The sequence below is a fragment of the Perca flavescens genome, chromosome 2, assembly GCF_004354835.1.
Source record: "Perca flavescens isolate YP-PL-M2 chromosome 2, PFLA_1.0, whole genome shotgun sequence".
NCBI lineage: Eukaryota > Metazoa > Chordata > Actinopteri > Perciformes > Percidae > Perca > Perca flavescens.
In genome coordinates this window covers 31,044,900-31,099,351 of record NC_041332.1, presented here as the reverse complement: position 1 = coordinate 31,099,351, position 54,452 = coordinate 31,044,900, and the positions used below count along the sequence as shown (strand labels likewise).

The 54,452-nt window shown below is 40.3% G+C and overlaps 1 protein-coding gene across 1 annotated transcript; it reads right to left on the bottom strand.

The window, feature by feature from the left end:
* Positions 1 to 10,469: 10,469 nt before the first annotated feature.
* mtnr1aa (melatonin receptor 1A a) lies at positions 10,470 to 54,043 on the bottom strand. The gene is made up of 2 exons (XM_028597024.1): positions 53,474 to 54,043; positions 10,470 to 11,884 (listed from the first exon to the last, which is right to left on the bottom strand). Exons 1-2 carry the CDS (start codon positions 53,643 to 53,645, stop codon positions 11,016 to 11,018), a joined length of 1,041 nt encoding a protein of 346 aa, XP_028452825.1. The 5' UTR covers positions 53,646 to 54,043; the 3' UTR covers positions 10,470 to 11,015.
* Positions 54,044 to 54,452: the final 409 nt, after the last annotated feature.

Genomic DNA, 54,452 nt, shown 5'->3' with positions numbered 1-54,452 from the left:
TTATGGGAGCTTGGGGACACCACTTGTGCAAAATAAGCATTTCTGCATCTGTGGTTGCCTTTGAAGGAAATGGGACTGAAATGGGACAGTCCTTGTCGACCTGATATGATGTTTTCAGTCCAGAAATGGGGACTTATGATGATCTAGCCTCTGAATTGGAACACAGCCTATGCACATATGGAAGGGATGGAAACTCCTGACTTTGCAATTTCAGAAGGAACCTGCTGTTCCTGCCATGATTTAGTGTATTATAAGAGTACAAACATTAATTCATCTCAGCAAATTCATTCGACATCGACACGACTTCAGTCAGAAAAAAAGATACTTTTTCTTCGCCTTGTCACAAGGCTGTCAATAGTTTTAAGGTCAGATTTTATTTTGTAATGACATGTTCTCTTAACTGTCCTGCATCAACATCTGTCAATTTTACATTGCTGAAACTATGGGTCTCTATCAGCTTGTCTATGTCTCACGCAAACACACACACACACACACACTCTTTTTTTTTTTCAAAAAGCGTAAAATATTCTCACACAATTCATGTGAGGCATCAGTAAAATGAGAGAAGGAGGGGGTAGTGACCGAGTCAATAACTTTGAATAAAATTCTAGGGTTGGAATGATTAGCTTAAATTAAGTTAGAAAAGAACAAAGCTCTTGCCTCTTACTAATTTGAAAACATGGAAAGGTTTTTCAAAACACAACACACAATTAGCACAACCTGAAATAATACTGAAAATATAGTACAGAAAATACTAGACTTACCTGCTGCATTTTTTATAGGGCTTAAACCTGATTGGTGTGTCTACAAATAAGCAATCACGTGTTTGTGTACCTGATGGCTGTGTGTGATTGGCTCCTAGGTGTGGTCATTTGACAGTCAGTGCTTTGGAATTGCAAGTAAGTGACATCATGATATACTTCTGGGTCTAATGCATACAAGTGTGTTTAGTGTTTTGCAAATCACTGTGTGTATTGTTTTGCAAAAAGTGTGAGGCTGACATTGTGCTTATAGTGGTGCACATCTGGGCCGATGTTTTGCTCCTTGAGTGTAAGGTTTTGATAATTGTGTAATACGTTTGATTTCAGTGTGTAAGCAATCATCAAAAACTGTAAACTGCCTTTTGATAGTTGATCATCGCATCTTTCCAGAGTTCATGAAATACATTTAAACCATTTTTGTTCTCCGTTGATATTCCTGTCTTCTACAGACTCTTTTTAAATCTTGGGTGGACTCGTTTAACCACGCCTGGTGATATCTTCGGCCTTTTCTCCTTGTAGGGGGCAACATAGACATCTAAACTACCATGCTGTTTGTACATTCACAGCTTTATACTTTTTTATTTCCATTTGATTCACTGATGTTATTGAGGTTTCAAACCTGTTGTAAATACTATGACAAACAACATTTTACCGTGGCATGGATACTTTGGATTTTTAAAATGTTATACAGAATATTTAACTTCCTTTTGGACTAGTTCAGTAAAACAGTACATGATTCACCCACTTTAAAAGTAAAAATTTGGTTACGCATTACAGGAGATGCTGCAGACATAAGGCACTGTAGTGCCCTCCATAGTTCAATATCAAAACAGCCATCGTGTTTGTAATCCAGAAAAGAGGGGGGAAGTCCTGTGAATGCCTATTTACTCTACTAATTCAGTAAGGTGAATTTTCTGCAGATTCTTCAGACTTCGTTTTTTCTCTGGTTGTGGGGTTGCTTGGCACTACAGATAGTCTGGTGTAGTGGTGAACTACACTGCCTCCAGAATCCTGTAGAATCATGGGACTATATCTCAGCAGAGTTAAGAGAAATCTGAAACACACACAAAAACAAACAATATAACTGGATTCATTTTGTTATTATTATTTCTATATCTGCTAAGTCATGCATCATGATATTTATGTTGATTAAATGCATGTATACAATGTTAATTCAACCAAAAGGGGCTTAATGAGGTAAGAGAAATAAGGATTAGTCATCTCCATTAACAGTGCAAGAAGCCCTAGTGTGTTCACTGGAACATGCTTCCCCGGGATGCTTATGTGCATCTCTGAGAAGCATATCCAGCTGTCATGATAATCACATATAGCCTATATTGGATTTAATTAAGCTACCCTGTCATGCAGAGGCACATACTTAAAAAAAATAAAAATAAAAAATATTGGAAAATGAGTAAAAGTTGAATTGTTACAGCAGAACTAGGCAACCAAAGCGCTAGACACAGGGGGAAAGAGGCAGGTGTAGAATTTGTAAGAAGATGTATTTACAACCTTAAAACCTAAAATGAAAGTCACACAGGAATAAAAAAACAAAACCTGAGCAGACGGAATCAGCGAGAGCAACTTTCTGGCAGTATGAATGTGGCAGTGCTGAGTTCTTGTAGCCAGATTTCATTGTAGAATGGGAGGCAGCTGGTGAAACACCACTCAGAACCGGCACACCTGACTCACACACACACTGAGAGAGAGGGAAAGGTTAAGCAGAGGAGAGGTGGAGGCCATGACATGAATGGATGATATCATTTTATTAAATTGGGATGTTAGGGTTTTTCTGGGACTTTCTGTACAGACTGTGAATAAGAGACAAACAGTGTCCTGCTTGCTTTTTGTCACCGCTCCCTGCTGCTGCCACCACTAGATCTTGTCCGCTGACAGAAGAGCCATTTGTTCATGTAATTAGTAACACCTGGGGTTTTGACAAGTAAAATAAATTCTGTATATACTGTATATCTGAGTGTGTGTGTGTGTGTGTGTGTGTGTGTGTGTGTGTGTGTGTGTGTGTGTGTGTGTCAGTATTTCATGACAGATAATGACATTGCCTAAAAGGTGATTGTTTAAATAAAATCTGATTATCTCACAAAGTAAAAGTAGTATCACTCTAATTAGGGCACACACATGTCACCTCACTCTATTAAGATGTCAGCCTCCCACTCCCCTGGCAAGTGTTTCTTAAGAACACTAAAGGTGGCTGAACGGCATTGAAACAGGTACCACACAGGATGTTTAAATTCTCAAAGTAATAACAAAAAGGATTAGGGCTAGAAAGAATGTCAGTATTGTAAGAGCCAATTGAAACCCAGTTGCTCAAACATGATTCATCTTTGTGCCTTTCCTGGCAGTATCCTCTGATAAAATAATCCAGTGCTCACACACAATATTGTACACACTCATTCAAATAAAAAAGAATATGCTTGTTTAATGTCAACTACTCTTACCTAAATATACCTCCAATTTGAAACCTATCCTCCCTCTCAAAGTAATTTTTCCTACAATATCTAATATATTCTGATATCTGTCTCTGCATAGATTTCTCATTCTGAACTCTCAAATGTCACTGTAGCTCATATTGAAATCATATAAGAGTTAAATGTGTCCCATAGAATTTTAACAATCCCAAACAGTTGTGGGTAATTAAACCAACAATCAGATGTAATGGTGCGTTCAGAAGCCTGTAGGCCTACTACAAGCAGATTTGGCATTAACGAACTAACTTCAGGTTCAACCCAAGGTTTTCTGTACCACGAAGGTGGATTAGTTGTTATCGGGTTCAATCGCCGTGGTAACTCATGCTGAAAACCTAACCTGGTCGGGAGCAGGTTAAATTGGAGATTAGAGATCAACCGGTGTAAAAGCACCACCTACTGACCAATCAATACTTGATTGATAACGGCGTCACCTCTCGGTGCGAGGAGAGAGAGAGAGAGAGGGGGAGAGTGAGGGATGCACTCATGAAAGTTAAAACATTTAGAGGCCGACAACCCTGTTAACATTCCCTGATGGGTATCTTTATGAAAGATATAGATTTTAAAAGGAGGGGGATTACATATAGGCTATTTGTCGGCTTCTTCAGGCGTGTGGCGCCAATACGCACATCGGTTAGAATTATGTTTTGATATTTTTTATTTTCTCCTACGATCACTTACCACTGCCAGGGTTTCAACTGAAATAAAAGGCTAAAGCAACGACAGCACTTCAGTCAGAAAAAAAGATACTTTTTCTTCACCTTGTCACAAGGCTGTCAATAGTTTTAAGGTCAGATTTTATTTTGTAATGACATGTTCTCTTAACTGTCCTGCATCAACATCTGTCAATTTTACATTGCTGAAACTATGGGTCTCTATCAGCTTGTCTATGTCTCACGCAACACACACACACACACACACACACACACACTCTTTTTTTTTCAAAAAGCGTAAAATATTCTCACACAATTCATGTGAGGCATCAGTAAAATGAGAGAAGGAGGGGGTAGTGACCGAGTCAGTAACTTTGAATAAAATTCTAGGGTTGGAATGATTAGCTTAAATTAAGTTAGAAAAGAACAAAGCTCTTGCCTCTTACTAATTTGAAAACATGGAAAGGTTTTTCAAAACACAACACACAATTAGCACAACCTGAAATAATACTGAAAATATAGTACAGAAAATACTAGACTTACCTGCTGCATTTTTTATAGGGCTTAAACCTGATTGGTGTGTCTACAAATAAGCAATCACGTGTTTGTGTACCTGATGGCTGTGTGTGATTGGCTCCTAGGTGTGGTCATTTGACAGTCAGTGCTTTGGAATTGCAAGTAAGTGACATCATGATATACTTCTGGGTCTAATGCATACAAGTGTGTTTAGTGTTTTGCAAATCACTGTGTGTATTGTTTCGCAAAAAGTGTGAGGCTGACATTGTGCTTATAGTGGTGCACATCTGGGCCGATGTTTTGCTCCTTGAGTGTAAGGTTTTGATAATTGTGTAATACGTTTGACTTTAGTGTGTAAGCAATCATCAAAAACTGTAAACTGCCTTTTGATAGTTGATCATCGCATCTTTCCAGAGTTCATGAAATACATTTAAACCATTTTTGTTCTCCGTTGATATTCCTGTCTTCTACAGACTCTTTTTAAATCTTGGGTGGACTCATTTAACCACGCCTGGTGATATCTTCGGCCTTTTCTCCTTGTAGGGGGCAACATAGACATCTTAACTACCATGCTGTTTGTACATTCACAGCTTTATACTTTTTTATTTCCATTTGATTCACTGATGTTATTGAGGTTTCAAACCTGTTGTAAATACTATGACAAACAACATTTTACCGTGGCATGGATACTTTGGATTTTTAAATGTTATACAGAATATTTAACTTCCTTTTGGACTAGTTCAGTAAAACAGTACATGATTCACCCACTTTAAAAGTAAAAATTTGGTTACGCATTACAGGAGATGCTGCAGACATAAGGCACTGTAGTGCCCTCCATAGTTCAATATCAAAACAGCCATCGTGTTTGTAATCCAGAAAAAGAGGGGGAATTCCTGTGAATGCCTATTTACTGTACTAATTCAGTAAGGTGAATTTTCTGCAGATTCTTCAGACTTCGTTTTTTTCTCTGGTTGTGGGGGTTGCTTGGCACTACAGATAGTCTGGTGTAGTGGTGAACTACACTGCCTCCAGAATCCTGTAGAATCATGGGACTATATCTCAGCAGAGTTAAGAGAAATCTGAAACACACACAAAAACAAACAATATAACTGGATTCATTTTGTTATTATTATTTCTATATCTGCTAAGTCATGCATCATGATATTGATGTTGATTAAATGCATGTATACAATGTTAATTCAACCAAAAGGGGCTTAATGAGGTAAGAGAAATAAGGATTAGTCATCTCCATTAACAGTGCAAGAAGCCCTAGTGTGTTCACTGGAACATGCTTCCCCGGGATGCTTATGTGCATCTCTGAGAAGCATATCCAGCTGTCATGATAATCACATATAGCCTATATTGGATTTAATTAAGCTACCCTGTCATGCAGAGGCACATACTTAAAAAAATAAAAATAAAAAATATTGGAAAATGAGTACAAGTTGAATTGTTACAGCAGAACTAGGGAACCAAAGCGCTAGACACAGGGGGAAAGAGGCAGGTGTAGAATTTGTAAGAAGATGTATTTACAACATTAAAACCTAAAATAAAAGTCACACAGGAATAAAACAAAAAAAACCTGAGCAGATGGAATCAGCGAGAGCAACTTTCTGGCAGTATGAGTGTGGCAGTGCTGAGTTCTTGTAGCCAGATTTCATTGTAGAATGGGAGGCAGCTGGTGAAACACCACTCAGAACCGGCACACCTGACTCACACACACACTAAGAGAGAGGGAAAGGTTAAGCAGAGGAGAGGTGGAGGCCATGACATGAATGGATGATATCATTTTATTAAATTGGGATGTTAGGGTTTTTCTGGGACTTTCTGTACAGACTGTGAATAAGAGACAAACAGTGTCCTGCTTGCTTTTTGTCACCGCTCCCTGCTGCTGCCACCACTAGATCTCGTCCGCTGACAGAAGAGCCATTTGTTCATGTAATTAGTAACACCTGGGGTTTTGACAAGTAAAATAAATTCTGTATATACTGTATATCTGAGTGTGTGTGTGTGTGTGTGTGTCAGTATTTCATGACAGATAATGACATTGCCTAAAAGGTGATTGTTTAAATAAAATCTAATTATCTCACAAAGTAAAAGTAGTATCACTCTAATTAGGGCACACACATGTCACCTCACTCTATTAAGATGTCAGCCTCCCACTCCCCTGGCAAGTGTTTCTTAAGAACACTAAAGGTGGCTGAACGGCATTGAAACAGGTACCACACAGGATGTTTAAATTCTTAAAGTAATAACAAAAAGGATTAGGGCTAGAAAGAATGTCAGTATTGTAAGAGCCAATTGAAACCCAGTTGCTCAAACATGATTCATCTTTGTGCCTTTCCTGGCAGTATCCTCTGATAAAATAATCCAGTGCTCACACACAATATTGTACACACTCATACAAATAAAAAAGAATATGCTTGTTTAATGTCAACTACTCTTACCTAAATATACCTCCAATTTGAAACCTATCCTCCCTCTCAAAGTAATTTTTCCTACAATATCTAATATATTCTGATATCTGTCTCTGCATAGATTTCTCATTCTGAACTCTCAAATGTCACTGTAGCTCATATTGAAATCATATAAGAGTTAAATGTGTCCCATAGAATTTTAACAATCCCAAACAGTTGTGGGTAATTAAACCAACAATCAGATGTAATGGTGCGTTCAGAGGCCTGTAGGCCTACTACAAGCAGATTTGGCATTAACGAGCTAACTTCAGGTTCAACCCAAGGTTTTCTGTACCACGAAGGTGGATTAGTTGTTATCGGGTTCAACTGCCGTGGTAACTCATGCTGAACACCTAACCTGGTCGGGAGCAGGTTAAATTGGAGATTAGAGATCAACCGGTGTAAAAGCACCACCTACTGACCAATCAATACTTGATTGATAACGGCGTCACCGCTCGGTGCGAGGAGAGAGAGAGAGAGAGGGGGAGAGTGAGGGATGCACTCATGAAAGTTAAAAAATTTAGAGGCCGACAACCCTGTTAACATTCCCTGATGGGTATCTTTATGAAAGATGTGTGTCGCCAATACGCGCATCGGTTAGAATTATGTTTTGATATTTTTTTATTTTCTCTCACGATCACTTACCACTGCCAGGGTTTCAACTGAAATAAAAGGCTAAAGCAACGACAGTTCATGGAAAGCAAAAAAGTGTAATTATGGTCAGATCTTGTGCCTGACTGATGGGGAAGTGACCAGTGTAGTCTAATGTAGGCTATTATAGTGGGTGTACTGTAGCCTACTGTATTTTGGCCAGAATCTGCCTTTGGGGGAGGAGGGGGGCATATCATAGTGGGGGGGGCCTGGGTGTCCTCCCCCAGGGAAGTTTTAAGCATCAACGACTTCATTTCCTGCATTCCGATACACTTTAATGCACCAATTTACGGTAAAAATACCTTTATTCAGCCTATAGATGTTAATAAAAAAAGCACGGATGACAATTCAAAATGTATCAAAAATATAATTGAAAGTAGCCTATGTTGTTACGTGTCATTGGGCATTTTTAAGTGGTTAGCCTATATAGAAATCCTGGAGCTTACTATCACGTAGACTACACCACTGGAAGTGATATTGATAGGATAAGCGTTGTGATTTACGTAAAACAGCGTCGGCTTTTTTTGCCAACTTTCCTTCCTGCATTTTGCCTGTAAAACCGTGTTTGTGTTCTTCATTTTTATGTAGAATTATATCCAAGCTGTCCTCGACCTGAAAAACATAACTTTGGTGATAAAGGTTAGTTGTGTATGGCTTTAGACTGCAACAGGGGTGGTCACCCCCCTTAGCCACCAAGTAAACCTTGAGTTTAAAATATTTTATCATAGTTACTGTGTGTTCTCAAAGTCGAGACTAATTTAAGCTCAAATTAACACATTTTCCCACTCACTCTTGTGTAATGTAGTCATGAAGAGTAGTTTTGTTTTGTTTTTTAAGAGATCTGCTGCTCAAAAGTGAATAAAGGCCCTAAAATCAACCCCTGGGGGACAACACAAGTCAACGACGTTGATGTTGAAGTATAGTTTCCACTGAAAAAACAAAAAGCTCCTGTCTTGTAAAGGCGCTCAAGGCAGTGTGGTCTTTGTTGTGTTCGGCTTTTCGAAGGATTTGTTCTGCTAGAGCTTTGATCTATGTCCTTGCCACAGTAAAGCACACATTCTTTGTTCTTTTCTTGGTATCAAATCAGTAATGGAAGATGAGCCTAAGTCAGTGCCATTGATCATGTAACACCTGACTTTTCTCTTCTTTATTGTTGTATATCCTGGGCTATAAAGATATGTGGGCCCAGATTACAGTATAACTGTTTGGGGGCAGTGTAAATCCCTGTAATTTTTTACATTTGGTCATCCACAACCCTTTCAGTCATTTTATAACCCCACACAGCTCTTGGGATTAAGCAGATAGAGAAGGGGGAAGGGAGACTGCTGGGAGCTGGCTCTTTCAGCTTTTTGCTTTGAGGATGATGTTCAGCGGCCATTATATAAGCCAAGTAGATTTCAAATACATAGTTGGGCCGTTCTCCTCTGTGATGCATGATGCTTTTGTCTGTGTTAGACTAACCGGGTTGCCTATGCATGCTATGCAACACACATGCAAAAGATGATGTGAAGTAGGCAACACAGTCCGTGCTTCCTATGCAGAAGAGTTTCCATAGTACACTGGTGCCCAACACCTATATATGTTCACCTTGAAATTTGCTTGCAGGCAGAACCTGATAGCTTAAGTGTTACCCTACCACAAATATGAGACAGGCAAAACAGAGGAAAAATGTCTGACATCAGCCCTATTATATTCATTTGTTGTTTTCCACTTCGGATAAAATCACATTACTCAGGCAGATTTGTTGCAGAGCTGTCATAGTTAATCCTTGGCATAATTATGAATCTAGAGGATCAGCCAGACAACATAATTTAGGTATTCAGTGAAGGCCTAAGATAAAATTTTGAAATCATTTTTGTACTCTTAAATTATTTATTTATTTATGTATTTATTTTTCTGTTTTTATTCACTGAAATGATAGTAATAATATCTAGATAATTGTTAACTCACTTATTTTTGGTGGTTCAATATAACGTTCGTGGAAATGGACCAATCACAATTTTTCTTCTGCTGGTATCTGGGTGAAGGCAGGGCCTTCAGTAGCTGGACCGAATGCCTGTGTAATGCAAGTGAATGCGGGCATGCATTTGATAGGGACAGGTGTCTTAGCCAATCATATTTTGATGAGTCGTGGGTGGGATGATTTCCTCACATCTTCCGGGCATTCGCGAATACCTTCCACTAGTTGAAGCGGCCTGCGAAAGTTGTCAGCGAGGGAGGAAGAAGACTTCAGTTCATTCAACAATAGAGAGTATTGATAAACCGTTAGAGCAGTAAATGGTGGCAGGTAGCCAAGAAGACTGTGTGGCTGTATTAACTTCATTTTCAAGATTGCCTTTTCAGGAAAAACATCATCCAGAAAGGTCAACAATCACGTACTTTACCAGGATTAGTGCAAACTAGCAAGAGCTACGAGCGGCATTTTCAAGCTAGCAGCTAAAGTTACAGTCCCTATCCATGGCTAACAGGCAGTCCCCGCACCTACAAGCTGTAAGGTTACTGCTGGGATTGCGGCCTATCAAAACGGTGGTGTTTAGAGACCACCTTCCTGGTTTAACTGTGATGTACTGTACTTGCTTACACATACAATTTCCGTCTGCACCGAGTGGTTATTTTGTTTCAATAATCTAAGTTAGTTAGTATTTCTTGCCCCCACTGAAGTTCTTTTTAGTGAAGCTGTGTACCGAGATCTCAGGAATTGCTATGGAGAGTACATTGTTATGATAATGGTTAGGAGTAATGGTTAAAAATATGAAAAAGACCAAAGTTATAATCCAGAAATACTGCATGCATTTACAATAAACTTCAATTTGTGAGTACATTAGACACAGGACTTAAGCAGATACTCCATCAATATAAGGTTTTATTTTGTATATGAACAATTCCTGCATATCCATGCATACAGTATAATGAGCTCACAAGGTGGCAGCGCGAGAGAGAGACAGAGAGAGAGAGAGAGAGAGAGAGAGAGAGAGAGAGAGAGAAAAGCGCTAAAATATATATTCCACTTATGTATTACAGGGTATAATACGACAGCAGCAACCCACATTGCACTCCATTTGTAAAACTTTATGAATGTCTATATATATTTTTAATCAAGTTTTGTAGAATGTTTCTATTGGCCTGATATAATGTTGTCTTCATTTAACTGGAACCTGATGTATCTTACCATATATCTACATGACATGTCATACAAAATAAATACTTATATAATGCATAATACATTTATATCATCACTGTAAACAGGAAAACAAAATGTACGTCATATTTACTGTACTACAGTCAAACAAGAGACAAAGATAATATGCACCCCTGTTTTTACTGTGATTGTTCAGAGGTCCAATAGCACCATATCAACGTCTGTAGACAGCTCAGAGTATAGAAGCTGTTTTATATTAATATTTGGTAGTTTTTCTCACTCTGCCTTTTTCTTTTTTTTACTCTCAGTCACCGCACATCTTTTAATGTCCGCTCAGTATTCCTCTGAGTTCTGGATCAGACAGAGTCCACCTTGACCTGGTTATTGTTGGTCATGACGGGTGACGGTTTACACTTGAGCCTCTCCCCTGCATCGTTGGAGCTGTCCTGGAAGAAGATGCGTGCTGTGCACACTGACACTACAATGCGCTTGTACTCCCGCCTGAAGTTCTGGTTCAGCACACCATACACAATGGCATTAAGGCAGCTGTTGAAGTAGGCCATAAAGTAGCTAGCCACAAATAACCACTCAGGGATGAGGGGAACCACCACCTCTGGTTTGATCGCTACGGCCAGACCGATGAAGTTGAGCGGTGCCCAGCAAACGGCGAAGAGCACAAACACTACAAACATGGTGATAAAGTTTCTAACATCATGTGGCGTTAGCTTGGGCCGGTTGTCCGGCTTGACTCGTCTCCTCACCTGTATGACCAGTATCCAAATGCGCAGGTAGCAGTATGTGACAATCATGATGGGTAAAATAAAGTGAAAGAAAACCACTGCGATAGTGTACGCTGAGCTGGCTGACTGCTCGAATGTGCAGGAATAAACCCGTGGGTCATACTGAAGTGAACCCACAAACAGGTTGGGCACGATGGCCACCACAGTCAGCGCCCAGATTAACATCACATAGCAGACTGAGTTTTTGTCACTGTACAGTTTATCATACTTGAGGCTGTGGCAGATATAACAGTAGCGGTTGATGGCAATGCCGGTGATGTTGAAGATGGAGCCGATGACGCTGACGCCCATAAGGAAGCCGCTGATCTGGCAGTGAACGTAGCCCAGGTTCCAGCCATTGTTGAAGATGGAGGTGAGGACCAGAGGGTAAGGGTAGATGGCCACCACAAGGTCTGCCACTGCCAGGCTCACCACAAATATGTTCCCTACAGACAAAACACACACCCACAGGAGAGACAGTGGAGGACAACGTGAGTCATTGCCAACAGAAGCAGAGCGGATTGGTCATCCAAATGAACAAGACAGAGAGAACCAAAAGAATGCCAATTGTCTGCCTGATAAAAGGACTGTACCAATATTTTGGTTTTATATACTGTATAATAGTTTTAGCATATTTGCTTTCCTACCCCTTATTGGCAGCCCTTTATTTCAGTATGGAGAAAGCTATAGTATAAAAAGTATAGAACAAATGTCAACTTACAGAAGACATAGTAGAAAACATGATCATAGAAAAAACATCTGTAATGTCACTCAGGTGTTTTCTGACATGACAATTTCAAGCTTGGGTTAAGATGTATTGCCATCTTTGTCAGATATCTTAAGCCAGAAACTCATAATTTGGGAAATAAAGTGGAGTGGTAACTGCATTATCACAGAGCAATAACTTTAACAAATGTAAAACTTTCACACGTTTCATGTGATGATCTAAATCAATGTTCAAGGCTCTTCAGTTTAAAATAAAAGCACTGACATTTAAAAGCAAAAGCTTCCAGGCAGGAAGGGCAGTCCTAGTCCTAGCTATCTTATGGCTGGCAGAAATTTAAGTATAAATGATTTGTAAATATGCTAAAACATGCAAATAATACCAGCACCTTTTGATACATCCATTTGTTTTTGTTGCTACTTAGTTACATAAGCCACAGGGAAAGGGTCTCAAGGCTGGATGTTGAGAGGAAATGCTTCTTCAAAATTTGTCTTGCTTATGCGTATGTGCGCTTGTGTGAATGTATAAACACATTTGGTAGTTCCCCCCCCCAATGATTTGGTGTGTATAAACTTCAACTTGCATTCATTTGTCACCTTTTTGATGATGAATAATGAAAGGGAGGGGATCCCTGTCACTATAATAATTAGTCTGGGTCAACGTCAGTACATTTCGGCGCTCTCTTTTTGTTGCCAATCTTAAAATCTTTTCACTTAGGATTAACAAAAAACTTTGAGCTAGCAAGCTACACACTGAAAATGGCAAGTTGTGTAGGAAAAATTGGATCATGCAATAAGGCGGGTTTACTTTGTTCTTTCAGTAAATGATTGTAAAGATATACAAAGAATATATATTGGCATTTATTATCTAACTGGGGCTTTTGGGGACAGATTGTTGGAGATTGCTATAGACGAAGTGCACACAGCGAGCAAATTACATTTAACCATGTAGCCAGCTAATTTAAATATTAGCTCACGTTACTGTATTGTGTGAACAGTTAACTTCATTTAATTAGTTATGTGGTGTTTTCTTTTGCGGGGTGCAACTGTTCCACCAAAAAAAAAAAGTTCCTGCCCGAGACTATATTGCAGAGCCACTGTTGCTGCGTCCAGAGCTTAGCACCACCCAAGGGGATTGTGATTGGTTCAATGAAATTCAAAAAGCTCAGAGCTTTTTTCCCCCATCTTTCAGTGGATGTGTGGTGTAGCCAGACCTTACGCCACAGCGCTGTGGAGATAGGTCTGGCAATGCAGGACTACTAAGGACATCATATACAGGCCGGTTGGTATATAAGGGCTCACAAGTGTATTCTTTGTTCCCAAACTGATGGGGAAATTAGACATGGCTTGTTGGAGAACACACTGTTGCACATGGAAAGACATGGCATGCATTTAAGGGACAAAAGAGTAAAAACTCTGTGGAAACAGCCTCACTGTGTGGGCATACACTGCTTTGTGTCCCCAGCTTTCCTTCATTATGCAGACCATTTTAGCATTATTTACCGTTGAGTGGCCTGTCATGAGTATGCTGGAGGATCCTAACATCGATTTTCACAGCTGTCACTTATATATTAGGGTAATTTGTTGTATGTATAGAAGGGAGTACCATATTATAGTGCCTAATGACAAGTCCAGACCTAGTTGCCTATGTGACAACACCCTGTCACAGATGACAAGATGCATTTACTGCATGTCAAATGGAAACTAAGCGCATCGTATATCTCTGCAATCACTGCACAGTCCCTCCAGCAGTTTGCGGCCTTTTTTTGAGATTGTTGCGGCCCAAAATGCCTGATTTTGCGGGAGCTTTTGTAAAAAATTGCGATAAAAGTTGCAATGTCTTTTGTATTTTTGTTGCAATGAAGTTGCGATTTTTTTTGTTGTTGGTATAATTCTTGAAAAATATTTTTGTTGGTAAATATCAGATGTTCTTGGTCAGTGGCTCTCAGCGTCACATACTGACGCAAGGTCTGGCACGTGGGACTGATGTGATTGGTTGAAGTTGCGGGAAACTCCGGTAATTGGTCAAATTTGCGAGTCACACTGAATTCACGATGATTGGTTGAATTTGCGTTAATTGTTGTGATCACGACATCGCAAATTCCTGGAGGGACTGACTGCAGTGCAAGAGGCAATTTCATTTCTGTGCTGATGGACTGTCAGTATCAGACACACTCCCACGACCTGCAGACAGATCTGTCATTCTCTCCTGAGCATGAGAAGCACTATACTGATAAGCTCGTTGGGCTCCCATTGAACATACCAACCAATCTGCTGCCAGGGATCATAGGGGGCTATTCATTAAGTTTTGTCTTTTTATATCTGTCATTCAGCTGCCCTCTATAGGGTAATAGGTGCACCTGCTGTTGACACAAGATCCCATGTCTGCTAGAGAGCTTTACTGTATGCTTGTGTGTGCGTGTGCTTTTATTTTCATTTCATTTAATGTATTATATTTACAAGGACAACCAGGGGCGGAGCCAGAAGTCATAAACATTTGGGGCTCAGCCCAAACCTAGGGGACACCGAGGCATGCTCACCCAGGGACATTTTTTTCTTCTCATTTAGGGCAGCTATATGCACAATTTTTAAGCTATTTCAGATATTAATGGAATAAAAGAATACCTAGAAATCTGTAAACCATTTAGGAAAAACACTCACCAAAAGAGGCAAAAATTGTCTGTTACTATTTTTAAGTTACATAAGATAGGTGTGGTAGGAATTTGGCGTAAACAGCATTACTAATCTTAAAACGTTTTTTGTTATATTATGCTGGAGTAGAGTTCACAGAATGAATGTTTAGCTGACAAATCTGCTACATTTGAATCCATCCCATAATAATCTGGACTGCTCTAATTGTGAATCAATGATCCCAAAAAGAACATTTACTCAATTATATTAGATCACTTTAGGGAATAGCATAGTAGTAGCATAGAACAATTGAAGGTATTTTTTCATTTTTATTCAGGATTTTTGAAAAAAACATTCAGAGCTATCTTTGTGAGGACCTTAGGAGTTACAACACTTTTTTCCTATTTAAGGGTTAAACACACCCTATGGAGTTGTCTTGTCTCCCCTGTGCTCATGTATGTACGTGTAGATGTAGAACGTGTGTGGGAGTAATAAACAAGATATACACAAAAAACATCATCAATACACTACTCTATAGTGCCACTACTGGCGAAAAAAGGATACCTCTTATAAGATTATGGATATAATTATCTTTAGGTTAATAGTTGTGTAGGATTTAGGCATTTAACTGTGATGGTTGAAAGCGATTTAGATTTTTTCAGACACATGGATCCAGTGAAACAAGCTGTAAACACAACACTGATATATATTTCACCTTGTACGGTTTTTGTGGATAACATACATGTTAGATACTAGTTGCCTATTTACACATCCAGCAAACACAGAGGAACGATAACAAACAAAGGAATGATAACATTTATTTGAAGTAAGTCACTCTCCTTGTAACTCGGTATTTGGTCTCCACCAACTTATAATGGAAATATTTGGCACTTCAGTAGCTAAATGCTCCTATATATGTTCAACAGCCAGTCACTACCTTTGTCTATCTGGCATTTAGTGGCATACTGTGGGTTTAACATGTTATTTTTTCTGAAACAGCTGCCTGATGTGACTGGAAACAATACGTCACATGCTACAGAACCTAGCTATAACACTCCCTTAAGCTGAAGGAAACTGCAGAATCAGGTGTTAATCTTTTGTGGGTTATCACAACAGAGATCCCTTTCACATTACCAATAACCATTTGGTTTGCTAACATAAAACAAGAATAAATATTGCAGCTTTATGTGCAAATGTGTGTAAGTCTCACCTTGTTTTATCAACCTTGTGGGGACCACAGTCTCACATTGACAATATGGCAGCTTAACATCATAGACTAACCATAACATTTGATGGTTAAGGGTTGGTTATTGATAAAGCTTAGGGATGGGGATGTAGTGATTAGTTAGGGTTAGACTAGGAATTAATTTAAGTCAGAGCAAGGTCCTCCTAAATGACAAAAACAAGTAAATATGTGTGTAAACTCATGCATACAGCCCAATGACAACATGCTTTCCATGTTCAAAGAAGGTGTTCACACCCTCTAACCCTAACCCAACGTGCAAACAGCCATCTTTAAGGGGCTCCCTTCTCTTTCCTTGGCTATTCACTACTGTAAGATATATTTTACAGGATTTTAAACTCAATTCACACAGTATTAACAGCCTTGACCTTGACAAGGTCATGTCATGAAAGGCCTACAGGCAGCTGGCTCTTTTGGCTGTTGGACTCTCTCCCTCACTGTCTCTGTCATTTGTCCTGTGATTGACACATCATTCTGAGTTTTCATTTGGCTTGAGGACAGATATGGCCTGGTCCTGTGTCCCTTTTTCCATTTCTGCAATCCCACACTTTCAACCGATTTAGGTCCAAGTGAAGCCCATCTGAGCATTTTGCCCACTGTAGCTTACAATGAATTGGGACTTTACTGGCTAGCTGAAAAGATATACAGTGCATTTGGACAGTAGCCAGCCAATTCAACCTTGTTCACAATTCATGGTGTGGCAGCATAATCTCTAAAATGGAATATGGTGGGGGATTTTTGGGCTACTGTAACTACGTTCTGTGGTCTCTGTTCATGCCTTTAAAAAGTAGCTGAAGACTCACTTGTTTAAACTTGCTTTTGTCTCGTATTTGTAATTTTGTGTTTTTAAGTCTTTTTAATTTTTATTTCCGTTGGTATTTTATTTCTTTTTTGCTTGTTAATTTTACTGCTATGGGGTCTTGTTTTAACAATTTAAGTAATGACACCTCTGAGTCTGAATCAGCCTGTCGTCCCATTTTTTCAGAGCATAGTTACTCCGGTTCAGTCAAGTGTGAAGTGAAGCGCCTGTGACCAGCTGTACTGAGGTCTTTCCACAGATTTTCCAAAGGGATTTAAGACCTGGCTTTTACTGGGTCATACCAGGACTGTCACTTTCTTGTCCTAGAGACAATGCAGTGATATGGAAGGGCTTCAATTTGATATGAAGCTTAGCGTAAGTGCAGTCAGGGGAGACTATTTTATTTATTTATTTATAAATCTTCTGCTTTACTTGTTTATTGACTACTTTCATCTAATCATTAAGCTTCACCTTTTGGCTCTGCTATATTCACACATTTTACCAAAAAAAAATTAAATCAGTTAACCACCTTTCCACTCATTATATCCACACAGAAACCACTCACTAAATCAGTGTACTTTAATTTCCCCCAATCAGCTGCTCTTGCGCTTCCATTTCACAATACAAACACTGGCAAAGCCACAGGGCTGACCAATCATCCTGTTATTCCCCATAATTGTGCATTAACCCCAAATTAAGTTAAAACCAAGAACTGAGCTTAATTTAATAAAACTGTGAATGCATAGTCATGACTGAATTGACTGTATATCCCTCCAGTGGGAACACAAACTTCAGGGTAAACAATTGGCTGCTTTTCTTTATCCAACCTCACAAGTCCTGTCCATCTGTGCTGAAAAGAGCACCCACAGCAAGAGACTGCCACCTTCACGCTTTACAGCAGAAATGTTGTTAGACTGCTTGTAAGCTGTTTGTTTTCTCCAGTCTGCTTTGGATTACAGCTGATGAGTTAAATTTTTTATTATATCAGATCAATGTTTTGCCGCCAAGCAAGTGCTGCTCTGACTGTTTCGAAAGGCGCCATCTCAGCAAACTCTGTAGTTCTGTCAGTGGTCCTTGGATTCCTTGTAACTCAAGTGTACATTGTCCAACTGGCTTGAAACTTTTCAGGATTCATAATAGTCCAACCCTGAGGACAAATAAAGGCCGATATTTACTTAAAGTCATAGCGCCCACTAGTGGCATCAGGAAGTAGGCCTAAAAGTCAAGGTGCTATACTTTAACAAACTCCTCCTAGAGATTTCATCCGATGGACTTCAAACTTGGTCTGTACCATCCCAACACCTTAAAGATGAAAAGTTATTAAAAGAAAAACTTTTCGTCAGATGGTGTGGGCGTGGCGTGGCAGCCATTTCAAGTGTTTAGCGATGAACAAAGAAGTTGTTGTATCTTGAGTGTACGATGTCGTATCTGCCCGAAATTTCTCACGATTGACAAGGGTCCAGGCCTGAGGACACCTACAGGCCAAAATTTACTTTTGGTCATGGCGCCCCCCGCTGGCAACAGGAAATGCACCTTATATGACAAACATCATCTGATTTACATGAAACTTATGTGTGGTCAACATGTGATACTGAGCCCCCTATACTTTAACCACGCCCACTTACTCAGGCCACGCCCCCTTTCATAACATTTCAACCGTTTAAGGTATACCCTTGTGTGAGACATTATATATTTTTTGTATATGCCAAATGACCTTTGACAAAACATTTCATTTATCCAAAAAAAACAGTACAGAAAGTATCTGCACCGGTACCATGTTGAACATTGTATTTCACTCCAAAGATAGAAAGAAAATGCAGGTCTTGAAATGAAAGTGCTAATCTCTCTTAAATGTCTGAAGAATATATCGGCAAAGAGACGCCACCCATTTGTCAGCTCAGCAGAGAGTTCCTTCTTCATTGGTGATGGTTTGACCCGTCCCTAAGCTTTAGCCACGCCCCCTTTTATAACTAATGACCTGTTTCATGTAGATCCTTGTGTGAGGTATTATTGAACTCAGCAGAGAGTTCCTTCTTCATTGGTGATGGTTTGGCCCGCCCCCTATGCTTAAGCCACGCCCCTTTTCATAACATTTGAACCGTTTAAGGTAGACCCTTTTGTGAGGTATCATTGAACTCAGCAGAGACTTCCTTCTTCATTGGTGATGGTTTGAACCGCCCCCTATGTTTGAGCCACGCCCCCTTTCATAAATGCTGACCCATCTAAGGTAGAGTCTTGTGTGAGGTGTCATTGAACTCAGCAGAGAGTTCCTTCTTCATTGGTCATGGTTTGGCCCGCCCCCTATGTTTAAGCCACGCCCCCTTTTCACAGCTAATGAACCGTATGACGTAGAGTCTTGTGTGAGTTATTGTTGAACTCAGCGGGGAGTTCCCTTTTCATTGTTGGCGATTTGCGGTGTCTGAGTGCCGTGCAAATGCTCGGTCGCAAGGAGCGGCGTCTGCCGGTAACCCTGACGCGCGCAGAGGCACGAGGGCCCGTCCATCGCTGCTCGCAGCTTTAATTTGTTTTGTAACCATCCTACCCCAGACCTACACATTCCACTTTCCTACAAAAAACAATCCAATTCAGATCTTGTTTTCAAGTCCAGACAAAATCAAATAAAACCTAAAGCTTAACAAACCGTCTATGTATGTTTAGGGTCCTTTTTCCTTCCAAAGTTGTGCAAATATGTGTATTTCCTAAAGAAATCTAAGTCAAACTTCAGAAAATCACTTAAACTAAACTTATACTTTAATCCCATTTAGTATGAATTTGATGCTTCTTCTTTAAGTGGAAGGAACAAGTTCTGATAATATTTTATCAGTAGGGAGAATGTTGGTGTTCAGTTTAATTTAAGATTTTGAGCAGTGTAGCATGCTGTAAGACTGAGGCTCGATGTGAGAAAAAACACCCCAGGAATATGAATACATTTCAATGTGTCAGGAATACATACAATTTATTATGACACTACATGTAGAGTCAAATGAACATCTCATTTTATGAATTTCAATTCCAAATGGCAGTGCAAAGAATGGTGCTATAAGACAAAGATGTGGGTATTTTCCTGACCTTGAAATGTACTATGGTGCCAGGGCTCAACAGTAACAGTTCCCCGGTTGCCCTTGGCAATGAGATTGAATCAATTGGCAACTGTGTGTGGCCTCTGGTTGCCCCCTTTGGCAACCACCTGTTCAATATTTGTGTTTATATATTTAAAAATATACATAAACAAATCAAAACTTACAAAACTGGAAAATCTTATTTCAAAAGAAGTCAATATGTTATTTGGTTGTCTCCGTAAAGTTTAAACACTACGTTTTTCTGCAACACAACATTTCAGCCGCTGTGCGACCTCTTTCTACACACACACACGTTTGCCATGAAAAGATACAAGCAACGCAATGTTCTGTTCACGTTAACGGCGCATCTTAAAATCTGGTGATAATATGGTGCCTACGGTGCCTGGTATCTACCAGACAGAATAGCCACGCGGATTTCGGTGCCGCATTACGGTGCCACCAAAATGTCTGTGCTGCTCTCTGATGCTCCGAAACAGACGTTAAAGGCAACAGAAGCATTGCTGCATGTCATGCTAGTAAACAATAATAACATGTTACACTTGGCAGAAGGTAACGTTAGCCTACCGTTAGCCACAGTAGAAACACGGTTACAGCTGACAGCTAAATGGTGTAAAAGTGTATTTCACTGTAGAGGATTCCAACAGTGGGACGTACAACCGTCTGCCGCTAAAGCTATGAGCTAAAAGACACAAACTAGCACTGGTCACTGCTGTTGTCCGAAAGACAACACAGATGGGACTAAATGTTGCATTTACTGGTAAACTGGTAAATCTTGTGGTGCATTCAAAGTTATTGTAAAATACCCTTTTCTCATCTGTTTTTGCCTTTTAACAGCAATTTACTGGTGAAATAAGTAATTATTGTTTTTTGTGCTGATCCGAAAATGTATCAGATCCATGACTCAAAACCGTGATCTGATCCGTGAGTTTTGTGATCCATTGCACCCTTATTTGAGTGGGATGGGAAATTAAATTGCAACATTATTAAAATGTGTTTAATAATGTGTAGTTACATAAGAAATGAATTGCTCCAAATATAGGAAGTTTAAAACATGGCAACTGTATTGTCAATTTCGGCAACGAAAAGCTGAAAGCTGACCACTTTAAAAAGTTGGCGTTGAGCCCTGGGTGCTTTGGTATAGTCACACCCAGCGCTTTGCAAATGATGGAAGAAGTGGCAGGAAGAGAGGGCAGTTCCAAGCACACGAGGCAGCATAAGGCGAGGCATTTATGTTGCTTAAAATGGGTCTTTTATGCTGAAAGACTTCCCTTAAAATTAATCAAATCTCTACAACCATCATAAGAAAGCCAATTAGAAAGTGTCACGGCAAAATGCAGCATTATTGCACATGGTAATTTATTGTTTTCCTTTGCAGCAGTCAAAGCCCCAGACTGCTGCAAAATAACTACAAAAACGTTTCAGTGCACATCAAAATGTATAACCTGTTATTCTCCTGGTTAATGTATCTCGCCACTCTGAACCTCAAAGAACAAAACAAGTTGTTTCCTACTTGGATGTTTATCTCCATTTGGTGAGACCTTTTTCATCATGCACCACTGTCATCGACACAGCAGTTTAAATAAGTTTTAATTAAGGAATGCGACTGACTGAGAGTAAAAATAAATCTCCACACCCATCCATTTGTGCATACCGCTGCACCTTTTTGAACATAAATAGCAGATGCACTTGGATAAACATGTTAAACTCAGAGCCCTTAATGATTTTTTTTTTTACCTTTCTGCACCTTTTCTTTCTTTCTAAGAAATCATTCTTGGAAATTTTCTTTCATCATTACTTAGCTACTGACTGATTCAACCATCAGCAACTGTGCAAACAAATTCGAAAGCCTTGAATAAATATATATGGATATAATGTGTTTTTGTGTGACTGTGACTTAGTGTTGGGGGCATTTATTGAGGTATTATCGAATTCACTGAAAATATATCCCAGCCACAGATCGGATTATCATGGCACCTTCGGGGTGTGTACAGAAATGTGACAAAATGCACACAAAACAACAACTGTGATGTTGGAATTTTACTTGAACTGCATTAATAATAATCCAAAGAGAAAGAGGTAGAGACATGCAGAATAAAAACAGAGAGAGAGGGAGAGGCATGGATAATTGACTCACACCAGGTTTAATCTCTACCTTCTCTTACAGAAGCTATTCCAAGTGTCTAGGATTAAGTACAAAAACACAGAGTGTACAATACATTAATAACAAAACATGTACAGTATGCTGGAAGACAAAATAGACTTCTCCATTATTGTATTCAACAAAGTATTTTCATCTGCTGAGAGAATAGTGAAAAAGGAAGCACTGTTGACATGGAAATGAAAAGCAGCATTAGCACTGCAAATGTGGTTCTAGCTCGCATCAAGCATCACGGCTGTTTTCATAAAGCAGGTGGACACAAGTAGCCTGGAGATAATTTAAATGTCAGAATCACGTTTTAATCAGAACGGTTTGTTTTTCAAAGAATGACCTATGTTTAAATTGAAGGTTATGTCCTGACTCCTGACATCCATAATGTGTTCCTGTGTCATTATGTCATCAGAGGGAGAAGGTTTTCCCATTGGGTAGGAGATTCCTTCGAGATACTCCTAGGTTAGTGCACAAGTGCCCTTTGTCCAGCACACATTTTGAAACATTGGTGCATTTTCTGTCACCAATAAGAAAGGAGTTTTGCTAACAGCTACACATTACAGATCTCAAGTTAGTATTTTGTCTTTATTTAAGGAAAGAATAATGAGCTTCTCTTCTAATTGGCAGTGTTATGATGTCCTGTGGGCACTAGAAAGCGAGTGATATGTTAACAACATCTCAGATCCAGTGAGGTGTACCGCCAAACTGGCCAACCTCGTTGGCTTACCTTAAAAACACCTAACGAAGCAGTCTCAATCCTAAATTGCTGGGCCTTTTTCTTACAGCCACCACTGCTTTGTTGAGGATCATGTGTTGTGAAAATACCTGTCCGCCACACTTAATTTCTCTGGCAAGGGAGCAGAGATGACAAAACACCAAGGGTGGTGTCAAACTGGATGTCAGCCACAGCCTGACAGGTCCAGTCACTTCTTCCAGATAAAGCCCCCTAGACAAGTTGTCCAATGTCATGTTGTCAATCTGATTACACAGTCTTCATGTGTCATTAACTAGTGACAAAACAGGATATTCAAAATCTACAAATGTTTGTCAGACCAGGCATGGAAATTAACTATATTTGCAACTTTGATATCTGTGTTAAACACCAGTATTGTCATATATGTACAAACATTTATCTTTCCGTCACACTGATCTTGATGATGGGGGATACTGTACTTTAGATCCCCTGAGGAGCTGTGGGTTGGGTGAACCATGTGGCCACAGCTCTTGTAGCTGCTGGTGCTGCTAAGGTTTACAGTACTCCAGCTGCTCCCAAGTGAGCCACACTCTGTGGTTCAGCTACAGCATCCGTTATAAAGTAGAGAAAAACTATTCATAGACAATGCAGCATATTCTGTCTTCTTTTCACTGTCTAAGATTACAAACAGGAGGACATAAAGTAGGACAATGCAGCAGAAACCGCTGTTTGAATAAAGGTATTTCTGCAGAGTTCCAGTCACATCAAACTATCATTAATGTGGCAGGTGCAGGTTATTTTGCTAACGCTAGTCTCAAAAGTGAATTTAACTTCTTTCATACCGAGGACATGTGAATGACGTGGGTCTTCTTTAGTCACGTTTTCCCCCATGTACACCAGACTGCTGCTGCAGATTAATTTCTGGTTGTCATTGTATCATGTATTACTTTTGTTAACTCTGTAATTCTACTGCTTTTGTACATCTGTTTATGTGTAATCTAAACATTTCAAATATATGGCATTTTGATGCAATTTATCTCTCTTGTGCACTAAAATTATAGTTATTACTCACTTTTTGACAGGTTTAGTGTATGTAGTGTACTTAGTTTAGTGTAAAAGGTACAAACAGACCATTACTTCAGGAGGATTTTTGATTTTCCAGTCCTCCAGGTGGCAGGTAATTTGTTTCTGATGTTGGTGTACAGTGTGACTAAGTACCTGGAATCTTTGGTTGCACAATCGATAAGTTGGGTTTTCTTTACAGTTTATTGATTCTGTCTCTTATTTGTGCTGAAACGATTAGACAATTAATCCATTAGTCGCTGCCAGATCTGTAAACTGGGAGAAAATTTCTAAATTAACATCGCTATTTGTGTTTAAATTAATTTGAATTTGTCTTAGGTCTAATTTGTTCAAACATTTTGAAAACGCAACAGCCTCACTACTGATTACCTTTGTGATTTAAGACCGACTTTCTCCATTTTCATGACATTTCTTTGCACAAATACCACATTATACAATCTTTGTACTGTGTTTTGTGAAGCTTAGCTTAGGGATTGACCGATACTGTTTTTTTTAAGGCCAATACCGATACCGATTATTAGTAGTTAATGAAACCGATAACCGATATTTGGAACCGATATGCATACAGACAAAATTAAGATCTTTAAGTCAAAATTAAGATTTTGGAATGTTACAAACTCCAACATGAAACTTTGTTTAAAGGTCCAATATGTAATATTTGTACTGTAATAAATCCAAAAATGACACCAATGCCTCATCAGATATTAAGGAAACATGTTAAACTGAAATACTATCTTTTCTGACAACAATGCTATGTCAGTATTTTTCCTTTTTGAAATTTACATTCTGTGACGGAATTTATGTTTATGTTTTGATCTGTGTGTTGTTATCAACGGCCCAGTTTGACAGGCAGGCCGGGTTGCCAGATATACCTGTAAAAACGTAAACCCAGCACGCTACAGCTGTAACGTTAGTACAGCCATGAAAGCAGCAAACAAACAAACAGGATCAACGGAGATAGATTCTACATGACATAAAAAAAGAAAACAGCATGTTTCTAACAGTTGCGTGACCAGAGACGTAACAACCCCCTGGTAAATATTGGAGATGTATTTGAAAGATGGAGACAGCTTGGATCCCAAAAGGACGCAGAGTTGGCTTATTTTCTCCTGAACAGGTAAGCATTAGCTTCAGGCTAATTTATCACAGCTACTAGGGATGGGCATTTTTTGTCATTTCAACATTTGTGTTCTCACATTGAATTATATAGCTAGAGTACCGAGTTGGTTACTCGCAAAAACAATTGAGACATAGCCAGTAAAGTGATCCCGACTAACGCCGCCATGCTAACCCTGCTAACGTTACCGGGAGGACCAGGCATGCAGCCCATGGCTGTTTACAGCGTGTTGTTCAGCGGCTGGAGCCGACAACGGTGAGTTATTTTAAGCCACGAGAGGGGGGCTGTAAATCAGAAAGAGAGGACTGTGAGTTTGCAGTGTGTTTAGCGATTGTTGCCGTAATTCTAAGCCAATGAAGTGTGTTCCGTCGGCAAGGTAGTGGTATTTTTAGCGTTTCGTATTGTAATTCTAAGCGGAGAAAGTGTGCCTGACTGGCGTGTGGAGAGGACAGTGAGGTTGTTGTGTTTTTAGCGGTTCATACTGTAATTTTAAGCCGAAAAAGTGTGTCTGTCAGTTGGTTACAGAGTTCCGCGTGAGCACGGGCTTTTATGACTGTCAATATAGCCAGCATCTACCGTTAGCTACTCCGCTGTGCTGTGGAGTAATGTCTGGCTATGTGAGACTAGCATCTACCGTTAGCTACTCCGCTGTGCTGTGAGTAATGTCTGGCTATGTGAGACTAGCATCTACCGTTAGCTTCTCCGCTGTGCTGTGGAGTAATGTCTGGCTATGTGAGACTAGCATCTACCGTTAGCTACTCCGCTGTGCTGTGAGTAATGTCTGGCTATGTGAGAAAAGCGTCTAGCAACATTGTTGTGAATGCTGCGGTCTCAGCCTGGCAACCTCCGTGAACTTCGAGTCTGAGCAGGAGGGGACGGGGGAGACGACTCTCCAGTATTTTGAATTGGTAGTGCAGTAACTATTTTAACCGCTAGCTGCCAGTATTACATACAGTATTACATATTGCACCTTTAAATGCTTTGAGCAATTATTTAATAAATTAGAAACTTTCAACAAAATACACAATAAAAGACAGTCAGATAGTGTTGTGGGACATTTAGTCAGACTCAGTGGTGAGTGAAACCAAAGCAAAGGGACAGACACAGAGCTGTAGCGGAGCCAAAGTAGCACACTTTTTAAATGAATTAACTATCGGTTATTAGGCAAATAAAACGCCAATACAGATAATCTGCAAACTGCCAAAAAAACGGCCCGATAATCGTCCAGGGCCGATAGTCGGTACATCCCTAGCTTAGCTGATCTTTGAAAGCACGTTTTCTTCACAAATTCCAAAAGAGCACCATTTCTCAAAACCAAATCGTAGTTAAAAAACTGTCAAAGCATCATTGTTGCAAAACAGGCCTTTACACATACAAACACAGAAACATGCACACACCGTTACAATCACAAAAATAAAGGCTAGCAGTTCAACCTTACATGCTTACATCCCTTCAAACATACAAAGAACGAACTGGAAGCAGAGCACGGCTGAACAGTATACAGACAAATTATCTGCTGAAAGGCTGACCCCACCATGAAAAGGTACTTTTTAACCACCTTCCATCCTGCCTCAGTTTTCCACAAGCGATTCCAGTCTGAATAGTAGAGTGGCTGTCTGAAAGGCAGACCAGTGCAGAGCGTGGTGGGGGGCTGATGGGTTGACCCAGATAGGGGGAGACAGATTTAAAGTTCAACCAGGACACACAGGATAGGTCTGAGTACAGTGTAATGGTGACCACTGCTTTTTTCTCTTTCTGTATCTCTGCACACAACCAAAAACCTGTCTCCTTTAAAAAAAAAACATACAAATCCCCGTGAAAATTTGATCTACAGTTCATACAGCAACCCACCTCAGACATGCATGATAGATAACTCCTGCAATTGCCGTTGACAAAGATACTGGCATTACAACTGGAGTTGGTCCCCGGGAGCCGGACTATGGCTGCCCACTGCCTCTAATTAGTTAGGATTAGGGGTGTAAATCATACGTTTTATTACGACACAATTTCATATCGATTATTTGGACAACAATACAATATTTACTGATATCACAAAGTCTGCCACAATTCAATTCAGAGGCCTGTAACCCTTACGATACAGAAGCCCATTTAACACAACCTGTACATTTATGAATATTTACAAAAAGTAAATAAAATATGATTAGTGCATTTCATTACTGAGCTCTTCCAGACATTTAAATTAAAAATAAACTAATCCTTTTAATAAAAAGAAGAAATATAAAGTGGGGAATTTCAAAATAAAGGCGCATCTTAAAGATGACGATATGTCTCGATATTTTCACTTTGTATCGATGATATTGGATCGATGAGGATTTAATCGACATGTCGATCCAGATCAGTGTATCGTCACACCCCTACTTAGGATGGGTTAAATGCAGATACATTCCTCATATGTGTAAATATACTTGACAAATAAAGGAAATATTATATATAATTATATCAAAGACCAAGCATTAGTACAGCTTATGAATGCCCATCAACCTCCTTGACCTTCACTCAGCTGTCTGAACCTCATAACTTTCCTAACTGACAGTGAACTTGGCCACATATTGGAAAACACTAGTGCAGGGCAGCTGCATATAGGGCTGGGAAGTATGGCTTAAATTTATATCACCATATATTTTGTATATTAGAGAAATGATTTACAATATATCACCATAAAATGTGATTTAAAGTACAAGTAAATATTTATGCCTGGATTTCAAGTTATTTTCAATTATACTTTACAGTGGTTGTGGAGGCAATCTCATACATGGTGGAAGTTACTGTAAGAGCTTATCACACTAGACAGCTGATTCCGTGCATGTATCTGTGTGTGTGTGTGTGTGTGTGTGTGTGTGTGTGTGTGTGTGTGTGTGTGTGTGCTGTTTGCTCCACTTTCTCGCAACAGCTGCTGTGCAATTTCAGGGTTTTGTTTTGGGTGAAACACTTCCATCTTGATATTAGAAACCATGATTCCAGGGTTTTACCAGTACAGTACCTCAAAGCCATCTGTTGCCACAGCCAGGGGCGGATTGGGACAAAAATTCAGCCCTGGCACCGTCACCACACCAGCCCACATTACCAAGCCCATGGAGTCCCACCCACGGACACGTGCATTCACTAATTACATTTGCGTACAGGTGGTGAAATAATATAAGCAGTACCTTATGTAACAGATTTTTAAACATTTAATGTGAGTAACTGGCAAACAATGCTTATTACTTTTTATATTTTACATTTTATGGTAAAAACATCTATATTTATGGCAAGGAAATCACAAAATTCTGGTGGCAGGTAACAATTCAAAATACAAAATATAATGGAATATTATTATATTCAGTAGTCCAGTAAGGGGGCTTTCACATCTGGGACATGGGCCGGATATGACAACACTTGACCCCAAAGTCCAGTTATTTAAAATAGCATGTGCTATTAAATAAAAATAGAAAAAATAGGGGTGTGCTAACAGGGCTTGCAGCAGGTGAATTAGTTGTGCTATTAACGTCATCGCTACACAATTTCTTAGTAAAACCAAAATTAATTAAACTGCTTTGTTTTCTTTTTGCCATGGCTATATGATGCTTACTGCAGAATGGATTTCAAGGACTTTGCGCGCCGATTAATGGCCTGCAACGTTTATATTTTTTCTGCGAATCTTTGAGTTAACATGTAGCCTACTAAACATGGGTTGAATTTGCACCGCAGCACCGCCACATTTGGTGTGGTGTTGAAGTGTAGTCATGCTGCGTTCATGAGCGTAGGGTAGGCTCAGGTCTACGTCCGTAGTAGCCTATATTTTAATTTAACGTCTTTTAATGGTAAGAGATCGCACAGGGATGGATAATGAGCGTTGATTAAGATTAAATTACAATGCCACATATGGCAGACACCTTCAGATATGAGAGACCCCTTCAAATTTTTGACTTTGGTGCTTTCATGGGAGCCAGTCCTCACTCTATGGGAGCTCGGCTCCCTCTGGCTCCCACGTAATTCGAACACTGGTATGAGAAAGAAATTAGATTTTAACTGTGTCGGGCTCGGACATAAATATCTTAATTCCTGTCGGGATCGGGTTTGGTTACTGCTCTGTCAGACGCACTGTGGAGGAAGGTCTGGCAAAGCGAGACTAGCCTATAAATGACACTGCCTATGTTAACAGCTTTACTGGTTAGCATGCAGTAGGTTAGGGGGTTAGTGCAGTATAGTCGCTGTACATTTTAATTGGCAATTAAAACCCATGATACACCTCTCTACTGTTTGTCAGAATAACATGAAAAAAAATTGTATGATAGTTTTAGGTGATGAATATATAATGTAATGAGTTACGTAACTGTCCTAAAGCCAACAAGCCTTTGTATATTTTGATATAATGTTGCCGTTCCCATGGAAAATTGAGGTCGTAGCAGAGCTTTAGCATCTGTTAAGCTTTATTAGATATGATTGGTTTGCGCAGCAGTTATTTCCATCATCTGACCCCAATTGACCTGAAAGAGCTCAATGTAATCTCTTTATGCTATAGTTGGAATTCTTTCTGCATTTTTTGAATGTCATCTTTTGACTGTGTTTTCAGACTTACATACCAAAAAGTTGAGGGCTTTAAATAGTAGAGCCATATTTTATTGCTGTGGTTAACTGCTTATCTTACCTTTTACTTTTTTTTGAGTGTCACTCTGAGCATAAGCTTTGGACACAGTCTCTAATTTCCTATTTACTGCATGTAACAGCTCAGCTTCAAAGTCACATACAGGGCAGCCAGAATGTCATGTTCTCACTAATCCCCATATTAAAAACCCACTATCTTGTTTTTGCATCACTAGTATTTTCAATATTCATGTGTCTCTCAACCTCGCATCACATCCTGTGCAGCCATTCCCATTATATTTATGATGAAAAGTTCACTTAAACATTAGTTATACAGTGTGTATACAGTCACACAATCCTATGCATAAAGAAACTGTGTCGGAAGAAGCTTCATAGGCCGACAGTACACACACAGAAAAATAAGCAGCATGTGTAAACACGCTTTTATCATCAAGTTTTCGGATGACACTGCCATGCTGGGATTAATGGACACAGACACCAACATCTCAGTATACAGTTCAGAGGTCAAAACAGTGTGATGACCATCATCTCCTTGTTAATGCAAAGAAAACTGAGGTAATCATTTTTGATCCAGGTAAACTATGAGATCACTCTTCACTACTAATTCAGGATAATTTTTACAAATAATTGGGGGTACATATTGACTCTAATCTGTCCTGGGATATCCATGTGAATTCTGTGTGCAATAGGATCCAATTGCGACTTCACTTTTTGCAAGTACTCAGACTGTTTGTTTACCATGCTGTGATTAAGAGCATACTAAGATGTCCTAAATACTAATTATCTCAGCTTGGTTTGGGAATCTAACGGTGAAACTGAAATCAGAATTAAACAGAGAAGTCCGTACAGCACTAAAGTGATGGGGGTTAGGGAGCATCCAACCCTCCAACAGCTCTTTGAGGAGACAGTAGTCAGACAGGTAAGGCATTACTGCTGACCCCTCACATGTCCTACCCTATCAATATAAGCTGCTTCCATCAAGTCAATGTTACAGTCCCAATTAACAAAGGATCAACTAACTGATGTGTAATATGAAAAGGGAATTTCAGAGGGACAAACAAGTAGAGAATTATCAGCAGACTCTGCAGTTCCTGTCAGCTCTACAGAGTCTTCAAGCTCATTGTTTTGGTTTAACAGCCTGCAGCTCTGCCGTTTGGTTCAGTCACTGCTCCCATTATCCTCATATCTAGTCGCAGTTTAAACAGCTCGCTATAATTTACTGTATCAACTCACTGTACGCTTCCTGCCCACAGGGGCGTCGGACTGGGGGTAAAACCGATACTGATTACCAGGGCCCAAGGGGAGAGAGGGCCCTTGAAAAGTCTGGAATATATTTTATTTCGCCTGGATATTTTCATTTCCTAATTTAATTTCATAATGCATGTCAGATGAAATGTAAAGTTAGTGTATTGGCTGAATAACTTGGTTGATTGACTGACTACATTTTGTATACAAAAAAGACTAAGGTCTCCCCCACCCCTTGCTAATGCGCCAAATGGTTTAGTCCATCTGCACGTATTTTGTTTACGTTAGGTCAGTTGAGCGTCTGGTGGAGCGCAAACTTCTGATTTAGAAATGTCTTTCTCAAAGAAAGCCAAATCAGGCTACCAAAAAGAAAGGAATGACAGGAGGAGGAGGAGAGAAAACGAAAGGAGGGGAACCAATTGGTAACTGACTTATTTTCAAAGAAAGGTGAGCACAAACTAGAAAACGAAATCCATGGTGCTAAACTGCTTGAATATCTCCGTGACTGTTAGTGCTAAAAACTAACTGAGACAACCCATTGAAAGAGCAGAACATACACTTTCAAATGATAATTTGGTTATACTTGTAATCTGAGCTAAAGGCTAAATAAATAAACAACACTAGCAATACTGTTTGCATACAACACACCATTGTAATAGCCTAATTTAAAACATGTTTAATTTTAAATGAATAGGCTATAATGTCTATAATTAGCAGTAATAGGCTAATCAGCGTCATAGGTAGCTTGGTAGCTCATTGGTAGATACATATCATCCATCCATCCATCCATCCATCCATCCATCTTCGTCCGCTTATCCGGTGTCGGGTCGCGGGGGGAGCAGCTCCAGCAGGGGACCCCAAACTTCCCTTTTCCGAGCAACATTAACCAGCTCCGACTGGGGATCCCGCGTTCCCAGGCCAGGTTGGAGATATAATCCCTCCACCTAGTCCTGGGTCTTCCCGAGGCCTCCTCCCAGCTGGACGTGCCTGGAACACCTCCCTAGGGGGGCGCCCAGGGGCATCCTTACCAGATGCCCGAACCACCTCAACTGGCTCCTTTCGGCGCAAAGGAGCAGCGGCTCTCTCCGAGCTCCTCACGGATGACTGAGCTTCTCACCCTATCTCTAAGGGAGACGCCAGCCACCCTCCTGAGGAAACCCATTTTGGCCGCTTGTACCCTGGATCTCGTTCTTTCGGTCATGACCCAGCCTTCATGACCACAGGTGAGGGTAGGAACGAAAACTGACCGGTAGATCGAGAGCTTTGCCTTCTGGCTCAGCTCTCTTTTCGTCACAACGGTGCGATAGATTGAATGCAATACCGCACCCGCTGCGCCGATTCTCCGACCAATCTCCCGCTCCATTGTCCCCTCACTCGCGAACAAAACCCCAAGGTACTTGAACTCCTTCACTTGGGGTAAGGACTCATTCCCTACCTGGAGAAGGCATTCCATCGGTTTCCTGCTGAGAACCATGGCCTCAGATTTAGAGGTGCTGATCCTCATCCCAACTGCTTCACACTCGGTTGCGATACATATCATGTCAACATTATAGTTATGTCAGATTCAGTAGATGTTAACATTGTGAAACACAAGGCCCTCAGTTTCAGAAACTGTCACAGCAGGGAGCAACAGACCCCTCGGCCTCCTTTTTGGATTTGAGACAAGGTGAGCACATATCAAAATTAAAGCAAACCATGTTTAGCCATTTTGACTGAAAGGTGTTAAGTAACACTAACATCTTAGTGTGTTTTATTATATTAGGTTACAATTAGGATAACAGGTTAATATCAGATGTATCCTTCATAGAGAAAGATGATAGAGATGATCTGATTGATGATGATGGGAGTGAAGACAGCAGGGAGCATGAGTGTTGCTCTGAGCACAGTGTGGTAATGAGAGATGAGGAACTGGAAAGTAGGCAGAGCAGTGCAGACCAGTTTTTGCCAAAGGATCCAGGACTATGGCCAGATACATTAACAGATGATCAGAGAAACACCATAGTACGCAGGCTGGCAAGTAAAGGTATAGAGAAAACAAACAAAATGTAGTAGTAACCACAGTAAAGTAGGCTTGAGAATGTTGAGAAAGGAGGTTTGAAATGTGTGTTATCAGGCTACTCTAAGCATTACAGTTAATAGTTATTACCCTATAAACAGCTAGGCCTACAGATTCATGTGTACAGAGGCCCGATTATTATTATTGTTTTTTTTTGGGAGGGGGGTGAGTTGAGGAACATGGGGGCCCATCAGGACTGCCTATGCATAGGGCCCAGGGTCTTGTGCTACGCCCCTGCCTGCCCAATACCAAACAGCAGAAAGACAAAGTTAGTGACTATATGGTGCACATAGTGGAGCATTTAGCCAGATATATGTTTCTCAGGAGTTGGTTCAGTCCAAAACAGAGCAATGAGCACAGTAAGTATTGAACTTACTTTGCCAGGTGACTAGAAACATGACTCCAAAAATGCTACTGTTGCTCTGTGTCTGTTGGTTGTGTAAATAATAAGGTGTTTGCTAACAAGTTTGCCATATCAACTTTATAAGTTGAGTTATGCACCAAGTGGCCAAAAAAATGTTGATTGACTTATTGTTTTAGCATGACTGCAAAAACATAATTCACATCTTCAGTCTCAGAGAAATAAATACATACATTCACGACTGAGAGAGTAGACATAAGCGTATGCCCAGACACACAAATACAGGGTCTTGATAGTGTTCATTATTTAGCCTGTAATCCTACCCTTAACCCTGAGCCCCACGTGTCTAACCTTAACCCTTATCCCAAAGTTAACCTAATCCACTCCTTATTCTTGTTATATTAGTCTAACCTCAGCTGTGAAGAAGTGAGGCTCGGTCGAAATGACCTCATTTTGCAAAAACACACACACACACACACACACACACACACACACACACACACACACACACACACACACACACACACGACCTAGAATTACAGCGCGGGGCAGTAATTTGGACTCTTGACAGGATGATTTAGCTCATGTAGGATTAATGGACACAGATGATGAATTAATGATTAATTACTCATTTTGGATCTGATACTGTATTTAGGCCTCTGCACAGAATAATTGACAGCATCTGCTGCAGCCCGTTCTGAAACCTAAATGAAATACAAAAGGGGAGGACAGGCTCTCATTGTCTGCTTTCACCACAATTTGACGCACAGCTCTACAAACATTTTTCACCCTCAGCAGAAAAAAATGGTCACATTGACCAAAAACATCACCATCTCCCTGAAGGGCAAAAATGCATTCTCTCCTCACCAGTTCATGTAACTTTCCAGTCCCACGAGAACACAGTGGGCCAAAGGCTATTCCTATGTAGGCTATAACCATTTGATGTAACAGAAGTCTCCACTTTGGATACATCAAATCTAGTCCAGGGGATTTTTTTTTATACAACCTTGGCCCCAAGATTGGAGATAATTTTATGTTGTTGCTGTGAAGACACCAACTTAACAGCCAACTCATTCTCCTGCTATTTCAGTTGTAATATGATGATCTCATGGTACAGTATGGTTGCCGGTTCAGACCAACTTGCTTTATGAAGCAGCTGGGCAGCATCTGTCTGATCAGGTTTAAAGGTATTTACTGGTTCACATCTACAAATTCTTAGATTGTTTCAAAGTTATTCAGTTGGCCATCTATACGTTTGTACATGACAGTAGAGCTGAAACTCAGTTAATCATTTAAGTAATTTTTCTAGCAAAAATGCTGTTTGAGCGTCTGAAGTATAAGGATTTAGACTTTGTCGGTTTATATTGTTGTTGTTCTGATCGCTTGTCTTTTTTAGGAATAGCCAGTTCTCCGTGCACTGTGGTCCTTGTCACTGCTGTTGGCCTGCGGAGGTTGTTAACAGTCATATGACTCCTATGATACACTTGGATCACTATCCTTTCCTTTCACCTCCCTTCCCTATGATGCTAGGAACCGCACTAATTTTGGAAACACTGCATTTTTCTGTTGTCCAGTTTGGTAAAATGCACCCAAAGGGTTGTACACTACCAGTCAAAAGTTTGGGGTCACTTAGAAATTTCCATTCCACTCCATTCCAGACACAATACCTGCTGAGATCAGTTGTATTGTTTTTTTTAACCAGGGCAGCAGTTTTCAGATTACATTATTTGCTTACATAATTGCAAAAGGGTTCTCGACTGTTGTAGAAAGAAGTGGCTGAAGAAACACTTGAAATTCATGCTTTTTGGTCTAAACGTCATACCCAAATTAAAAGTGGTACAGCTCCCATATACTTTGACACTCAGGGGTGTGCCTGATATCATTGGAAAGGTGATTGATGTGGGTTTGTTTGTGTATTTGAGAAGTGTTGTATTTTGTAGTTTTTTGGCTTTTTATTTGCACTTTTCAAATAGAAATAAAAAAAACGCACAGACATATTTGTAGAAAAGAATTCATATAAAATCCATTTTTGAGTCTTTTAGCTTCTGAATTTTTTTTTCTGTAGTAAGCGGAGACGTGGCTAATGCTGTGTTGTCTGTCACCTGTCAGATGTGTTTACAGCAGTGTATTTTAATAATTTTACAGATTTATAACTTGGACAGAAATAAAAAATCTCCATTCTAGCCTCTGTAACTCTGTGTCAGTAAGGCCTAGAATCACCCTGACACAACTTGAGTGTTTCCTTTCCAATGATATCAGGCACACCCCTAAGTGTCAAAGTATATGGGAGCTGTACCACTTTTAATTTGGGTATGACGTTTAGACCAAAAAGCATGGAATTTCAAGCATTTCTTCAGCCACTTCTGTCTACAACAGTCGAGAACCATTTTGCAATTATGTAAGCACATAATGTAATCTGAAAACTGCTGCCCTGATTAAAAAAAACAATGCAACTGATTTCTGCTGGTATTCTGTCTGGAATGGAAATTTCTAAGTGACCCCAAACTTTTGACCGGTAGTGTATATATTTGTTTCTTTTCTGCCATTGCTTAAGTCTCAATTCCAGACATTAAAGCTAAATTAAGTTGTGATTTCTGATATGAACAATGAACCAAACTAGGACCGTGTAATGTGAGAAGGTTGTGAGAACTGCCGAACCCACACAGCTTTACAGCATTTTAGCCACAGCTGATGTAAACAACTGGCTGGTAAATAGGTAAAAAGTCAAGAATCTAGCAAGATACAGACCAAGTTGGTGGACCCACTGGGTGGATTTATTAAAAGATAGGGGTGGGGGGAAAAATCAATACAGCATAGTATCGCAATATTTTTCACACAGATGCCAAGTATCAATCTTTTATGATATATGTGTTGGTCAGTCTGTCTGCTTGACAATCTCATTTTGCACCAATAAAAATGAAGTGAGATGAACAGATATTGACAAAATATTTGAAATTGGGAAAAATTTGAAGTTGGAAAAAAGGTAATACATTGCAATACATCGCAGAATATATATGTTTAAAATCGCAATAATATCGTATCGTGACATAGGTATCGTGATGATATCGTATCGTGAGGCCTCTGGTGATTCCCACCCCTATTAAAAGATAAGTAAATATTGATCTTCGATCCATCAGGGGGCCAGAAACATAACTTAGATTAAATGTTTATGGTTGCTCTGCGTCTGCTGGATGTTTAAGTAAGAAGTCATATACTAAGATGATGATCTCCAATGCTGTGTTGTGTGTTCCTGAATAAATATCTTTTAAATCCCTTAATACAACTTTAAATCATTCTGGGCGATGGACAGACCTTGATAAAGGAGCTGATAGCGTCAGAGCTAAATCATTCTCAGGAACCAGAACAGCTGTAAATGGAAATAAATTATGGAATCCCATCCCTAATTACCTCACCCTAACATGCTCTTCCCATTGTGCACCACTATTAACGAATCCTCCCAGCCTCTCATTAGAGCTCAGATAAGATATAGAGGATGATTCAGTGATGCATCTTCAGACGTCAAATAACCATTCAGTCCAATAAATGTCATCCCTTATATGTCAGTATAAACAGAAAAAATAATTTTTTACACAGCTTTGTTGAATTCCAATTGGTCAATTACAGCATTCTATGGTCTGTTATTTCTGAATATCAGGCCGCTAAGTAGGGCTGCACGATTGTGGCCAAAATGATAATCACGATTATTTTGATGAATATTGAGATCACGATTAATTATCACGATTCTTTGTTGATTTTTAACCAAAACAAATTTTATTGTCACATAGGCTAATTACAACTGCTTTCACATCCATATTGTGCCACATTCCTGCCAATACATCCATATTGTGTTACGTTCCTCCTTTGCTGAAGGATACTATGAAGGAGTATGCCATTTCAGCTGTTGTGCAACCGCTTTCCACACATGCACGTTTGTCGTGAAAAGATACAGGCAACGCAATTTTCTGTTTACGTTAACGGCGCATGTTAAAATCCGGTGCCAATATCTACCAGACAAAATAGCAACGTGGATTACGGTGCCACTTAAATGTCTGCGTTGCGCTCTGATGCTCCAAAACAGACTTTAGAGGCAACAGAAACATCGCTGCATGTCACGCTAGTAAACACTAATAACACGTTACACAGCAAGTAACGTTAGGCTACCATCAGCTACAGTAGTAACTGGATTAAAAATAGTGTGACTGTATTTCACTGTAGAGGATTCCAGCAGCGGGACATACAACAGTCTGCCGCTAAAGCTATGAGCTAAAAGACTCAAACTAGCACTGGTCACTGCTGTTGTCTGAAAAACAACCGACAGGACAAAATGTTGCATTTACTGGTGAACTGGTAAACCTCGTGACGACTTATGACCGACTGCTATCTGTTGTGGAATTTTCCCCACGTTACTCTGTCCTCTGTGACTGTCTACATCTAAACTAAGCTGCGCGGTGCAGTGAACAACTCTGATTGGCTCATGAAGGCACGTGATCAGACAGTGGTTTACGGGGCTTTCCAAAAAAAACTTTGATACGAAGCACTCTATGAACGGAACGACGCTTTTTAAATATCGCTTGATCACGTGAATTTGATCGTGGGAAGCCCAAATCGTGATGGTCATTAAAATTGGATTAAATGTGCAGCCCTACTGCCAAGTTTAATTCGCAATAATGACCCTCTTGCTCTACATTACATTATCCCTTACATATGTCATCGTGCTTTGTCATGTGATTTGATGTCACTGACTAATTTGATGTGACAACTCAACTTCCCCTCAACTTGCCTCATCAATCAATACATTTTTTTCAATTTATATTCGTACGAGGTACAATTCTAGTATATAAATATACTAATTATTATTATTATTATTATTATTATTAAAATAATAAATGTAATCCCATCAGCTCCTTCAACTTGTGCATGATTCACCATAGAATGTGGTAGCCTGAGGGTAGAAGCTCCACCTGAGCCTCTCAGTGCTGGCCTGATGTAACTGGTACCTTCTTTTCGACCTCAATGGAAGGGGGAGAAAAGGCTGTTGGCAGGTGGCTTTGATTCTTAATGATTCTCCTAGCCTTTTTCTTGCAGCGCCTGTTTTAAATATCCTTTAGGCACAGTAGGGCCTTTTATTCGGCTGAACATTATTGTATATTCAGCCGAATGATCCACTCTCAGCAGTGCCTTCCAGCCCTGTTCGGTACTATTTCCATACCAGGATGTTCCCCGTCAGGACACTCTCTCAGTGATGCAGGAGTAGAAATTCCTCAGTATTTGAGGGGATACCTGGAATTTCCTCAGGTGTCCTTCTCTACTCATACTTAAGTCAGTAAACAGCAACCCCAACAAACAAAAATGTTTACTCTAGTGGGTTCCGCCATCCATTCCGACATACCCCCACTCCGACACTGGCGTCTAATTGTCGGAGTGGCGGCACTTCCATTGTTTTCAAACGTCCCACCACTCCGACAATTTTTGTTTCCATTAGGGTTAGGGTTAGGGGTTGGGTTAGGGAATAGCAGCATGTCGGAATAGCGGCATGTCTGAATAGAAGGATGTCGGAGTGGCGGCATGTCGGACTGGCAGCATGTAAACTACTTTGGCATAGAATCACACACAGCACTTCTAATTGAAATTTGATTGCTTAAGATATTAGGTTGACTGTGGCAACAGAGACAGCAAAGAGTGTTTTAATGAACTTCCCCAAGCACCAATAAAATCGTCAACATCCCCTCAGATCTACAGTTTTATTACAGTGCAATATTTCCCATCAAATATATCAGATTATTTCTTCATAATACTACATGGCACATGAGTTAATTCTCCTATGATCAGAGAAACTGAGGCTTAGGCTAGGTCACTGAGCAGCAAAAACATCTATCTTCCTATTGCTTTTGGACGGCACCCAAAGAACACTGGAATGAACCCAAGCGATGTGTGAGTGTGTCTGAAAGTGTAACAAAAGCCACATCATTTAGTCAATAATAAGAGATAGCATATTCATGGGTCATTAAAGGAAAGCATACTGTGATGAGGAAATCTCACACACTAAGCTCTTGCTCATTACAGGGATACGCAGGACTCAACTGATTACTATAAAAACATGACAGACCATGACAGAATGTGTCATAAACCACCTCTTGAGAATTAGTGTACACCTCCGCACTGCTAACTGTGATTTGTACTGAAAAATGCTCTTTAAAAGTTATTTAAGCTATCTCTGTTCTCTGCAACTCTGCATACAGGTAAAACAAAGTTTCACTCATGTGCTGTATCCATAATAAGAGCCCTTTACAACTCAAGTCTTTATGATGGATCCATAACGTGGATATTAAGTTAAGTGATCTTAAATGATGCAAAACTGATGCTAAAATGAAACTAAATTGGCTGCATAATAGAGATCTAATAATGGGAATATTCATTGGTGATTACATTCACATCAGCTTTCATTTGTGTCCACTTGATGAATTCCAATTTATGCCAGAAGTCCAATATTCACTTTTAGCTCCTGAGGGAAATATTTACCTTTACCTTTATACTGAAAACCGCTGTCTGCTGCTGGAAACAATGCCGATGAGAGCGTCAGAGTCAATCAAGTTGTGGGACGTAAAACAATAAAAGTCGCTGTAAAGAGCTAAAAGGCACCTTTCACATAGCCATTTGATCTATTAGTAATATTAGAGTGTTACCCTCCGCCTCCCCTGAAAGAATGACAAAATGATATAATTATGCTATGTTAAAAAAAAGAAAATTAAAAACTGATGCGCATTTTTTCACACATACAGGTCATTTGCTTCTCGTTCCTCGCCTTAAAAGTTCTACTCATTTTAAATGTGCAGTGGGTAAGCCTTATAAAACTAACTTTCTGTCATATTTGCTGAAACTGACCCTATGTTCCAGTAGAACTACATGAAGCAGGTCAATAAAAAATAAATCACCTACAGTCTGTAGAGCAACTTGCAAAAATCCACCGCTCCCTGTTCAGATGCACCAATCAGAGCCGGGGGGTGTCTAACTGCGTGTCAATCACTGCTCATGCACACACATTCATTCTCCCTTGTGGGGGGAGGAGCTTAGGAGACCGTTTTGGGCTTTAGCGGAAAGGGGGAGGGACTGAGAAGTTGTCGATGTTCCAATTTTTTGGCTAAGTCCTGGATCTTCCCAATCCTACCTACAGCACCTTTAAGGGCTGGCTACATTGCACACGTAACGTATGCGGAGCGGACCATCCAACACTACACTTTCACTATAATGAATGAAACTGCTCCACCGGGCAGAAAGCAATGTGTGAGTGGTGCGTATGCTCTGCTGAGATCTGCTCTACAAGCGCAAAAATAGGACAGTCTTCTATTTATATTTTTTACGTGAGGTAAAATGGATCATAAAGTGTCATTATTTCTTTTAAATGAAACTACCAATATACAGGAAACGACTTAATGACTGTGAATGAGTGAGTTTCATTTTGAAAGTTTCTGTTAGATACATTCTGCGGCGCATAAGCTCCGCAAACAATCCGCTAACATTCCACCCCTCAACAACTTTTTCGGGGGAGAGTCACTAGCCCCCTGGAAAAAATCCTAGGGGAAACACTGCATTAAAATATTTATTAGAGCAGCTTTAATAATCTAATTTCCAAGATCCTCATATAAACTAACTATAGTTTCCCAGGGTGGACAATATAGCTTTATCTTTTCAAGCCTATTTGCACGGGACTAGTATTACCTGGGGTCTTCCAGTAATTTTTAATGGGATTGATGCCGTCTTAATCTCGTGTGAATCTTCCATGTCCGTAATTTATATTGAAAAATAAATCATAAAGATGATGAGATGGATGACATGCATAGTAGCTGTAAGGTACATTTTTCTATTATTCGACATCAGAGCTGGGGTATTATCTCAATAATTGTGAGTAAAAAATAGACTTATCCCGTGCGAATGTGCTACACGAAACACCGACTTGGTGGGGTTATTTCTCAATCACATGAGTCCCATGGTAATACTAGTTTTGTGTAAATATAGGGCTTGAGATAACAAAGGAAATTGCCAATCATTTCTTTATGATTTTGCTGAAGATTGCTTCAGCTTCAACTAACTCGAATAACATCTTGTACTTAACATCTTTTACTTTTTGTGGACCAATTAAAGTGTCCCTTTCTGATAAGCATTAGCAGTGACACTTTGTTTCAGTCTGCTCCGCAGTGAATGTAACATGGAACATTTCTGGTTTTTGCACAACATAAAAGTTCACAGAAGGTTTAGAGGAAATTCAGCATGAATCTTCTTGTGCAGACTAAAGGAGAAAATCCGTGTCTCTGTGACGGCCTTAGGAAATACAGATTTTAATGGTCCAACTCCGTTCTTTTAATGTATCACTTGACAACCGAACAGTCTCTTACCATATAAACATCCTGTTTTTATTTTCTGACAGAGTGTGCACATGTTCCAAATTCTGACACCCCTACACCAAAATTAGGAGATCATATCAAACAAAAGACTTGTTTTCCTATTGGCTTTGTTGGAACCCTAGTTACTAATTTTACAATGAAAACATGCATCTTTCTAACCTTACAGAACTGTTATTATTATGCCATCTCTTCATTGCTTTGTACTCACTAAAATAGTTATTTTTATAACAGGGCAGTCATATGGCGTATACAGTATATGCAGAACAGCGATGTGTCTCAGTGAAAAACCACTTAGCTGAACTCAGACACAGTGGTCTGAATGGGACAGTTGTTCACAGCGTTACATCAATTGGCATTTGTGTGTCTGCCATAATAATCATCATTACATGCCTTCGACTGAATCACAACGTTGACTCATAGAGAGCGACGAGGCTTTCAGATTGAGCTGTTTTCTTGTTAGTACACTGGGTGATCCGTGCCCTGTTTTTAGACCCATTACTTTTAATAACAAAATAACAAAAATGACAGAGACAAGGGAGAAGGAATTTGTATAACAAGGATGTCAGTTTCTGTGTTTTTCCTTGTTTCCAAATTATATCTCGGGAGGATTGTCTGACCCTACATATTTTTCTTTTTTTCTCATCAGTGCCTTGCTTAAACAGTCATACAGTCTGACACATTCACAGCTGGAAGCTGCTGAGTCCAACTACAGTCTTCCACTGTTGGCCACTGAGTAGCAGCGCTGGACTAAGTGCTTGGGATTCAATCTGACACCCTTTCTCATCACCAGCCCAGTATCTCTAACCTCTGAGCTCCAGCCGCCTTGCGTATGTGTGTGTGTGTGTGTGTGTGTGTGTGTGTGTGTGTGTGTGTTTTGTGTAATTAAATAGTTACCGCTCTACAGTAAGCACTCTACAGTATGCACTCTACAGTATGCATGTGTTATGCACAGTTCCCTTTGGATGAGCATTAGGTTTTACTTGATCTCACTGCCCTAAGCTTCCCATGTGCGTCATCCCGACCTCCTATCAAGCGGAAAGTCATTTTCATTGTAAAATATTGTAAATGATTATTTTATATACAGTGGAGCATTGAAAGAGGACGGGGGGGGGAATGGAATCTTATGTAAAAGTATTTATAGACTCATTTTTTTTCTTTTTGAAGTATAAAAAAACATGCTTTCATTTGCGAGGGTGTGAGACAGAAAGACAGGCAGAGACAGAAAGAGAACAAGAGAGAGAAAACACGCACAGGGGGGCACGACGGAGCAGATGCCAGACGCCTGCTTTAGTTAGATCAGATGTCAGGCTCTTCGTTGTTTAACACTTATCAAAATAACAAGCTCTATTCATTTTGCCCACTTGGCCATATAATCTGGAATCTACAGGGTTTGTGTGATAACCGTCTTGTTGCCTGACTGGCTTGATGCAAAGCACTATTGACATTCCTCTACAGGTATGCAGCCAGACAACATAACGTCCTTAGAGAACGGTGGGGGTGTTGGATCAGAGTGATGCAAACGGACAGGGTGTCATGGAATATGAAGCCTGGAAGGTCAAATAAATTTAAGTGAAGAAAAATGAGTGTGTGTGTGTGTGTTAGGGTGAGTAAGTTTGGGAGGAGGAGGAGGAGTACAAAGAAGGTGGGAGACTGAGGCGCAGATCTTGGCAAGGGGAATGCGTAACACTACGCAGAATGTAAAGCAGAAAAATAAAGAAACAGAAAAGGTGTTTTCTCAGAGGAGAGGTGTGGAAAAAACACAACCTACATTGTTATCCTGCAGATGCACATCATATATACAGAATGGATAAACTCAGGGGGCTTTGTGTGTACACATAATCCTGCAAATATTAGAAAACCTTGTCAGAGAGTTGACTTGTCAAATGAGCACTTGCTGGGTAAATTTTTGTTTCTCAGAGGACCCTGGAAAGAGGCCCAAACCCAGCAGGCCAAAGTGGCACCTGCCAAGACTAAAATAGTGTGGTCAAATTCAGAAAAACAGAGCAATGTTCCCATGATTGTTGCTATTACTGTTACAAAAACAGCAGCCCAGTTGCCCAATGGCGGAAGCAACAAACTAACATGACATGTCTCTTGCACTGTATGTCTGCTTAGCTGCCTCCCTTTTCTTGTCTTTATCTCCATTACCATTGTTGTGGGTCAGCTGCCTTGTTCCCCCTTCCTGTGTGTTTGTGTCTCCCTTTTCCTCTCTGTGTCCGTCTGTACTGTTTTTACCTGAAGTGGCAGGGGGCATGTCAGGAGGAACTGGGTCAGGAGGCGTGGCCATTCATCCCTGCTCTGTCGCTGGCACAGCTGAGGCTCATTCACTGATTCACACCTGCAGTATTTAAACCCGGGCTGTTCACCTCCTCAGCGCCAGATTGTTACATACCCTGACGTGGTAACTTGGCTCAGTATCCCTGCTAGAAACTCTCTCGATTCTACGTTTGTTTTGTCTAACTACTATTCCTCTGTGCAGATCCTGCTGTACCTGCTCCCCACCTGCCGTGCTTCGCCGTGCTGCCTGCCTGCCTGCCTGTCTCACGCCAACTCCGACATATCCACCTGCTTTGCCTGGTTTCAACTGTGGACGTTCTTCAGATCCGCCACTGCCTGGTTTCAGTTCGCTCCCGGAAAACTCCTAACACAGCCTCGGTTGTTCATCTCTACTGCATATCGTCATCTAATAAACACTTGAACTATTATGTGTCCTGTGAGGTGTCTCTGTGCGTTGGGCCATATATACAGCCATAACAACCATGTGCCGTCGAAGAGTGAAAGGCAGCAGCAAACAAGCTGGATAAGGTTGGCAAGACAAACCACGATAACATCATGCACACAACCCCAGCAGCAGAGCCACAGACAGACACATATATCTGATTCACTACTTAGATCTGTGTGACATGTAGGTTGAGTTTTTTTAATCCTTGTGGAGAGTCAAAAAGCTCCTGACAGGAAATATGTACAAAGCAGATCTGCAAGCCAGGTGTAATCAAAACCTTTAAAAGTATTTTACATGTTTTTGGACACACGGGAGCACTGAAAGAAACAGCTATTGCTGACTGTAAGTTATCAGGTGCAAGGCGGCCTCGATGGCTCCTTTTTGTGTTCGTGTCTTGGCTGACAGCAGGGATATTAACTAATCTATAGCTGGGAGATAAGTGCCTCATTAGTAAAAAAGAGGAGATCTGTATCCCCTCCCACTCAATGTTCATTTCTTCAGCTTGGGCAAAGTCATGACCTGCTGGCTGCTGTGGGTCCCCAATTAGTGTGTTTTTCAGTCCTTTTGTTGCAGTTCTGATGCCGTTAAGCTGCTCCACCATACTGTGCCGCTCTGATGCTTATCACAGCAGTCACCACAGAAACTGACAAACCCAGCAGGCAGCTATGACTCCCGCGTCTGTACATATCTGTTAGAGATTGTAGGAATGATAGGACACCGTCTGCCAAATACGGGCTTTAATTAAGTAAAGTTGTCTATTAAATTACTGTTTGCATTACCTTGTGTTTTTCTTTGAATTAGAATAAACTCCAGGATAAACACTCAGGATGGTATCTAATTCCAATCTGAAATTTCAATCATGATGAAAAGCCCCAAATATGCGACCGCTCTCCGAATGGGTTTATTTTATAAGGAGCATAATCTGAAAATGTCTTGGCAAAAAACATAAAGTAGATCTTATGTCAACATCAGCATACAGGCATACTCTCTAACCTCTGGCCTTTTCAGTTATTGAAGGCCCCTTCAATAACTTGAGCTTTGAGGCCCACTTGAACTCACACAGGAGATACATTAAAGATCCCCTCCCTGTGTGTTTTATGACAAATACTGTATAACATACTCTGTTTGAATAATATTTAGTTTCTAATTTTGTTTTCATCCAATTACATCTACTCCTCCCTCATCGATACATCTGGAATGAATATATGAGTATGCAAACATTTTTTCATTTCAAATGTTTAACTGCTGCACACAAGATGTCTCCTACTTCACTGTCTGTTCTGTATGTGCACAACACAACGTCTGTAATTCACATAGTGGACCACTAGTTTTGGGGTGAAAAATCACTCTTGACCGTACACATTTTAAACTCAAATTTAACGTTTTTAATACCAAACCCAATTTTTTTGATACTATTTATGGTTGGCATTTGTTCTTTACGGTTCACCCTATTTACACTGTGTCGGAGCTAAATTACTGCTAATGCAAACAGAACATCCTACTGCCACTGCTTCACATTGGCAAAGCTTTCACCTGGCACAGGACTGTAAATCTTAAGGATTACAACTTTAAGGTGGGCACAGAGAAATGATTCCAGCCTTCTAGTGTCAAACTCTGCACATACTACTCTGCTCGATACAGCACATTTTACTACTTAAAGCTACAGGGGCCTTGATCAGAGAGCAGTCAAACTTCCTAGCCCCAGTTGCTATTCACTGAACACTCCTGTCACCTCAGTCACTGTGGGTGAAATTGTAGCAGTGTAGGGGGGCCCAGCAGGGCTCACAATAGCCGCTTTCCGACCAGGTAGTTACAGGAACATATTATAGGAAAAGTCCACTTCTAAGCAGTTCTACTAACTACTCTCCCCCAAAACCGTTTTTTCAATTTGCATTCGCACTGGCCAGGTGGCCATAGGGACTATAGGAGGGGTAAGGGAGTGATGCAAGCACAGCAACGGTCTTTATAGCGTTAAAATCAGAAAACAAATACACCAAAAAAGTATGAACTACATACTAAATCTAACGTATATAGCATATTTGTCATAATTTAAACAAGTCTCCCCAAGAGAAACGGGTATCTCTCTCTCCCCCGCCTCTGCCGGCTACGTTGTGGACGTGTGTGTGTGTGTGTGTGTGTGTGTGTGTGTGTGTGTGTGTGTGTGTGTGTGTGTGTGTGTGTGAGAGTGAGTGAGAGAGAGAGACGGCCAGACAGCGAGGTTGTCAAGCCCGCAGGGCACGCTTGTGGAGTTTAACTCCGAAAAGACAGTTAACCACAGGTTGCCGTTAATCTTATGATGGACATGTGTTGTGATATTTAAACAAACGAACCGTCAACGGCCAAATAACAGCCTCTTATTTACGAGAGCGGTCTGAGAGACCACCAGCTGACAGCAGGGTTTCTGAGCAGGACATGGCCGAGGGGCGAGCTAGTGGCCAGGGCAGGCACCTGCTGGCTGTCGCTTCACTTCATGGAGTTTCTCACCCCAAAAACCTTTATGCAAATTGTCAATTCGGCATCAATTTTCGCAAGACTGCCGATATTCGAAATGTTAACAGTTCATTTGTCACCTAAAACGTTGTCAGAAGTGAATGAGAATTTAGTGATGAATAAGATGGCGAAAACTGTTAAAATTGTCCCGTTGTTGGTCTGTCTGTACTGGAAACTCGACCCTCATTGACCTAGGTCCCTATGCTGAAAAGGGAACAGCAAAAAGACCCTGACCTTTTTTATTTATTTTTTTTTATCATTTATTTATCCAGGTAAGTTGATTGAGAACAAGTTCTCATTTGCAACAACGACCTGTAGTCTTAGTATGCAGGTCCACGAACGACCTGGACTTGAACCCAGAACCTTCTTGCTGCGAGGCAGAAGTGCTAACCACTGAGCCACTGTGCTGCCCTGAAGCAGGAGCTGAAAGAGTTACAGGAACTGCAGCCAGAGGAACTTACAAATCCCCAAATTGGTCCAGTCAGAACACGAGAAAAAAAGGGTCTTTGTAAATTATAGAGTGTGGTCTAGACCTACTCTATCTGTAAAGTATCTCGAGATAACTCCTCTTATGATTTGACATAAATAAAATTTAACTGAAAATTGAATTGAACGTAGACATGGCTAGGTATTTAACAAGTGAAACATTAAGGCAAAGTTAAACAAAAAAAGGTTCCCAATTTTAACTCAGCAAAGTGACCTTTAACCAACTTTTTCAATTGAATAAAAAAAAAAAAAATGTATTCATAAGAGACATGAGAACATTCTTTCCTTTAGCTCTGATCTGGCATAACAAACTCAACCCAAGATACTTGTCGCTCCAGGGTTTAATCACAATACAGATAAAGCTCCCCTCATGCTAAAAATAAAACAGGATGCTATGAGATCAACATCGACTACTTCGTACAACGTCGACAGAAGAGGATTTGTTTTCTTTTCACAGTCATCTCTTTATTAAGCTCCGCAGCGCTGAGGCAATTTCCTTTTTCAATTTCCCCACAAAGCCAATGGATATTTAGAAACCTAAAACATTCCATTTAACTGGAGATACAGGCAAATGCCACTTAAGTATGCATTAATGCCTCTATATATGAATTACACTGAGAGCAATAGTACTGTAACAGATACTAAATGTGTAATGATCGGAAATAACACGATGTTATGATCGGAAATAACATGGTGCCAGCACACCCGGCACACCCGGCTTCAATGTGGAGCCCTACCCGAACCTAAAGTATCAGCACAGCGAGGCTTGTCTTTGTCTGTCATTTCAGACAGTAGGTGAGTTTAAACCTCTGGTGCTGTTAAACCTGTACCTTTTCTGCATTGAGAACAATCAGTAAAAAACAAAGAAAGATGATGTGACACGAATACCCCTTTTTAGATATTCTACAGCCATCTCGCACCTCTCCTCCGCTAACTCTAACTGACAACACGTGAGTGGAAAAGAGCGTGACGCCATTGTTGTCCTCTAAAGACACCCAACCTTGCAGGGACGCTGCATTAGCCATCAAGGACTCCCCAGATTTTCCACTTTGCCACTATGCGTCAAAATGCGTTATAGTTACCGGTAGTTAGTTAGTTAGTTAGATAGTTATGTTTTATTTCTGTGTCATGCCAAACAATTTGGCCCATCCCACATGGGATTACAAGACACCACAAATTTACTTATTTAACAAACCCCTTCCTGTTGCATATACAAATCATTTGGAGAAATACATGAATACAAATATATACATATACACACATATATGTATATACACATACACACACACCAAACACAAACAACAAATTCTCATCTACAATTCATCTGGATAAAGACCTTTTTTCCTCTTCTCCCAAGCTTTATGTAGATAATTAGCTAATTTATGTTTCATATTTGAACAGCCATCTAATCTAATAGACGATTTATATATGCGTTAGCCCATTTTGTCAGCATGTCAAATCAGCACGATGCTTTCTTTAAGATACAATATATAACATTTGGAGAAGAAAAGAGTGTTGAACAAAAGAAGAAAAAAAATCAACACAATCTACCGTATGAAAATATAACGTGAGATGGTTTTATGGGCGACCACAAAACCATCTCACGTTATATTCCATGTTCTAATGTTCACTCTACATAAACAGCTGGTCAAAACTGTCAGTTGAGACAGTTCCTTGTTGGCATCTTTTGTTTTTTCTTCAGCATGAATAAAAAAAATAAAAATAAAAAATCTTTTATCTACAACAGAACAGCTTAATTTAATATGAATAATTGGCTTTGAGCTGAGCTCACAGCACTGATTCTGTATCCAGCCATGCAGCTCTAACCGCTCACCATGTGTTGTTGGCTTCACATTTAAATCGCTCACTGGCCATTTTGTGCACTGACGTTGGGTTTGGCCATGCAGAGACAGCACTGCTGCTGCCTGCAATATGTGACTACAATGCCTGCCAGGTTCACCACTGAGTATATTTCATTACTGGTTATTTAATGTATCCCCTTGTTGTTCGACTGCTGTGCAATCTCTAACAACGCTTAGTTCACACCATGAAAATGTATGCCTACTTGCATTTCCGTAGAGGAGATTCAATCTATTCAAACAACAGGAAATTTTAATCTTTGTGGACCACATATTTGGGAGTTAAAACCCCACTCCTGAAAATTTTGATTGGTGCTCAGTCCGAGTGACCTTTGTGGCTTTGTGTCAAACAATCATCTGTGGCATCAAATTCCCACCATTAAGGGACAGGAAGACAAACAGTAACAGCCCACTTGTAAAGGTGCATGAGATATTGACTCAATATCGTTAACGCAATATCACGTTGCGCAATATTATATCGAAATTTTTGCAATAAGTAAATATAAATATAAATATTTTGTTTATTTTGGGGAGGGATGCGTCCCATCCGTTGGCTGTGTGGCTTAGTTGTGTTTAGAGCCCGCTTGAAACGCTATAATGATCATGTTTCATTGGCCAGTTACCGTGCCACTTGCACATGTTAGTGTACATCAGCGCACGGGTCCACTATGTGACAAACCCTATGGAGCGAACCACCACGTGATGCGTGTGCATATTTCGACAGAGTGACATTGTATGTGAAGAAATAGAGACAACAAAAGGGAACGAATCAGAGAAGAAGGACCTAAAGAGAGGGCGAAGGGAGCCAGTGGAGCAAAAGCAGAAGAAGCGCAAGAGGCAATACAACAAACCTATTTTTTTTATATCAAAATTAATATTGATAGTGCAATGTTCATAATCGATATTGCAAGATCACATTTTGTCAATATCGTGCAACCCTACCCACTTGTCATCAAAAAATTCCAACAGTGATGAAAGTATGAATGGAAAAGATATCAATCAATGTGTCTGCCAACTTGCATACAATTTGCCAATGGCTTGTTGAACAGAAGATTGTACGAGCCCTAAGTTAGGCATGCACAAATTCAGATCTTAAATGGAAAGTAGCAAATACGCTTCAAAGGCATGAACCTGAGGAACCACGTCATCAGTCTGCGTAGGACTTGTTAGTATTCACGGACAGTTTTGCGAAACACAATTAAGCTGAGGGTTTTTTCATCAATCAGCTCCTTTTGATCTTCAAACTTTAGACTTTTTTTCCCCCAGGATGCTTCGTCGAAATTTAGCGTGGAAAGAAAACTGAATTGTCCGATGAGCCGATAAATAAATGGTGATTCCAGCTAAAATTCAACCCCATTCAACATTAAAATGTTGAATATGCAGATAATATAAATTAACTATTGGTTGCTGCAACTTTTCGGTCACCCGGACAGATTATGTACGGCATTCCTCGAACCCGTACTGTGTTTGGTTAAAGTGCTTTTAAAGTTGTTGCTCCGTCATCTTGGGTGTGAGCTACAAAATCACGGTAAAACTAGATTATTTTATTAGCAGTAACGATTTTAAAAACAGGATTAAGGACTTTCTGACCACGGAATGCACACATCCTGTTCCTGAGCTCTGATCAATGATTGTTTGATATCATTTGTTTGTTTTTATGTTGAAATTCATTATGCTGCTGTCTTGGCCAGAACTCCCTTGTAAAAGAGACTCTGAAACTCAATGGGAATATTCCTGCTAAAATGCTGCACGATATGAGGGAATTATGCGATAATGTTGTAGACTGGGTAAACCCAGCCCAATCTGCCGCCGATTTGATTCCGCCCTGCAGCTCAGGCTGGAAACCTGTACGTTTATCTATCCTGCTTCCGTTACAAATTTGTGGGGACCAATCACAAATTGGCATATACACCCGGTGCGCTATTGGCGGGTTTAACACAATGACGATAGAGAAGCGAAGGCAAGCAGCTTTTTGTTTACATTCAACATAGCGGCCACCGAAGTGCAGCAACCCGTTGATGCCGCTGTCGCTGCGGTTTTAAAAGATTTCAAAAGGCAAGTTTTCTCTGAAAATGGAACAGAAATTTGCCCTGGACCAATTCCTACAATAGAAGGATGTGTTTGCCTTACTACCGACCAGCTTTTATTTTATTTTTATTTTTTTTTATCGCTTTTGCTTTTCGCTCTGCAAAGTATGTCACCCAGATTGTGGGTCTGATTGATTGAAGGACTATCCCATTGCATACAGAGTAATTTGAACTATGCCCGTTGATCACGCCTCTTGTGCAGAGAAACTACAGAGCAGACTCCCCAGACTAATTTTAAAAGATTGAGCTTGGTCTGGTGATAGCCAGACTAATAATGTTGTTGAATATCGCGATAAATGCACAGATATTAAAGTGTACTCAGTTCTGCTTTTCTGCTGCTTTCAGTATTCGGCTAAAATACATCCAATTCAATTTTCAACAAATGAAAGGAAATTATTTCTGACATTCTTTAATTGACCAAATTGAACATTGAATTGAACATAAAAGGCACCACTAAAAATAGAGTTACATTTTAAAGTGCAGTTTTCTACTGATATCGGTGTGTCTTTCGCGATATGTCGCAGCCTTTCGCAATGTGTATATTGTGATAGATGATATCGCGATGACGATTAAAAAAAAAAAACAATATATTGTGCAGCCCTACCTCCTTACATACAGTTAGTCACATTAGTGGAATAACATCAAAGATGAAGTTTCCTAAATGTATCTCTCCTCTTGTTCTGTACCTTGCATCACAATTCAACATGAAATACCACGACTTAAACAATCACACAGATACATTTTCAGTTTCACAAACAAATTTGGATTCAAGGCAGCTTGGCCACAGCTGTGTTGTGAGCAGCTCTAATAAAACACTCAAATCCTGGGCAACTATTGCAGAGTTGCAGATGTCAATCATCAAATGCAGATAATCATAAAACCAAATGGAGCTTGCAGTCATTAATAAACAATCATATCCTTGTGCAGCATATAGATAATGCGTATTATTCTGCACTGGGGCACTCAGCTCTCTCTATGCACATGATGTAAATCTATTCTGACCCTATAATTTCTGCGGTGAGTTAAAGGTAATGTCAGGAGTGTGTTTAGCAAATCGCCCTACGAAAAGCCTCCAAATGATGACAGCCATGATATGTGTGGCTGCCAGTCAGTGTGTGCAGACCATAGATAGCACGACAGGAACCCTCTTGGGTTTTCTTCTCTTGGATTATTACATTATGAGCGTTTTACCACCTTTAATGGAGCAAGACAAAGACTGCTGTGTCAATCTTGTGCGACCTTGGGGGGGCATAATTTAATCCACAGCCCGTATCATAATTAAATTCACGATTCTCGATTAAGTGGGGGGCATAAAAGACACACACATGGCAAAAGTTTAATCATCGACCTATTACTACATTACAAATGCTGTGGTCATCATTATGAATGAATTAAATCTCCTGGCTGGAGTAACATCGATAGTGGAAAAGCCCGGGGAAGCATTAGTCTAAGCAGTGCTGGGATGAGTACTTGGCTTCAGACTGTCAGTAATTGCTATAGTGTTCATCCTCGTTTTGCTCTCCTCTGAGCCTGCTTAGCTGTCACATTAGGCTATATCTGCTATAATATATATAGTAGGCTATAGGAAGTAAAGGTCGATTTGGTCCATTAGGCCACTATCAGCATCCCATTTAAGAGCAAGCATATAAGTTGTTGTATTTTAAAGTGATTCAGGGGAGACATGTAACCTCCCTAAATGGGAGATGATATTGTGTGTTGACAATTATATATATTATATCAATTATATATATATATAAATATATATAAGGCATCTTCATGGGGGCTCGGATTTGTAACGACCAGCTCGCCGCCAGAGATGAACAAGCGTTACAAATGACAAAAATAAAAGGTGTCCTTCACTCGCTTGCTCGATGGTGCTTTTTGTCCCCAACTGCTCCTTCCAGGCAGTGCTGCGACCGCTGCCTTCAAGGCACCTAACCCTAACCCTAACCTTAACCCTAACCCTAATCCTAACCATAAGCAGTGCCCCCGGGCAGCGCTGCCTAGAGGGCACCGTTGGGGGCATAAAAAAAACAAAACACAGATAAACCCTTCGCTCACAATAACACAGCGCCTAAGCAACAGAATATGTCACTCTGGAAACGCATTTTGATTAATAAAACTGTATTTGGCTCAGCCTATAGGAGACTATTGTCACTTTAAGAAATTGACAAAGTTGACTCTTCCCCCCCTGACTTTGACTCACCTGCGTTTCTGAGCTTCTTGTTCCGATACACGGAGAAGATGACCAGGAGATTGCCCAGGATGTCTACAACGATAGTAAAGATGAGAAAGCAGCCCAAAGTTGTGGTAACCCACGGCGGACGGTCGCTGGGGTCTGGCGAGGAGCTGTTCAGGTGGGACCCATTTATAATCATTGTATAGGCTACGGTCGCCGAACTTTCTCAACTGGCCCAAATTACACGTGTCGTGATTCCCCGTGTGTCCTATAGTCTGGATTTCGAAGACGCCGGTGCTGGGATACTACAGCCTCCCTTGGCTTTCATCTTCATCCTCTCCACTCGCGCTTCTCCTCCTTTTTTTCTCTCTCCACCCCGCGCGGACTTCACTCCAGCCTTTACCTAGCTGCCGCGGACTGGTCGCCTCGGTGTCACTTCTGCGCCCGTGTGCCATTCACTTTGTCCGCGCGCATGTGTGATGGAAAGCCGCAACTTCAAACCTTCCCAGCATGTGATCCAACAGCCCGGACAGGAGCGGGGTTTTTATTTTGAGGGAGAAATGCTGTCGCCTGGTGGCAGAAAGGTGCAACGTTACGGCAATGTAACGGCTCGGGGAAGGGACCTACTTTCTTGTCATCTACCCGGAGTCGTCTTCATTCATAGCTCCGCGGTCGCTCGCTTTGCTTTAAATCCGCAGCCCATTCACCACCATTCGGAAGAATCATTCATGTTTTATCTGTTTCATCATACTGACTGCGCCTATAAGACAATACGGAGCTTCATTATTGTAACCTACATGAATGGATGCATGCTGGTGACTGAAGGGGATTTAAACATAATCATAATAATAATAATAATAATAATAATAATAATAATAATAATAATAATAATAATAATTTCATTTAATTTAGCACCTTTTACAAAACAAAGTCACAAAGTGAAAATAAGGCCAAAAAACAGGAAATAACAGAACAAGCAATAAAAAAGAATAGAATAATAGAAATA

Bases quoted from the DNA above. Each gene is read 5' to 3' on its own strand.
- mtnr1aa (XM_028597024.1), bottom strand. From the start codon at position 53,645: ATGATTATAAATGGGTCCCACCTGAACAGCTCCTCGCCAGACCCCAGC. The intron at 11,885-53,473 runs GTGAGTCAAAGT...TTTTGTCTGTAG, and splicing joins CAAGAAGCTCAGAAACGCAG to GGAACATATTTGTGGTGAGC.